Raw genomic sequence first — 70,117 nt, forward strand, 5'->3', positions numbered from 1 at the left:
TGCAGAGATGAATGAGGTCATCCAGGTTGGAGGGCAACTCCCAACCCTTAAGTTCATCTTTGATGGTGGAAGATACCCCATGCCAAAATACAGCAGCAAGGCTCTGATTATCCCATCCCAGTTCCGCTGCCTGGGTCCGGAATTGAATGGCATACTCGCCCAGGGAAAGCCGACCCTGATGCAGATTCAGAAGTTGAGTTGCCACTGAGGAGGCCTTCCCGGGTTCTTCAAAGATCAGCTGAAATTGTTTCAGGAACTCTGTTAAATTTTCCAGTATAGGGTCTCTCTTTTCCCATAAAGGGGTGGCCCAGGCTAGGGTGGATCCCAAAAGCAGGGAGATGATATATGCCACCTTCGCCCGATCTGAGGGGAAGTCCTAGGCCTGCAGCTCAAAGACAATTTGGCATTGATTTACAAAGCCCCAACAAGTCCTGCTATCACCATCATAACGAGGAAGCTGAGCTACCCGAATACCTAGGCCACTCATCATGGGTTCCGGTGGCCTAGGAGCTGGAGGACTCCCACTAGCCCCAGTAGTAGTAAGAGTGTCCACCCTTTGATTCAGCGTATCAACAGCTCCCATAACTTGTTGTAACTGAGCATGCAGTTGTTGGAGTAACTGCATAGCGGAGGGTTTGGTCAAGCTCATGGCTTTGGCGTTCTGTTCTGTAAGTCTGATTAGTACATAAGTACATAAGTAGTGCCATACTGGGAAAGACCAAAGGTCCATCTAGCCCAGCATCCTGTCACCGACAGTGGCCAATCCAGGTCAAGGGCACCTGGCACGCTCCCCAAACGTAAAAACATTCCAGACAAGTTATACCTAAAAATGAGGAATTTTTCCAGTCCATTTAATAGCGGTCTATGGACTTGTCCTTTAGGAATCTATCTAACCCCTTTTTAAACTCCGTCAAGCTAACCGCCCGTACCACGTTCTCCGGCAATGAATTCCAGAGTCTAATTACACGTTGGGTGAAGAAAAATTTTCTCCGATTCGTTTTAAATTTACCACACTGTAGCTTCAACTCATGCCCTCTAGTCCTAGTATTTTTGGATAGCGTGAACAGTCGCTTCACATCCACCCGATCCATTCCACTCATTATTTTATACACTTCTATCATATCTCCCCTCAGCCGTCTCTTCTCCAAGCTGAAAAGCCCTAGCCTTCTCAGCCTCTCTTCATAGGAAAGTCGTCCCATCCCCACTATCATTTTCGTCGCCCTTCACTGTACCTTTTCCAATTCTACTATATCTTTTTTGAGATACGGAGTCCAGTACTGAACACAATACTCCAGGTGCGGTCGCACCATGGAGCGATACAACGGCATTATAACATCCGCACACCTGGACTCCATACCCTTCTTAATAACACCCAACATTCTATTCGCTTTCCTAGCCGCAGCAGCACACTGAGCAGAAGGTTTCAGCGTATCATCGACGACGACACCCAGATCCCTTTCTTGATCCGTAACTCCTAACGTGAGCCCTAGAGCCCAGGCCAAAGCCTAAAAATAGGTGTTAGGCCGAGGTGGCCGAGCAGGAGCTACACATGACCCCAGCTACCAAACCCTACACACACACGCAGCAACCAACTTGCACCTCCAGAAAAAGGAAGATAGGGCATTCAGATGAGCCTCATGGCCAATCAGGAACCCATTTACTCAGAATTCAAGCATAAGGGCCTCACGGCCTAACCGGAACCGACTTGTATGTAGGGAGGGGAGAAAGGTAAAAATCGAGGCGGTCCCCACAGGAACTAGAGCACCTGCAACACCTATGGTGTGGGCTAAGGACAAAAAGGAAAAGGAACTGACAGACGTATCTACATAGGCAAGCAAGGAGAAAAGGAAGCCCACACAGAACCACATCAAGCAGTACCCCACAGCACACAAAGGAAATGAGGTCCTGCGAAAAAAAAGATACTGAAGGCAGAAACCCTCAGCAGACAGGAGAGGGAAAAGTCAGCAAAACGGAGTGCGGTGCCTAACACACACCCAGCACAGAAAGGAACAGTGCTCACCAATACAGAAGATAATTACAGCAAAGAAAGGACTGATGGTCCAGAAGCAGGGAAACTCTGCAGACAAAGGGTTAACCAAGCTCAAAACACACAGCTGCTAGAGGCAAGGAACACTGCAGACAATGGGTTAATCGGAAGAACGGGGAAAGAGCAAACAACCCCCACAGAGAGAAACAAAGGTCCCGAGCCTGCTACAAGGACCGGAGAGACAAATCAGAATACAAACACAGCACACAAGGGGTAACTCCGAAGGAAAGGGAACCAAAACAAACAAACAAACAGGAACGGGACGAGGAAGGAACTCACCACACAGCACCACAGACAAACAGAGAGAATCCCAGGTGCAAAGTAGAGAGGAAATTAGACACACACTAGAAGCAGCAGGCAGAGAGAGACAGAGCAACAGAAAACTACAAGCAAGGAAAGGAGTAATCAAACTCCACGAGAGCACAGAGCTACAAGCTCAGACAGAGCGCAGGTAAGGCTTCAGCAAAAAAAGGAATAACGCCAAAGCAGAGGTTGTAGGGAAAGGTAATCTTAAGTAGATCAGACTGACATCAGCTCAGCCCCTGACGGGCCAATCAGGAGCAATTCCAAGCATTCCCTTGTCTGATTAGCGGAGTTCTAACAGAATCATAACAGACCCCATCAGGAGTATGCCAACGTCTATTTGGATGATGTGGTAATTTTTTCATTCACGTGGGAGAGTCACCTGAGACACATTGAGGCAGTCTGATTGTCCTTACAATGAGCAGAACTGACTGCGAACCCCAAGAAGTTTTACCTAGGTCAGAGAGAGATTCAGTATCTGAGGCACTGAGTGGGGAATGGTTGGTAAAGCCAGTACCATCCAAACTCAAAGCTATTCAGACTGTAGCTATGCCCTGGACAAATAAACAACCGAGGGCCTTCCTGGGTATGATAGGGTACATAAGTACATAAGTACATAAGTAGTGCCATACTGGGAAAGACCAAAGGTCCATCTAGCCCAGCATCCTGTCACCGACAGTGGCCAATCCAGGTCAAGGGCACCTGGCACGCTCCCCAAACGTAAAAACATTCCAGACAAGTTATACCTAAAAATGAGGAATTTTTCCAGTCCATTTAATAGCGGTCTATGGACTTGTCCTTTAGGAATCTATCTAACCCCTTTTTAAACTCCGTCAAGCTAACCGCCCGTACCACGTTCTCCGGCAATGAATTCCAGAGTCTAATTACACGTTGGGTGAAGAAAAATTTTCTCCGATTCGTTTTAAATTTGCCACACTGTAGCTTCAACTCATGCCCTCTAGTCCTAGTATTTTTGGATAGCGTGAACAGTCGCTTCACATCCACCCGATCCATTCCACTCATTATTTTATACACTTCTATCATATCTCCCCTCAGCCGTCTCTTCTCCAAGCTGAAAGCCCTAGCCTTCTCAGCCTCTCTTCATAGGAAAGTCGTCCCATCCCCACTATCATTTTCGTCGCCCTTCGCTGTACCTTTTCCAATTCTACTATATCTTTTTTGAGATACGGAGACCAGTACTGAACACAATACTCCAGGTGCGGTCGCACCATGGAGCGATACAACGGCATTATAACATCCGCACACCTGGACTCCATACCCTTCTTAATAACACCCAACATTCTATTCGCTTTCCTAGCCGCAGCAGCACACTGAGCAGAAGGTTTCAGCGTATCATCGACGACGACACCCAGATCCCTTTCTTGATCCGTAACTCCTAACGCGGAACCTTGCAAGACGTAGCTATAATTCCCAGAAATTCATTCCCCAGTTTTCAGGGAAGGCTGCTGCTCTCACGACCTTGTTAAAGAACTCCCAGACAAACCAACTGATTTTGGATGGGGCGGCGGAGCAAGCATTTAAAAACCTAAAGGAAGCCCTGTGTAAGGCACTAGTTCTAAGGAACATTGACTTTGGCAAGAAATTCGTCTTACAAATAGACACCTCAGGGGTAGGGCTAGGGGCTGTCCTGAGCCAAGAAAAAGGGGAAGAAGAACACCTGGCCATATATATTAGTAAGAAGCTCCCAGATGCAGAACAAAAATATTCCACCACTGGTATTACCTCCTAGGTATGCACTTCACATTGATAACAGACCATGCCCCACTGAGTTGGTTGGGCCTAAAGAAGAACAATGCTAGACTAATGCAATGGTATCTAGCACTTCAGGCCTACAAATTCTCAGTGGAGCATCAGGCAGGTAGAGACCATACTAATTACCTGTCCCAGGAGGGTGGTGCTGCTGGCGTGCATCCTGGAGAAAAGGCAGCGGCAGAAGGACCAAGGATCCTTCAAAAAGGAAGAGAAGTATGTGATGGGGTGTATATCCCATCACAGAGTGATGACTCCCTAGCCTGTCAAAAGTGTCCAAAATAGATACTATAAGACAACTATCTGGATCTGAGGTTAGGCCCAGAGCCCACCCTTACAGTAAAGGTGAAGACCAGGGACCCCTGGGCAGGAGGAAGTAGTGAGTCAAGTTAGCTTTGTGGGAGGTGATGGGGGAGGGGAGACTAACCCTTCTGAGAGATATTGACATAATTCCCTGATAGCTGGGTACGAGCAACAGGTGCCCAGGGAGGGAGTGAAACAACCCTCATTTGCAAATGCTGCATATGAGAGGTCACAACAGCCATTTTAGACCAACGCCACAAGGGGCATGAGTGAGGGGGCTGTAGTCCTGCCCCCAACGACCCTGCTGGACCACCAGGTATACAGGTAGGCCTGGAGGAGGGCCTGTCTGCACGGCTGGGAGGCGGGGTTCATTTGGGGGAGGGGGGCCTTGATGCAGGTTAGGAGAGGGGGCTTGAGGCGGTTCAGGGTTTTAGTAAAGAAAAAAAAGTTATGCGGGCCGGCTGGCCTGATATTCAGCCAAGCCCAGCACTAAACATCAGGGGATAAGGTACCTGTCAACGAACAATGTTTAAAAAAACACTGACTGCTGCAGGCTGAATATCTGGGGGTCAGGGTCACTACCAAGCTAACCAACATTTAACATCAGAGCCACAGTTATCCAGGTTCTGCTGAGATGCAGTGCCAGTACCCAGGTAACCAGCTTTGAACATCAGTATCCTACTCTAGGCATTTCTATACAGCCAGGCCTTCAGTCTGACCCCTTTCCTTTCCCAACCCCTATCTAGCATGTTCACAAGCAAGAATGTTTTTCATTTGCCCTACCAAAATTCAACTTTGCTAAATAGGAATAGTTCTACCACAGTTCACTGCAGGTTTGTGATTGGTGAAATGGACTTGAATATAGTAAAGCACTACAATTAAACCAGCAGTCTGTGTAACTCAATTTACAGACTGTTATGGCTAGAAACAGTGGAAAACATCTGTAACAACACAGCACTCAGATCTTGAATGTTAACATCCAAATTAATAGAAAAAAAAAGCTAGCAAGTGCTTAGCCACTCTAATAAGGCATTATGAACAAGAAAAAAGACAGTTTTCTTTTGCTACAATACATATATTCTATATGTATGAGACCACAGAAATTTGCAAATTATCCACACTGAAGTAAGGGCCAAGTTCAGAGGATTTCAGTAGATGGCATGTAGGCCAGTGAGCAAGAAATAGCGAAGGCCAGAGTATGTGTTTACATTATGTTTCTTTTATGAGAATGCATTGTAGATGTTTCTTTGAAGACTTTTCAGTAAATCCAGCTGAAAAAAATTCAAGACGTTAAATTCTTGCACTACCATATACATAAAGTAAGCATGTCTCTTAGAGATGCTTTTATGCCAAGCAAATCTTACTACCAAAAAAGGCAGAAGTGGTTAAAGGAAGCCATGAAAGCACTCAGGCTAAGAGAGATGAAAGCTTTTTGAGCTAATAACTTTTTCTCAGCCGGCCTCTTACAAAATAAGGGATAAACTTATGTTTTCCCATCGCAATCCAGTGAGGAGGTTCTTCTCGTTTGGAGGGACATCGATAATAAACTCGCTATATACATATTTTTTCCACCACTTTTTGGATATTGTTAATATAAGCATACATAAATGTTCAAAGACAGGATGTGATACCCATTCCATTCAGAAGAGAAATTCATTTCATTATCAAACATTTACCATTGCTGATATCCAAGTACTATCCAAGAGATTGCAGAAAGGCATACAATCTCAAAACCTACAGCTGCATATAAAGTTGGACAGCTAAATCAGAAAAATATGAAACTCTTAATCCCAGAGTAATGAGTAAAAGCCCCACACTGGGTACTGCCAACCTCCTCATAGAAAAGATATTGGAAAATAAAACCTAAGTAATAGCAAAAGCTCATGAAGACCCTACTGATGGAAAGCAGACAAAAGTATCTAAAATCAAGTAGCTTAGTACATGAGTATATAAGTATTGCCATACTGGGAAAGACCAAAGGTCCATCAAGCCCAGCATCCTGTTTCAAACAGTAGCCATTCCAGGTCACAAATACCTGGAAGCCTGACCTATCTCGGTTGTGCTGCTGATTTGCTATGTGCCATCCATGTTATAGCGGAAAGACACACCGGCTTCAAAACACCCAGTGACCTAAGCCTGGCTAGCTCCGACTATACAGCATGAGACTCTTAATCTCAGGGTTGTGGGTTCAAGCTCCATGCTGGGCAACTACAGACCTTTTAACAGAGAGCAGGTTGGAAAGAAGCAAATAGATGGGGGTCATCTTCAATGTTGGCCAAAAAAGTCATGGAAACCTTACAGATGAAAAGGAGAAGGAAGTAGCTGGAAGCAGGTAACTTGCTGAATCTGAACAGAGGTGGTTTTACCATAGTGAGATGGTAACGGGATAAGGTGAGTTCCGTGTGGATTTTCTGGGGGTCACCCAAAATGGTGGCGAAAAGTCATGGAAACCTTACCAAGGAGAAGGAAGTATCTGGAAGCAGGTAACTTGCTTGATCTGAATAGAGGTGGTTTTACCATAGTGATGGGGTAAGGTGAGTTCCTTTTCGATTTTCTGTGGGTCACCCACAATGGTGGCGAAAAGTCTTGGAAACCTTACCGATGAAAAGGAGAGGGAAGTAATTGGAATCAGGTAACTTGCTGGATCTGAACAGAGGTGGTTTTACTACAGAGAGATGCTGAGCGGATAAGGTGAGTTCCTTTTCGATTTTCTCTATCAGCTGACTAGAGACTTAGATCTAGGGCATGCACTCAATGTGGTTTAATTCCTTTTGCAGCCAAGGACGCGGCTCAACAGCCTAGTTATTGAATCCATGGATTTGGACTGAATTACGAGCTGAGGAGGCAGATACGGAAGCTCAACGACCTAGGTTTGGGAGGCATGGACCTGGGCTGAATTATCAGCTGGTCAAGGTGTAGGAAATAGGGTGTCTCACAGAGGTATCCAGCCTGACCTATCTGGGTTGTGCAGCTGATTTGTTATGCGCCATCCATGTTATAGCGGAAAGACACACCATCTTCAAAACATTCTGTGACCTAAGCCTGGCTAGCTCAGTCGGTAGAGCATGAGATTCTTAATCTCAGGATCATGGGTTCAAGCCCCATGCTGGGCGCCTACAGACATTTTAACAGAGAGGAGGTTGGAAAGAAGCATAGGTGGGGGTCATCCTCAATGTTTGCCAACAAAGTCATGGAAACCTTACGAAGGAGAAGGAAGTAGCTGGAAGCAGGTAATTTGCTTGATCTGAATAGAGGTGGTTTTAACATAGTGATGAAGTAAGGTGAGTTCCTTTTGGATTTTCTGGGGGTCACCCACAATGGTGGCGAAAAGTCATGGAAACCTTACCGATGAAAAGGAGAGGGAAGTAACTGGAATCAGGTAACTTGCTGGATCTGAGCAGAGGTGGTTTTACTACAGAGAGATGCTGAGCGGGTAAGGTGAGTTCCTTTTCGATTTTCTCTATCAGCTGACTACAGACTTAGATCTAGGGCATGCACTCAATGCGGTTTAATTCCTTTTGCAGCCAAGGACGCGGCTCAACAGCCTATTGAAGCCATGGATTTGGACTGAATTATGAGATGAGGAGGCAGATACAGAGGCTCAACGGCCTAGGTTTGGGAGGCATGGACCTGGGCTGAATTATGAGCTGGTCAAGGTGTAAGTAATAGGGTGCCTCAGGGAGGTATCCAGCCTGACCTATCTGGGTTGTGCTATTGATTTGTTATGCGCCATCTATGTTGTAGTGAATGATACATACCTGTAGCAGGTGTTCTCCGAGGACAGCAGGCTGATTGTTCTCACGACTGGGTAACGTCCGCGTCAGCCCCCACCAACCGGAAGAAGCTTCGCGGGCGGTCCGCACGCAGGGCACGCCCACCCCGCGCATGCGCGGCCGTCTTCCTGCCCGTGCGCGACCGCTCCCGCCAGTTGAATGACAAGCAAAATTGATAAAAACGCAACTCCAAATGGGAGGAGGGAGGGTAGGTGAGAACAATCAGCCTGCTGTCCTCGGAGAACACCTGCTACAGGTATGTATCATTCACTTTCTCCGAGGACAAGCAGGCTGCTTGTTCTCACGACTGGGGTATCCCTAGCTCTCAGGCTCACTCAAAACAAGAACCCAGGTCAATTGAACCTCGCAACGGCGAGGGTACAACAGAAAATTGACCTACGAAGAACAACTAACTGAGAGTGCAGCCTGACCAGAATAAATTCAGGTCCTGGAGGGTGGAGTTGGATTTACACCCCAAACAGATTCTGCAGCACCGACTGCCCGAACCGACTGTCGCGTCGGGTATCCTGCTGGAGGCAGTAATGTGATGTGAATGTGTGGACAGATGACCACGTCGCAGCTTTGCAAATCTCTTCAATAGTGGCTGACTTCACCTGGGCCACTGACGCTGCCATGGCTCTAACACTATGAGCCGTGACATGACCCTCAAGAGCCAGCCCAGCCTGGGCATAAGTGAAGGAAATGCAATCTGCTAGCCAATTGGAGATGGTGCGTTTCCCGACAGCGACCCCTAGCCTGTTAGGGTCGAAAGAAACAAACAATTGGGCGGACTGTCTGTGGGGCTGTGTCCGCTCCAAGTAGAAGGCCAATGCTCTCTTGCAGTCCAATGTGTGCAACTGACGTTCAGCAGGGCGGGTATGCGGCCTGGGGAAGAATGTTGGCAAGACAATTGACTGGTTAAGATGGAACTCCGACACCACCTTCGGCAGGAACTTTGGGTGGGTGCAGAGCACTACTCTGTTGTGATGAAATTTGGTATATGGAGCATGAGCTACTAGGGCTTGAAGCTCACTGACCCTACGAGCTGAAGTGACTGCCACCAAGAAAATGACCTTCCAGGTCAAGTACTTCAGATGGCAGGTATTCAGTGGCTCAAAAGGAGGTTTCATCAGCTGGGTGAGGACGACGTTGAGATCCCATGACACTGTAGGAGGCTTGACAGGGGGCTTTGACAAGAGCAAGCCTCTCATGAACCGAAGTACTAAAGGCTCTCCAGAGATGGCTTTACCTTCCACACGATAATGGTAAGCACTAATCGCACTAAGGTGATTCCTTACTGAGTTGGTCTTGAGGCCAGACTCTGATAAGTGCAGAAGGTATTCAAGCAGGTTCTGTGCAGGGCAAGAACGAGGTTCTAGGGCCTTGCTCTCACACCAAACGACAAACCTCCTCCACTTGAAAAAGTAACTCTTTTTAGTGGAATCCTTCCTAGAGGCAAGCAAGACACGGGAGACACCCTCAGACAGACCCAACGCAGTGAAGTCTACGCCCTCAACATCCAGGCCGTGAGAGTCAGGGACTGAAGGTTGGGGTGCAGCAACGCTCCGTCGTTCTGCGAGATGAGAGTCGGAAAACATTCCAATCTCCACGGTTCTTCTGAGGACAACTCCAGAAGAAGAGGGAACCAGATCTGACGGGGCCAAAAGGGCGCTATCAGAATCATGGTGCCGTGGTCTTGCTTGAGCTTCAGTAAGGTCTTCCCCACCAAAGGTATGGGAGGATAAGCATACAGGAGGCCGGTCCCCCAATGGAGGAGAAAGGCATCCGACGCCAGTCTGCCGTGGGCCTGTAGTCTGGAACAGAACAGAGGCAGCTTGTGGTTGGTCTGAGAGGCGAAAAGGTCCACCGAGGGGGTGCCCCACTCTCGGAAGATCTTGCGTACCACTCTGGAATGAAGCGACCACTCGTGCGGTTGCATGACTCTGCTCAGTCTGTCGGCCAGACTGTTGTTTACACCTGCCAGGTATGTGGCTTGGAGGAGCATGCCGAACTGGCAAGCCCAACGCCACATGCCGACGGCTTCCTGACACAAGGGGCGAGATCCGGTGCCCCCCTGCTTGTTGGTGTAATACATTGCAACCTGATTGTCTGTCCGAATTTGAATAATTTGGTAGGACAGCCGGTCTCTGAAAGCCTTCAGTGCGTTCCAGATCGCTCGGAGCTCCAGGAGGTTGATCTGCAGATCCTTTTCCTGGAGGGACCACAGACCCTGGGTGTGAAGCCCATCGACATGGGCTCCCCACCCCAGGCGAGATGCATCCGTCGTCAGCACTTTCGTGGGCTGCGGAATTTGGAATGGACGTCCCAGGGTCAAATTGGTCCGGATGGTCCACCAGAGCAGTGAAGTGCGGCAACTGGTGGAGAGACGGATGACATCTTCTAGATTCCCGGTGGCTTGAAACCACTGGGAAGCTAGGGTCCATTGAGCAGATCTCATGTGAAGACGAGCCATGGGAGTCACATGAACTGTGGAGGCCATATGACCCAGAAGTCTCAACATCTGCCGAGCTGTGATCTGCTGAGACGCTCTGGTCTGCGAAGCCAGGGACAGGAGGTTGTTGGCCCTCGCTTCGGGAAGGAAGGCCTGAGCCGTCTGGGTATTCAGCAGAGCTCCTATGAATTCCAGAGACTGTGTTGGCTGGAGATGGGACTTTGGGTAATTTATCACAAACCCCAGCAGCTCCAGAAGTTGAATAGTGCACTGCATAGACCGGAGGGCTCCTGCCTCCGAGGTGCTCTTGACCAGCCAATCGTCGAGATATGGGAACACGTGCACTCCCAGCTTGCGTAGGTAGGCCGCTACCACCACGAGGCACTTTGTAAACACTCGTGGGGCAGAGGCGAGCCCAAAGGGCAGCACACAATACTGAAAGTGCCGTGTGCCCAGGCGGAATCTGAGATACTGTCTGTGAGCTGGCAGTATCGGGATGTGAGTGTATGCGTCCTTTAAATCCAGGGAACATAGCCAATCGTTTTTCTGAATCATTGGCAGAAGGGAGCCCAAGGAAAGCATCCTGAACTTTTCTTTGACCAGGAATTTGTTCAGGCCTCTCAGGTCTAGGATGGGACGCATCCCCCCTGTTTTCTTTTCCACAAGGAAGTACCTGGAATAGAATCCCTGCCCTTCTTGCCCGGGTGGTACGGGCTCGACCGCATTGGCGCTGAGAAGGGCGGAGAGTTCCTCTGCAAGTACCTGCTTGTGATGGGAGCTGAAGGATTGAGCTCCCGGAGGACAATTTGGTGGCAGGGAGGCCAAATTCAGGGCGTATCCGCACTGCACTATTTGGAGAACCCACAGGTCGGAGGTTATGAGAGGCCACCTTTGGTGAAAAAATTTTAACCTCCCTCCGACCGGCAGATCGTCCGGTACGGACACTTTGAGGGCGGCTATGTTCCCGTGGATCCAGTCAAAAGCCCGTCCCCGGCTTTTGCTGTGGAGGCGCAGGGGGCTGCTTAGGCGCACGCTGTTGACAAGAATGAGCGTGCTGGGGCTGTCCCTGTGCCTGGCGAGGCCTTCGGGCCGGCTGGGTGTACCTACGCTTTGCAAAAGAATAGGGCACAGCCTGCCGGGCCCGGGAAAAACGTCCACCTGCTGAGGTGGATGCTGAAGGCGCCCGGTGGGAGAGCTTGTCGAGGGCGGTTTCCCGCTGATGCAGTTGGTCCACCAGCTGCTCGACCTTCTCACCAAAAATATTATCCCCCCGGCAAGGGATGTTGGCCAGTCTCTGCTGGGTGCGGTTGTCCAGGTCAGAGGCACGCAGCCATGAGAGCCTGCGCATCACTATACCTTGGGCCGCAGCACGAGATGCCACGTCACAGCTGTCATAGATACCCCTGGACAGGAACTTTCTGCACGCCTTCAGCTGCCTGACCACCTCCTGATAAGGCCTGGACTGCTCCGGCGGGAGCTTATCGACCAGGTCCGCCAGCTGCTTCACATTGTTCCGCATGTGGATGCTCGTATAGAGCTGGTATGACTGGATGCGGGTCACGAGCATGGAGGATTGGTAGGCCTTCCTCCCAAACGAGTCCAGAGTGCGAGACTCCCGCCCCGGGGGCGCCGAGGCGGTATCCCTCGAACTCCGTGCCCTCTTGAGAGCAGAATCCACGACCGCCGAGTCATGGGGCAATTGGGGCCGCATTAACTCTGGGTCCGAGTGGATTCTATACTGGGACTCTGCTTTCTTGGGAATGATGGGATTAGATAGTGGTCTCATCCAGTTCCGAAGCAGTGTCTCCTTGAGGACATTGTGCAACGGTACCGTGGATGACTCTCTAGGTGGTGATGGATAGTCGAGGACCTCGAGCATCTCAGCCCTCGGCTCATCCACAGAGACCACGGGGAAGGGAATGCAAATAGACATGTCCCTTACAAAGGAGGCAAAGGAGAGGCTCTCAGGGGGCGAGAGCTTCCTCTCTGGTGAAGGCGTGGGGTCCGAGGGAAGACCCGCAGACTCCTCTGAGGAGAAATATCTGGGGTCCTCCTCTTCCCCCACGAGGCCTCTTCATCGGTATCGGACATGAGCTCATGTAGCTGAGTCCTTAACCGGGCCCGGCTCGACGTCGAGGCACCGAGGCCTCGGTGTCGTCGAGCGGTGGACTCCCGCGCCGGCGGGGACGAAGCTCCCTCCATCGACGTCGACGGGGACTCCACCTGCGTGGCGGTCGAGACCGGCGCCGCAAGCGGCGGCGGTGTCGACGACCTCGGCACCGGGCTAGAGCTCACCGGCGCCACAGTCAACGGCGCCGAGGGCGCATGCACCCCCGGCGCCGGCACAGCCTGGCGCATCAGCCCTTCCAGGATCCCCGGAAGGATGACTCGGAGGCACTCGTCCAGGCCCGCTGCCGGGAAAGACGGGGGGGCCGGTAGAGGCGTCGGTGCCGGAAGCTGGTCGGGTCCAGGAGACTGCACCGAAGTGCTGGGACCCTGACGTGTCGGTACCTCCACTACCGAGGGGGACCTTTCCTCTCGATGCGGACGTTTCGGCATCGACTCCTCTCCGGTACCGAGAGCCGGATGCATGGAAGGCGACCGATAACGGTGCTTTTTAGATTTCTTGCGGTGCCCGTCATCAGTGCCAGGTGGCATGGAGGAGGAGGAGGTCGATCCCCCTCGGTCCCGAGGAACCGGGTCAGACAGGGTTCGGTCCCGAGGGCCATGGGCCGAGGGAGTAACCGGGGCCGATTGCCCACGCGGCCTCTCACCCCTACCCTCGCGGAGGACCGGCGGGCCGACGGGACCTGTGCTCCTGGGGTCGATGCCATCGGTGCCGATTTCTCGGGCATCGATACTGGTACCGAAGAACCGGCCTTCGATACCGATGCCGTCGAGGTCGACGTTGAGGGGCCGTCGCAAGTTCCAAAAAGACGGTCCCGCAGAACTTGCCTCGCAACCTGAGTCCGGTTCTGTGCTCCGGCCCGAGGCACTGGAGGCACCAAGCGTGGGTGTCGGTCTGCGAGATCGGCCGGCCGCACCGACCACACTTCTTAAATCCACTCGGGACCTTCGAGGACATCGACGGAAAAATCGCGTCGGCGAAGTTAAAGTAATCGACCGCGCGGCCACAAGGCCGCAACGCGACGCCCCCGCTCGAAAACGAGGGAAAAATAGAGCGCGTGCTCTCACTTTTTTTTTTTTTTTGAAAAGAAAATCGGAGCGCACGGCAATCAAAACTAAACGAAAAATAAACAAAATTTGCGTAAACGCGACGGCTTTCCGGGGCTGACGAAGAGAGAGCGGCGGTAGCACGACTCTCTCCAGGCGCGGAAAGAAAAGGACTGGCGGGAGCGGTCGCGCACGGGCGGGAAGACGGCCGCGCATGCGCGGTGGGCGTGCCCTGCGTGCGGACCGCCCGCGAAGCTTCTTCCGGTTGGTGGGGGCAGACGCGGAGGTCACCCAGTCGTGAGAACAAGCAGCCTGCTTGTCCTCGGAGAAAGCGGAAAGACACACTGTCTTCAAAACATTCTCTGATCTAAGCCTGCCTATCTCAGTCGGTAGAGCATGAGACTCTTAATATCAGGGTCATGGGTTTAAGTCCCATGCTGGGCGGCAACTGACCTTTTAACAGAGAGCAGGTTGGAAAGAAGCAGATAGGTGGGGGTCATCCTCAATGTTGGCCAAAAAAGTCATGGAAACCTTACAGATGAAAAGGAGAAGGAAATAGCTGGAATCAGGTAACTTGCTGGATCTGAACAGAGGTGGTTTTACCATAGTGAGATGGTGACGGGTTAAGGTGAGTTCCTTTTGGATTTTCTGGGGGTCACCCACAATGGTGGTGAAAAGTCATGGAAACCTTACGAAGGAGAAGGAAGTAGCTGGAAGCAGGTAATTTGCTTGATCTGAATAGAGGTGGTTTTAACATAGTGATGAAGTAAGGTGAGTTCCTTTTGGATTTTCTGGGGGTCACCCACAATGGTGGCTTAAAGTCATGGAAACCTTACAGATGAAAAGGAGGGGGAAGTAACTGGAATCAGGTAACTTGCTGGATCTGAACAGAGGTGGTTTTACTACAGAGAGATGCTGAGCGGATAAGGTGAGTTCCTTTTCGATTTTCTCTATCAGTTGACTACAGACTTAGATCTAGGGCATGCACACAATGCGGTTTAATTCCTTTTGCAGCTAAGGACGCGGCTCAACAGCCTAGTTATTGAAGCCGTGGATTTGGACTGAATTACGAGCTGAGAAGGCAGATACGGAGGCTCAATGGCCTAGGTTTGGGAGGCATGGACCTGGGCTGAATAACGAGCTGGTCAAGGTGTAGGTAATAGGGTGCCTCACGGAGGTATCCAGCCTGACCTATCTGGGTTGTGCTGCTGATTTGTTATGCGCCATCCATGTTATAGCGGAAAGACACACCCTCTTCAAAACACTCTGTAACCTAAGCCTGGCTAGCTCAGTCGGTAGAGCATGAGACTCTTAATCTCAGGGTCATGGGTTCAAGCCCCATGCTGGGCTGTTACAGACCTTTTAACAGAGAGGAGGTTGGAAAGAAGCATAGGTGGGGGTCATCCTCAATGTTTGTCAACAAAGTCATGGAAACCTTACCAAGGAGAAGGAAGTAGCTGGAATCAGGTAACTTGCTGGATCTGAACAGAGGTGGTTTTACCATAGTGACAGGGTAAGATGAGTTCCTTTTGGATTTTCTGGGGGTCACCCACAATGGTGGCGAAAAGTCATGGAAACCTTACAGATGAAAAGGAGAGGGAAGTAACTGGAAACAGGTAACTTGCTGGATCTTAACAGAGGTGGTTTTACTACAGAGAGATGCTGAGCGGATAAGGTGAGTTCCTTTTTGATTTTCTCTATCAGCTGACTAGAGACTTAGATCTAGGGCATGCACGCAATGCAGTTTAATTCCTTTTGCAGCCAAGGACGCGGCTCAGCAGCCTAGTTATTGAAGCCATGGATTTGGACTGAATTATGAGCTATGGAGGCAGATACGGAGGCTCAATGGCCTAGGTTTGGGAGGCATGGACCTGGGCTGAATAATGAGCTGGTCAAGGTGTAGGTAATAGGGTGCCTCAGGGAGGTATCCAGCCTGACCTATCTGGGTTCTGCTGCTGATTTGCTATGCACCATCTATGTTGTAGCAGAAAGACACACCCTCTTCAAAACACACAGTGACCTAAACCTGGCTAGATCAGTCTGTAGATCATGAGACTCTTAATCTCAGGGTCGTGGATTCAAGCCCCAGGCTGGGCTGGCAACCAACCTTTTAACAGAGAGCAGGTTGGAAAGAAGCAGATAGGTGGGGGTCACCCTCAATGTTGGCCAAAAAAGTCATGGAAACCTTACAGATGAAAAGGAGAAGGAAGTAGCTGGAATCAGGTAACTTGCTGGATCTGAACAGAGGTGGTTTTACCATAGTGAGATGGTGACGGGTTAAGGTGAGTTTCTTTTGGATTTTCTGGGGGTCACCCACAATGGTGGCGAAAAGTCATGGAAACCTTACCGATGAAAAGGAGAGGGAAGTAACTGGAATCAGGTAACTTGTTGGATCTGAACAGAGGTGGTTTTACTACAGAGAGATGCTGAGCGGGTAAGGTGAGTTCCTTTTCGATTTTCTCTATCAGCTGACTACAGACTTATATCTAGGGCATGCACTCAATGCGGTTTAATTCCTTTTGCAGCCAAGGACGCGGCTCAACAGCCTATTGAAGCCATGGATTTGGACTGAATTACGAGATGAGGAGGCAGATACAGAGGCTCAATGGCCTAGGTTTGGGAGGCATGGACCTGGGCTGAATTATGAGCTGGTCAAGGTGTAGGTAATAGGGTGTCTCACGGAGGTATCCAGCCTGACCTATCTGGGTTGTGCAGCTGATTTGTTATGCGCCATCCATGTTATAGTGGAAAGACACACCGGCTTCAAAACACTCTGTAACATAAGCCTGGCTAGCTCAGTCGGTAGAGCATGAGACTCTTAATCTCAGGGTCATGGGTTCAAGCCCCATGCTGGGTGGCTACAGACCTTTTAACAGAGAGGAGGTTGGAAAGAAGCATAGGTGGGGGTCATCCTCAATGTTTGCCAACAAAGTCATGGAAACCTTAGGAAGTAGATGGAAGCCGGTAATTTGCTTGATCTGAATAGAGGTGGTTTTAACTTAGTGATGAAGTAAGGTGAGTTCCTTTTGGATTTTCTGGGGGTCACCCACAATGGTGGCTTAAAGTCATGGAAACCTTACAGATGAAAAGGAGAGGGAAGTAACTGGAATCAGGTAACTTGCTGGATCTGAACAGAGGTGGTTTTACTACAGAGAGATGCTGAGCGGATAAGGTGAGTTCCTTTTCGATTTTCTCTATCAGCTGACTAGAGACTTAGATCTAGGGCATGCACTCAATGCGAATTTAATTCCTTTTGCAGCCAAGGATGCGGCTCAACAGCCTAATTATTGAAGCCATGGATTTGGACTGAATTACGAGCTGAGGAGGCAGATACAGAGGCTCAACGGCCTAGGTTTGGGAGGCGTGGACCTGGGCTGAATTACGAGCTGGTCAAGGTGTAGGTAATAGGGTGTTTCACGGAGGTATCCAGCGTGACCTATCTGGGTTGTGCTGCTGATTTGTTATGCGCCATCCATGTTATAGCGGAAAGACACACCCTCTTCAAAACACTCTGTAACCTAAGCCTGGCTAGCTCAGTCAGTAGAGCATGAGACTCTTAATCTCAGGGTCATGGGTTCAAGTCCCATGCTGGCCTGTTACAGACCTTTTAACAGAGAGGAGGTTGGAAAGAAGCATAGGTGGGGGTCATCCTCAATGTTTGCCAACAAAGTCATGGAAACCTTACCAAGGAGAAGGAAGTAGCTGGAAGCAGGTAACTTGCTTGATCTGAATAGAGGTGGTTTTACCATAGTGATGAAGTAAGGTGAGATCCTTTTGGATTTTCTGGGGGGTCACCCACAATCGTGGCAAAAAGTCATGGAAACCTTACCAAGGAGAAGGAAGTATCTGGAAGCAGGTAACTTGCTGGATCTGAACAGAGGTGGTTTTACTACAGAGAGATGCTGAGCGGATAAGGTGAGTTCCTTTTCGATTTTCTCTATCAGCTGACTACAGACTTAGATCTAGGGCATGCACACAATGCGGTTTAATTCCTTTTGCAGCTAAGGACGCGGCTCAACAGCCTAGTTATTGAAGCCGTGGATTTGGACTGAATTACGAGCTGAGAAGGTAGATACGGAGGCTCAATGGCCTAGGTTTGGGAGGCATGGACCTGGGCTGAATAACGAGCTGGTCAAGGTGTAGGTAATAGGGTGCCTCACGGAGGTATCCAGCCTGACCTATCTGGGTTGTGCTGCTGATTTGTTATGCGCCATCCATGTTATAGCGGAAAGACACACCCTCTTCAAAACACTCTGTAACCTAAGCCTGGCTAGCTCAGTCGGTAGAGCATGAGACTCTTAATCTCAGGGTCATGGGTTCAAGCCCCATGCTGGGCTGTTACAGACCTTTTAACAGAGAGGAGGTTAGAAAGAAGCATAGGTGGGGGTCATCCTCAATGTTTGTCAACAAAGTCATGGAAACCTTACCAAGGAGAAGGAAGTAGCTGGAATCAGGTAACTTGCTGGATCTGAACAGAGGTGGTTTTACCATAGTGAGATGGTGACGGGTTAAGGTGAGTTTCTTTTGGATTTTCTGGGGGTCACCCACAATGGTGGCGAAAAGTCATGGAAACCTTACCGATGAAAAGGAGAGGGAAGTAACTGGAATCAGGTAACTTGTTGGATCTGAACAGAGGTGGTTTTACTACAGAGAGATGCTGAGCGGGTAAGGTGAGTTCCTTTTCGATTTTCTCTATCAGCTGACTACAGACTTATATCTAGGGCATGCACTCAATGCGGTTTAATTCCTTTTGCAGCCAAGGACGCGGCTCAACAGCCTATTGAAGCCATGGATTTGGACTGAATTACGAGATGAGGAGGCAGATACAGAGGCTCAACGGCCTAGGTTTGGGAGGCATGGACCTGGGCTGAATTATGAGCTGGTCAAGGTGTAGGTAATAGGGTGCCTCACGGAGGTATCCAGCCTGACCTATCTGGGTTGTGCAGCTGATTTGTTATGCGCCATCCATGTTATAGTGAAAAGACACACCGGCTTCAAAACACTCTGTAACATAAGCCTGGCTAGCTCAGTCGGTAGAGCATGAGACTCTTAATCTCAGGGTCATGGGTTCAAGCCCCATGCTGGGTGGCTACAGACCTTTTAACAGAGAGGAGGTTGGAAAGAAGCATAGGTGGGGGTCATCCTCAATGTTTGCCAACAAAGTCATGGAAACCTTAGGAAGTAGATGGAAGCCGGTAATTTGCTTGATCTGAATAGAGGTGGTTTTAACTTAGTGATGAAGTAAGGTGAGTTCCTTTTGGATTTTCTGGGGGTCACCCACAATGGTGGCTTAAAGTCATGGAAACCTTACAGATGAAAAGGAGAGGGAAGTAACTGGAATCAGGTAACTTGCTGGATCTGAACAGAGGTGGTTTTACTACAGAGAGATGCTGAGCGGATAAGGTGAGTTCCTTTTCGATTTTCTCTATCAGCTGACTAGAGACTTAGATCTAGGGCATGCACTCAATGCGATTTAATTCCTTTTGCAGCCAAGGATGCGGCTCAACAGCCTAATTATTGAAGCCATGGATTTGGACTGAATTACGAGCTGAGGAGGCAGATACAGAGGCTCAACGGCCTAGGTTTGGGAGGCATGGACCTGGGCTGAATAACGAGCTGGTCAAGGTGTAGGTAATAGGGTGTCTCACGGAGGTATCCAGCGTGACCTATCTGGGTTGTGCTGCTGATTTGTTATGCGCCATCCATGTTATAGCGGAAAGACACACCCTCTTCAAAACACTCTGTAACTAAGCCTGGCTAGCTGCAGTCGGTAGAGCATGAGACTCTTAATCTCAGGGTCATGGGTTCAAGCCCCATGCTGGGCTGTTACAGACCTTTTAACAGAGAGGAGGTTGGAAAGAAGCATAGGTGGGGGTCATCCTCAATGTTTGCCAACAAAGTCATGGAAACCTTACCAAGGAGAAGGAAGTAGCTGGAAGCAGGTAACTTGCTTGATCTGAATAGAGGTGGTTTTACCATAGTGATGAAGTAAGGTGAGTTCCTTTTGGATTTTCTGGGGGGTCACCCACAATCGTGGCAAAAAGTCATGGAAACCTTACCAAGGAGAAGGAAGTATCTGGAAGCAGGTAACTTGCTGGATCTGAACAGAGGTGGTTTTACTACAGAGAGATGCTGAGCGGATAAGGTGAGTTCCTTTTCGATTTTCTCTATCAGCTGACTACAGACTTAGATCTAGGGCATGCACACAATGCGGTTTAATTCCTTTTGCAGTTAAGGACGCGGCTCAACAGCCTAGTTATTGAAGCCGTGGATTTGGACTGAATTACGAGCTGAGAAGGCAGATACGGAGGCTCAATGGCCTAGGTTTGGGAGGCATGGACCTGGGCTGAATAACGAGCTGGTCAAGGTGTAGGTAATAGGGTGCCTCACGGAGGTATCCAGCCTGACCTATCTGGGTTGTGCTGCTGATTTGTTATGCGCCATCCATGTTATAGCGGAAAGACACACCCTCTTCAAAACACTCTGTAACCTAAGCCTGGCTAGCTCAGTCGGTAGAGCATGAGACTCTTAATCTCAGGGTCATGGGTTCAAGCCCCATGCTGGGCTGTTACAGACCTTTTAACAGAGAGGAGGTTGGAAAGAAGCATAGGTGGGGGTCATCCTCAATGTTTGTCAACAAAGTCATGGAAACCTTACCAAGGAGAAGGAAGTAGCTGGAATCAGGTAACTTGCTGGATCTGAACAGAGGTGGTTTTACCATAGTGACAGGGTAAGATGAGTTCCTTTTGGATTTTCTGGGGGTCACCCACAATGGTGGCGAAAAGTCATGGAAACCTTACAGATGAAAAGGAGAGGGAAGTAACTGGAAACAGGTAACTTGCTGGATCTTAACAGAGGTGGTTTTACTACAGAGAGATGCTGAGCGGATAAGGTGAGTTCCTTTTTGATTTTCTCTATCAGCTGACTAGAGACTTAGATCTAGGGCATGCACGCAATGCAGTTTAATTCCTTTTGCAGCCAAGGACGCGGCTCAGCAGCCTAGTTATTGAAGCCATGGATTTGGACTGAATTATGAGCTATGGAGGCAGATACGGAGGCTCAATGGCCTAGGTTTGGGAGGCATGGACCTGGGCTGAATAATGAGCTGGTCAAGGTGTAGGTAATAGGGTGCCTCAGGGAGGTATCCAGCCTGACCTATCTGGGTTGTGCTGCTGATTTGCTATGCACCATCTATGTTGTAGCAGAAAGACACACCCTCTTCAAAACACACAGTGACCTAAACCTGGCTAGATCAGTCTGTAGATCATGAGACTCTTAATCTCAGGGTCGTGGATTCAAGCCCCAGGCTGGGCGGCAACCAACCTTTTAACAGAGAGCAGGTTGGAAAGAAGCAGATAGGTGGGGGTCACCCTCAATGTTGGCCAAAAAAGTCATGGAAACCTTACAGATGAAAAGGAGAAGGAAGTAGCTGGAATCAGGTAACTTGCTGGATCTGAACAGAGGTGGTTTTACCATAGTGAGATGGTGACGGGTTAAGGTGAGTTTCTTTTGGATTTTCTGGGGGTCACCCACAATGGTGGCGAAAAGTCATGGAAACCTTACCGATGAAAAGGAGAGGGAAGTAACTGGAATCAGGTAACTTGTTGGATCTGAACAGAGGTGGTTTTACTACAGAGAGATGCTGAGCGGGTAAGGTGAGTTCCTTTTCGATTTTCTCTATCAGCTGACTACAGACTTATATCTAGGGCATGCACTCAATGCGGTTTAATTCCTTTTTGCAGCCAAGGACGCGGCTCAACCGCCTAGTTATTGAATCCATGGATTTGGACTGAATTACGAGCTGAGGAGGCAGATACGGAGGCTCAACGGCCTAGGTTTGGGAGGCATGGACCTGGGCTGAATTATGAGCTTGTCAAGGTGTAGGAAATAGGGTGTCTCACAGAGGTATCCAGCCTGACCTATCTGGGTTGTGCAGCTGATTTGTTATGCGCCATCCATGTTATAGTGGAAAGACACACCGGCTTCAAAACACTCTGTAACATAAGCCTGGCTAGCTCAGTCGGTAGAGCATGAGACTCTTAATCTCAGGGTCATGGGTTCAAGCCCCATGCTGGGTGGCTACAGACCATTTAACAGAGAGGAGGTTGGAAAGAAGCATAGGTGGGGGTCATCCTCAATGTTTGCCAACAAAGTCATGGAAACCTTAGGAAGTAGATGGAAGCCGGTAATTTGCTTGATCTGAATAGAGGTGGTTTTAACTTAGTGATGAAGTAAGGTGAGTTCCTTTTGGATTTTCTGGGGGTCACCCACAATGGTGGCTTAAAGTCATGGAAACCTTACAGATGAAAAGGAGAGGGAAGTAACTGGAATCAGGTAACTTGCTGGATCTGAACAGAGGTGGTTTTACAACAGAGAGATGCTGAGCGGATAAGATGAGTTTCTTTTCGATTTTCTCTATCAGCTGACTAGAGACTTAGATCTAGGGCATGCACTCAATGCGATTTAATTCCTTTTGCAGCCAAGGATGCGGCTCAACAGCCTAATTATTGAAGCCATGGATTTGGACTGAATTACGAGCTGAGGAGGCAGATACAGAGGCTCAACGGCCTAGGTTTGGGAGGCATGGACCTGGGCTGAATTACGAGCTGGTCAAGGTGTAGGTAATAGGGTGTCTCACGGAGGTATCCAGCGTGACCTATCTGGGTTGTGCTGCTGATTTGTTATGCGCCATCCATGTTATAGCGGAAAGACACACCCTCTTCAAAACACTCTGTAAACTAAGCCTGGCTAGCTCAGTCGGTAGAGCATGAGACTCTTAATCTCAGGGTCATGGGTTCAAGCCCCATGCTGGGCTGTTACAGACCTTTTAACAGAGAGGAGGTTGGAAAGAAGCATAGGTGGGGGTCATCCTCAATGTTTGCCAACAAAGTCATGGAAACCTTACCAAGGAGAAGGAAGTAGCTGGAAGCAGGTAACTTGCTTGATCTGAATAGAGGTGGTTTTACCATAGTGATGAAGTAAGGTGAGTTCCTTTTGGATTTTCTGGGGGGTCACCCACAATCGTGGCAAAAAGTCATGGAAACCTTACCAAGGAGAAGGAAGTATCTGGAAGCAGGTAACTTGCTGGATCTGAACAGAGGTGGTTTTACTACAGAGAGATGCTGAGCGGATAAGGTGAGTTCCTTTTCGATTTTCTCTATCAGCTGACTACAGACTTAGATCTAGGGCATGCACACAATGCGGTTTAATTCCTTTTGCAGTTAAGGACGCGGCTCAACAGCCTAGTTATTGAAGCCGTGGATTTGGACTGAATTACGAGCTGAGAAGGCAGATACGGAGGCTCAATGGCCTAGGTTTGGGAGGCATGGACCTGGGCTGAATAACGAGCTGGTCAAGGTGTAGGTAATAGGGTGCCTCACGGAGGTATCCAGCCTGACCTATCTGGGTTGTGCTGCTGATTTGTTATGCGCCATCCATGTTATAGCGGAAAGACACACCCTCTTCAAAACACTCTGTAACCTAAGCCTGGCTAGCTCAGTCGGTAGAGCATGAGACTCTTAATCTCAGGGTCATGGGTTCAAGCCCCATGCTGGGCTGTTACAGACCTTTTAACAGAGAGGAGGTTAGAAAGAAGCATAGGTGGGGGTCATCCTCAATGTTTGTCAACAAAGTCATGGAAACCTTACCAAGGAGAAGGAAGTAGCTGGAATCAGGTAACTTGCTGGATCTGAACAGAGGTGGTTTTACCATAGTGACAGGGTAAGATGAGTTCCTTTTGGATTTTCTGGGGGTCACCCACAATGGTGGCGAAAAGTCATGGAAACCTTACAGATGAAAAGGAGAGGGAAGTAACTGGAAACAGGTAACTTGCTGGATCTTAACAGAGGTGGTTTTACTACAGAGAGATGCTGAGCGGATAAGGTGAGTTCCTTTTTGATTTTCTCTATCAGCTGACTAGAGACTTAGATCTAGGGCATGCACGCAATGCAGTTTAATTCCTTTTGCAGCCAAGGACGCGGCTCAGCAGCCTAGTTATTGAAGCCATGGATTTGGACTGAATTATGAGCTATGGAGGCAGATACGGAGGCTCAATGGCCTAGGTTTGGGAGGCATGGACCTGGGCTGAATAATGAGCTGGTCAAGGTGTAGGTAATAGGGTGCCTCAGGGAGGTATCCAGCCTGACCTATCTGGGTTCTGCTGCTGATTTGCTATGCACCATCTATGTTGTAGCAGAAAGACACACCCTCTTCAAAACACACAGTGACCTAAACCTGGCTAGATCAGTCTGTAGATCATGAGACTCTTAATCTCAGGGTCGTGGATTCAAGCCCCAGGCTGGGCGGCAACCAACCTTTTAACAGAGAGCAGGTTGGAAAGAAGCAGATAGGTGGGGGTCACCCTCAATGTTGGCCAAAAAAGTCATGGAAACCTTACAGATGAAAAGGAGAAGGAAGTAGCTGGAATCAGGTAACTTGCTGGATCTGAACAGAGGTGGTTTTACCATAGTGAGATGGTGACGGGTTAAGGTGAATTTCTTTTGGATTTTCTGGGGGTCACCCACAATGGTGGCGAAAAGTCATGGAAACCTTACCGATGAAAAGGAGAGGGAAGTAACTGGAATCAGGTAACTTGTTGGATCTGAACAGAGGTGGTTTTACTACAGAGAGATGCTGAGCGGGTAAGGTGAGTTCCTTTTCGATTTTCTCTATCAGCTGACTACAGACTTATATCTAGGGCATGCACTCAATGCGGTTTAATTCCTTTTGCAGCCAAGGACGCGGCTCAACAGCCTATTGAAGCCATGGATTTGGACTGAATTACGAGATGAGGAGGCAGATACAGAGGCTCAATGGCCTAGGTTTGGGAGGCATGGACCTGGGCTGAATTATGAGCTGGTCAAAGTGTAGGTAATAGGGTGCCTCACGGAGGTATCCAGCCTGACCTATCTGGGTTGTGCTGCTGATTTGCTATGCACCATCTATGTTGTAGCAAAAGACACACCCTCTTCAAAACACACAGTGACCTAAACCTGGCTAGATCAGTCGGTAGAGCATGAGACTCTTAATCTCAGGGTCATGGGTTCAAGCCCCATGCTGGGCGGCTACAGACCTTTTAACAGAGAGGAGGTTGGAAAGAGGCATAGGTGGGGGTCATCCTCAATGTTTGCCAACAAAGTCATGGAAACCTTAGGAAGTAGATGGAAGCCGGTAATTTGCTTGATCTGAATAGAGGTGGTTTTAACTTAGTGATGAAGTAAGGTGAGTTCCTTTTGGATTTTCTGGGGGTCACCCACAATGGTGGCTTAAAGTCATGGAAACCTTACAGATGAAAAGGAGAGGGAAGTAACTGGAATCAGGTAACTTGCTGGATCTGAACAGAGGTGGTTTTACTACAGAGAGATGCTGAGCGGATAAGGTGAGTTCCTTTTCGATTTTCTCTATCAGCTGACTAGAGACTTAGATCTAGGGCATGCACTCCATGCAATTTAATTCCTTTTGCAGCCAAGGATGCGGCTCAACAGCCTAATTATTGAAGCCATGGATTTGGACTGAATTACGAGCTGAGGAGGCAGATACAGAGGCTCAACGGCCTAGGTTTGGGAGGCATGGACCTGGGCTGAATTACGAGCTGGTCAAGGTGTAGGTAATAGGGTGTCTCACGGAGGTATCCAGCGTGACCTATCTGGGTTGTGCTGCTGATTTGTTATGCGCCATCCATGTTATAGCGGAAAGACACACCCTCTTCAAAACACTCTGTAAACTAAGCCTGGCTAGCTCAGTCGGTAGAGCATGAGACTCTTAATCTCAGGGTCATGGGTTCAAGCCCCATGCTGGGCTGTTACAGACCTTTTAACAGAGAGGAGGTTGGAAAGAAGCATAGGTGGGGGTCATCCTCAATGTTTGCCAACAAAGTCATGGAAACCTTACCAAGGAGAAGGAAGTAGCTGGAAGCAGGTAACTTGCTTGATCTGAATAGAGGTGGTTTTACCATAGTGATGAAGTAAGGTGAGTTCCTTTTGGATTTTCTGGGGGGTCACCCACAATCGTGGCAAAAAGTCATGGAAACCTTACCAAGGAGAAGGAAGTATCTGGAAGCAGGTAACTTGCTGGATCTGAACAGAGGTGGTTTTACTACAGAGAGATGCTGAGCGGATAAGGTGAGTTCCTTTTCGATTTTCTCTATCAGCTGACTACAGACTTAGATCTAGGGCATGCACACAATGCGGTTTAATTCCTTTTGCAGCTAAGGACGCGGCTCAACAGCCTAGTTATTGAAGCCGTGGATTTGGACTGAATTACGAGCTGAGAAGGCAGATACGGAGGCTCAATGGCCTAGGTTTGGGAGGCATGGACCTGGGCTGAATAACGAGCTGGTCAAGGTGTAGGTAATAGGGTGCCTCACGGAGGTATCCAGCCTGACCTATCTGGGTTGTGCTGCTGATTTGTTATGCGCCATCCATGTTATAGCGGAAAGACACACCCTCTTCAAAACTCTCTGTAACCTAAGCCTGGCTAGCTCAGTCGGTAGAGCATGAGACTCTTAATCTCAGGGTCATGGGTTCAAGCCCCATGCTGGGCTGTTACAGACCTTTTAACAGAGAGGAGGTTAGAAAGAAGCATAGGTGGGGGTCATCCTCAATGTTTGTCAACAAAGTCATGGAAACCTTACCAAGGAGAAGGAAGTAGCTGGAATCAGGTAACTTGCTGGATCTGAACAGAGGTGGTTTTACCATAGTGACAGTGTAAGATGAGTTCCTTTTGGATTTTCTGGGGGTCACCCACAATGGTGGCGAAAAGTCATGGAAACCTTACAGATGAAAAGGAGAGGGAAGTAACTGGAAACAGGTAACTTGCTGGATCCTAACAGAGGTGGTTTTACTACAGAGAGATGCTAAGCGAATAAGGTGAGTTCCTTTTTGATTTTCTCTATCAGCTGACTAGAGACTTAGATCTAGGGCATGCACGCAATGCAGTTTAATTCCTTTTGCAGCCAAGGACGCGGCTCAGCAGCCTAGTTATTGAAGCCATGGATTTGGACTGAATTATGAGCTATGGAGGCAGATACGGAGGCTCAATGGCCTAGGTTTGGGAGGCATGGACCTGGGCTGAATAATGAGCTGGTCAAGGTGTAGGTAATAGGGTGCCTCAGGGAGGTATCCAGCCTGACCTATCTGGGTTCTGCTGCTGATTTGCTATGCACCATCTATGTTGTAGCAGAAAGACACACCCTCTTCAACACACACAGTGACCTAAACCTGGCTAGATCAGTCTGTAGATCATGAGACTCTTAATCTCAGGGTCGTGGATTCAAGCCCCAGGCTGGGCGGCAACCAACCTTTTAACAGAGAGCAGGTTGGAAAGAAGCAGATAGGTGGGGGTCACCCTCAATGTTGGCCAAAAAAGTCATGGAAACCTTACAGATGAAAAGGAGAAGGAAGTAGCTGGAATCAGGTAACTTGCTGGATCTGAACAGAGGTGGTTTTACCATAGTGAGATGGTGACGGGTTAAGGTGAGTTTCTTTTGGATTTTCTGGGGGTCACCCACAATGGTGGCGAAAAGTCATGGAAACCTTACCGATGAAATGGAGAGGGAAGTAACTGGAATCAGGTAACTTGTTGGATCTGAACAGAGGTGGTTTTACTACAGAGAGATGCTGAGCGGGTAAGGTGAGTTCCTTTTCGATTTTCTCTATCAGCTGACTACAGACTTATATCTAGGGCATGCACTCAATGCGGTTTAATTCCTTTTGCAGCCAAGGACGCGGCTCAACAGCCTATTGAAGCCATGGATTTGGACTGAATTATGAGCTATGGAGGCAGATACGGAGGCTCAATGGCCTAGGTTTGGGAGGCATGGACCTGGGCTGAATTATGAGCTGGTCAAGGTGTAGGTAATAGGGTGCCTCACGGAGGTATCCAGCCTGACCTATCTGGGTTGTGCAGCTGATTTGTTATGTGCCATCCATGTTATAGTGAAAAGACACACCGGCTTCAAAACACTCTGTAACATAAGCCTGGCTAGCTCAGTCAGGTAGAGCATGAGACTCTTAATCTCAGGGTCATGGGTTCAAGCCCCATGCTGGGTGGCTACAGACCTTTTAACAGAGAGGAGGTTGGAAAGAGGCATAGGTGGGGGTCATCCTCAATGTTTGCCAACAAAGTCATGGAAACCTTAGGAAGTAGATGGAAGCCGGTAATTTGCTTGATCTGAATAGAGGTGGTTTTAACTTAGTGATGAAGTAAGGTGAGTTCCTTTTGGATTTTCTGGGGGTCACCCACAATGGTGGCTTAAAGTCATGGAAACCTTACAGATGAAAAGGAGAGGGAAGTAACTGGAATCAGGTAACTTGCTGGATCTGAACAGAGGTGGTTTTACTACAGAGAGATGCTGAGCGGATAAGGTGAGTTCCTTTTCGATTTTCTCTATCAGCTGACTAGAGACTTAGATCTAGGGCATGCACTCCATGCAATTTAATTCCTTTTGCAGCCAAGGATGCGGCTCAACAGCCTAATTATTGAAGCCATGGATTTGGACTGAATTACGAGCTGAGGAGGCAGATACAGAGGCTCAACGGCCTAGGTTTGGGAGGCATGGACCTGGGCTGAATTACGAGCTGGTCAAGGTGTAGGTAATAGGGTGTCTCACGGAGGTATCCAGCGTGACCTATCTGGGTTGTGCTGCTGATTTGTTATGCGCCATCCATGTTATAGCGGAAAGACACACCCTCTTCAAAACACTCTGTAACCTAAGCCTGGCTAGCTGAGTCGGTAGAGCATGAGACTTAATCTCAGGGTCATGGGTTCAAGCCCCATGCTGGGCTGTTACAGACCTTTTAACAGAGAGGAGGTTGGAAAGAAGCATAGGTGGGGGTCATCCTCAATGTTTGCCAACAAAGTCATGGAAACCTTACCAAGGAGAAGGAAGTAGCTGGAAGCAGGTAACTTGCTTGATCTGAATAGAGGTGGTTTTACCATAGTGATGAAGTAAGGTGAGTTCCTTTTGGATTTTCTGGGGGGTCACCCACAATCGTGGCAAAAAGTCATGGAAACCTTACCAAGGAGAAGGAAGTATCTGGAAGCAGGTAACTTGCTGGATCTGAACAGAGGTGGTTTTACTACAGAGAGATGCTGAGCGGATAAGGTGAGTTCCTTTTCGATTTTCTCTATCAGCTGACTACAGACTTAGATCTAGGGCATGCACACAATGCGGTTTAAATCCTTTTGCAGCTAAGGACGTGGCTCAACAGCCTAGTTATTGAAGCCGTGGATTTGGACTGAATTACGAGCTGAGAAGGCAGATACGGAGGCTCAATGGCCTAGGTTTGGGAGGCATGGACCTGGGCTGAATAACGAGCTGGTCAAGGTGTAGGTAATAGGGTGCCTCACGGAGGTATCCAGCCTGACCTATCTGGGTTGTGCTGCTGATTTGTTATGCGCCATCCATGTTATAGCGGAAAGACACACCCTCTTCAAAACACTCTGTAACCTAAGCCTGGCTAGCTCAGTCGGTAGAGCATGAGACTCTTAATCTCAGGGTCATGGGTTCAAGCCCCATGCTGGGCTGTTACAGACCTTTTAACAGAGAGGAGGTTAGAAAGAAGCATAGGTGGGGGTCATCCTCAATGTTTGTCAACAAAGTCATGGAAACCTTACCAAGGAGAAGGAAGTAGCTGGAATCAGGTAACTTGCTGGATCTGAACAGAGGTGGTTTTACCATAGTGACAGGGTAAGATGAGTTCCTTTTGGATTTTCTGGGGGTCACCCACAATGGTGGCGAAAAGTCATGGAAACCTTACAGATGAAAAGGAGAGGGAAGTAACTGGAAACAGGTAACTTGCTGGATCTTAACAGAGGTGGTTTTACTACAGAGAGATGCTGAGCGGATAAGGTGAGTTCCTTTTTGATTTTCTCTATCAGCTGACTAGAGACTTAGATCTAGGGCATGCACGCAATGCAGTTTAATTCCTTTTGCAGCCAAGGACGCGGCTCAGCAGCCTAGTTATTGAAGCCATGGATTTGGACTGAATTATGAGCTATGGAGGCAAATACGGAGGCTCAATGGCCTAGGTTTGGGAGGCATGGACCTGGGCTGAATAATGAGCTGGTCAAGGTGTAGGTAATAGGGTGCCTCAGGGAGGTATCCAGCCTGACCTATCTGGGTTCTGCTGCTGATTTGCTATGCACCATCTATGTTGTAGCAGAAAGACACACCCTCTTCAAAACACACAGTGACCTAAACCTGGCTAGATCAGTCTGTAGATCATGAGACTCTTAATCTCAGGGTCGTGGATTCAAGCCCCAGGCTGGGCGGCAACCAACCTTTTAACAGAGAGCAGGTTGGAAAGAAGCAGATAGGTGGGGGTCACCCTCAATGTTGGCCAAAAAAGTCATGGAAACCTTACAGATGAAAAGGAGAAGGAAGTAGCTGGAATCAGGTAACTTGCTGGATCTGAACAGAGGTGGTTTTACCATAGTGAGATGGTGACGGGTTAAGGTGAGTTTCTTTTGGATTTTCTGGGGGTCACCCACAATGGTGGCGAAAAGTCATGGAAACCTTACCGATGAAAAGGAGAGGGAAGTAACTGGAATCAGGTAACTTGTTGGATCTGAACAGAGGTGGTTTTACTACAGAGAGATGCTGAGCGGGTAAGGTGAGTTCCTTTTCGATTTTCTCTATCAGCTGACTACAGACTTATATCTAGGGCATGCACTCAATGCGGTTTAATTCCTTTTGCAGCCAAGGACGCGGCTCAACAGCCTATTGAAGCCATGGATTTGGACTGAATTACGAGATGAGGAGGCAGATACAGAGGCTCAACGGCCTAGGTTTGGGAGGCATGGACCTGGGCTGAATTATGAGCTGGTCAAGGTGTAGGTAATAGGGTGCCTCACGGAGGTATCCAGCCTGACCTATCTGGGTTGTGCAGCTGATTTGTTATGCGCCATCCATGTTATAGTGGAAAGACACACTGGCTTCAAAACACTCTGTAACATAAGCCTGGCTAGCTCAGTCGGTAGAGCATGAGACTCTTAATCTCAGGGTCATGGGTTCAAGCCCCATGCTGGGTGGCTACAGACCTTTTAACAGAGAGGAGGTTGGAAAGAAGCATAGGTGGGGGGTCATCCTCAATGTTTGCCAACAAAGTCATGGAAACCTTACCGATGAAAAGGAGAGGGAAGTAACTGGAATCAGGTAACTTGCTGGATCTTAACAGAGGTGGTTTTACTACAGAGAGATGCTGAGCGGATAAGGTGAGTTCCTTTTCGATTTTCTCTATCAGCTGACTAGAGACTTAGATCTAGGGCATGCACTCAATGCGGTTTAATTCCTTTTGCAGCCAAGGACGCGACTCAACAGCCTAGTTATTGAATCCATGGATTTGGACTGAATTACGAGCTGAGGAGGCAGATACGGAGGCTCAACGGCCTAGGTTTGGGAGGCATGGACCTGGGCTGAATTATCAGCTGGTCAAGGTGTAGGAAATAGGGTGTCTCACAGAGGTATCCAGCCTGACCTATCTGGGTTGTGCAGCTGATTTGTTAGGCGCCATCCATGTTATAGCGGAAAGACACACCCTCTTCAAAACACCCAATGACCTAAGCCTGGCTAGCTCAGTCGGTAGAACATGAGACTCTTAATCTCAGGGTTATGGGTTCAAGCCCCATGCTGGGTGGCTAGAGACAGCTTAACAGAGAGGAAGTTGGAAAGAAGCAGATAGGTGGGGGTCATCCTCAATGTTGGCCAAAAAATTCATGGAAACCTTACCAAGGAGAAGGAAGTAGCTGGAATCAGGTAACTTGCTTGATCTGAACAGAGGTGGTTTTACCATAGTGAGATGGTGACGGGGTAAGGTGATTTCCTCTGTCAGCTGACTGGAGACTTAGATCTAGCGCATGCTCTCAATGCAGTTTAATTCCTTTTTCAGCTACGGAGGCAGCTCTACAGCCTAGATATTGAAATCCACGGGAGACGTATGTGTTAGGCGGGGAGAGTCTGATAGGTACGGACGGAGAGAGGGATCTTGGGGTGATAGTATCTGAGGATTTGAAGGTGACGAAACAGTGTGACAAGGCGGTGGCCGTAGCTAGAAGGTTGTTAGGCTGTATAGAGAGAGGTGTGACCAGCAGAAGAAAGGGGGTGTTGATGCTCCTGTATAAGTCATTGGTGAGGCCCCACCTGGAGTATTGTGTTCAGTTTTGGAGGCCGTATCTTGTTAAGGATGTAAAAAGAATTGAAGCAGTGCAAAGAAAAGCTACGAGAATGGTATGGGATTTGCGTTACAAGACGTATGAGGAGAGACTTGCTGAACTAAACATGTATACTCTGGAGGAAAGGAGAAACAGGGGTGATATGATACAGACGTTCAAATATTTGAAAGGTATTAATCCGCAAACAAACCTTTTCCAGAGATGGGAAGATGGTAGAACGAGAGGACATGAAATGAGATTGAAGGGGGGCAGACTCAAGAAAAATGTCAGGAAGTATTTTTTCACAGTAGTGGATGCTTGGAGAATTCCTTTATTAAATAAAACGGAAAAACAATATTCAAGACATTGCATCATGCCGTTGTAAAACCAGCCCCACTACACTTTTATACAAAACCCGTCCCCCCCAAATCCCCCCCACACCATACATTCAAATCAACTTCAAGCGTACATGCTTCCACCAAACCCCAAAATTATGTACCCCCCCCCCCCCCCCCACACCCACACACACACACACACACCGTTTCCCAGCGTGCCAATTCCTGGACGGCTCGGACAACGTCCCAGGAAACCTGCTCAGCAGACCTGCACTCCTGGCGCATAGACACCCCGCATCGGGCCATCCACAGGCAGTACCTGATAATAACTGATATGAGGAAGGCGGTACCTGGCTCCAGCCGCCCCGTCCCCTGCTGTCTGCCGTACACCCAGTCTGCATAGGTGTAGGACGTGAAGCTGGAGATGGCCAACAAGGCGGCCACTCTTCCACAAACTGCTCTGGAGAATGGACACTCCATAAGGAAGTGGTCCATCATCTCCAGCTGACCAGCACACTCCCCCCTCGGGCAGTTTCGGTCCTGCATGCTTCGGTACATATTTGCCCTAACATACAATTTACCGTGAAGAGACAGCCAGGCAATGTCCCTGTACTTGTTTGGGAGTCGTCTAGATGAAATAAAGCGCAGGCCCTGCCTTAGCACGGGCCCTGGAGCATCCCTAAGAGTCAGGGGAGATGAGAAATGCTGGGAGCGAACCCGCTCCACCCAGCTCTCCCTCTGCCCCGCCCTTATTTCCTCCCATGTAATGTCCCACAACCGGACCAGCTTTACTAAGGATTTGTAGTAGCCTACTCCCTCCGGGAAACCCTTCCGCAACCTACCCACCTCCCCCCCCCCCCCCCACCAAGGGCCCCAAAATCCCTCCCACCACTGTACAACACTTTGTGCCCACCCTGGGGCCTCCGGCCCTCCCCCCCCCCGCCCAAGCTTAAACTGGATGAACAGGGAGGAGAATAGCAAGACAGGATTTACCATCTCCACCCCCCCTTCCTCCCGCGAACGGTAAGTAATATTGCGTTTTACCGGGTTCATCTTGTTGCCCCACAAAAGTTGAAAAAACACGCTGTACAATGAAGTGAAACAGCATTCCGGCAAAAGGCAGATGTAACTCAAGAAGAGAAACATGGGGACTATCTGGGTCTTCAACAACCAGACCCTGTCTGCCATGGACATCCGCCACCCCTTCCAACGATCCACCTTTTCCCTTGCCTCCGATATCTTTTGCTCCCAACTCTCCCGCCCGTAATCCCCCCCCCCCCAAAATACACTCCCAACACCCGCATTCTTTCAATCCCTGCAGGAAACCCGCCCCCTAGGTTAAATCGCCGTTCCTCTGGACCCACCCACAAGCTAGTACACTTACCCAGGTTTACCCTTGACCCCGATGCCTTGGAATATTCTTCAAGGGTCTCCCGCAGCATCCTCCCCTCCCTCTGGTCTGCCACCTAAACGGTGACATCGTCTGCATAAGCGATGACTCTCAATATGTTCCCTTTGCCAACCTCTACCCCTCTGAGCCCTCCCTCCCCCCACCTTCCCAGCCTCCGCACCAGGGGATCTATGGCGAAAGCGTACAGCAGGGGGCTCAATGGGCACCCCTGCCATACCCCTGCCGTGACCCCCACCTCCGCCCCCCTCCATCCATTCACCAGGGGAAAAAAATTGCGCCCCAGCATACAACAGTTGCAGTTGTGCGATCCACTCCCCCGGGAAGCCATAGTGATCCAGGACCTTCCACAAGAACCCCCACTGCACTCGGTCGAAAGCCTTGTCCTGGTCCAAGGCCACAACCAACCTACCATCTCCCACCCGGCTATGTTCCAAGCCCTCCCTCACCCAGGCTACTGCCTCCAGCACCCCCCTTCCTGGGACCCCACACCTCTGCGGGACTGCCAGCACTTCACCAGAGACCTTCCTCATGTGAGCGTGAAGCACGTGGGCGAAGATCTTCCGGTCGCTGTTCAATAGTGCTATTGGTCGCCAGTTCGCCATGTCTTGAGGATCCTTGCCTTTGCTAAGGAGGACCAATGCTGATCCTCCCATAGACTCCGGCAAGGATCCCCCCTGTTCGCGCCTCCTCCCAGAGTTCCAGCAAGAGCGGCGCCAGCCGGTCCCTGAACCGTTGGTAAAACTCCGTCGGAAGTCCGTCCGGCCCCGGCGCTGTTCTGCGCCGCAAGGCCCCAATGGCCTCCTCCACCTCACCCAGCGTCCACGGCTGCATTAAGACCTGAAGATGGGGCCCCCAGTTACACACCCCCGGGGTCCCCTCAATGTATCTTCCCATGGCCTCTGTCCCCAACTGTAGGTCCGAGAAAACCCGCCCAAAATGCGTCCCTACCACCCGCAAAATACCTTCCCTGGACTCTTGGAGCACCCCCCCCCCCCTCATCCCTAAACCCCATCACCACCCTCCTCTCCCTTCGTTCCTTGCAGCAGTCATACGGGTCCGGACCAAGCAGCTTCCCAAAGTCCCGCTCGTAGACGAGGGAAGAGTACCGGTTGTACTGTACTCTTTCAACCTCCTGCTGCAGTACCTTAATATCCTCCCTCCTCCCCCCCCCCCCCCCCCCCCCCCAGGAAATTAGATTATCCCGTCGCTTTCTCAGGGCGATCCCCAACCGGGTGGCCTCCCTTCCCTGCCGCCTTGCCTGACGGAGAAAAAACCCTCTGGTGCGGTGTTTCAGTACTTCCCACCAGTCCCTGAGGGAAGGGAAGACACCCTGAATGGACACCTGGTCTGCTAGGAATTCCAGGTACTCCTGGTGCAACACCCCCTCCTTCAACCATTTGAGATTCAATCTCCACAACCCTTTCCCTAGCTTGCGCGCCCCCCCCCCCCCCCCAACTCTATCATCACCATCCTGTGGTCAGAGAAATCTACTTCCACCACCCTAGGTGCCTGCCTACATGCCCCTTCCCAAACTATAAACCTGTCAATTCTGCTCCTACAGGTGCCCCGTGAAAAGGTGAAACCCTGATTCCCACCACCAAGTGCGATATGTACATCCACCAGCCCTGCTCCTTTCATAATCCCCGCTAGTCGAACCCCATCATAACGTACTTGTGTTGCCCGCCCCCCACTATCCTCTTTCCGTAAGATAGTGTTGAAGTCTCTTAAGGCTTAATTTTGTTGAACAATGCAGACCTTCCCTGTTTGCTTTGCGGTCCATACACATTAATCACCCGCAAAGCCACCCCCGCAATATTACGTCCAACACCAAACACCAAACCCAGTTCCACCACCCTCTGAATCTCTACTTTATTGGTCTTAAAGAGGATGCCTATCCCCCCATACCTCTCCCCGGCCAGACCCCAGATAGAGGGTCCCCATCTCCAGGCCCTCTTTACCCGCCGGATGTCCTCCAGCGTCTGCAACCGGGTCTCCTGGAGGAGGAAACAGTCCGCCGCCACAGCAGAGAGGCCATCAAATGCCAAGCTTCTTGCCCTCTGGGAGGCGACACTAGCCACATTAAGTGTGGCGAACACCAATAGCAGTCCCGCCATCAGTCCTCGCTACCATACCCCCGCCTTCCTAGCTGCCTTCCCTCCTCTCCACACCATCATCCGCGGTCCCTTCCCCTCCACCCCCTTCTTCCTCCTCCGCCCAATCCCGGACCCCTAGCTTAAACATCCCTCCCCCCACTCTTGCTTTCTTCCTCCCTATCTTCTTTTTGTCTTCACCCACCGCCCTCCCTCCCTGGGGATCATCAACCGACCTGCCCCCCTCCTCTCCCCCCTCTTCCACCCCTTCTACCTCCTCTTCTTCCACCCTTCCCATCAATCCCGCCTCCGACCCTTCCTCCCTCCCCTCACGGGCCTGCATTACTACATCCTTTCCTACCTTCCTTTCCTCTCCCGCCCTCCCTGCATCAGCCGTCGCTTCCCCCGATCCACCCACCTCCCCCCCTACCCTTCCCCCCTCTCTGTCCCTCAAAACCCTCCCCCCCCCCTTTTTCTCCTTCCTCTTACCCGCTGTTCCCCTCACTCCTTCCTACCTCCCAACCCGTCCTGCCGGCTACCCCCATCCTCTACCTCCTCACCAGCCAGTTCCTCAACCCCTCCCTCCTCTTCCAAACCCCTGAATCTATTCCCTACTTCTATCCCCATTCCCACCCCCTCCCCCTTTTCCTCTCCGCTGTTTCTTGGACACCCGTGTCCAGCCCTCATCCTCCCCTTCCTGCCGCTTCCGACCCTCCCCCAAGCTCGCCCCCCCCCTGCCGGTCCCTGTCCTTCCCCGGCCCCTTTCCCGCCCGCCCCAGGAACCTGATCATGGCCTGCTTCCCCTCCCCCCTCCCCCTGACCTGAACCATCCCTACCTATCTCCTCCTCTCCCCCATTATGGGAGGCCCAAGGGCAGGCTCGAAATGCATGCCCCAGACCCCCACACAAGTTGCACCGAATAGACATACAGGACTCCGTGGGATGTTCCTTAGACCCGCACTTTCCACACTGCACTACCGGGCATGACATACCAAAATGTCTAAACGACCCGCACTTGTGACACTGCCGTGGCTGCCCCTTATAAAAGCAGAGAATCCGATCCCTGCCGATGAACGCCGCGGAGAGAATGTGCTGGGTGGCATGCCCTGCCTGCCTCAGCCTAACCTGCGCACCCCAACCTCCCGCCCACACCCTACTGGGGTCCGGGAGTTTGGACAAAGGGGTACGCAATTCTGCGTACCGTTTTAGCCAGAAGGCCAGGTCCGCCCCTGATAGAGACTCATTTCGAACCAGCAGGGTTACCTGCACCAGGTCGGGTCTGCTGATCGATACAGCCCGGTAGTTCTTCCAGTCCCCTCTCCCCCGTACCCCTTCGTATCTCTCCCAGAAGACCTCCATGCCTCGCTGGGTTAGAAAGCTAAAATCGTATTTCGGTATATTCACCAGATGAATACAGGCATAGAGGTCCTCTGGGAAGAATCCTAGACCCAGGACCAATCTCAGGACCGCATCTCCCCTCCCCCACCCATCTCAATTGTACCACATTCCTCCTTTTGGGAACCTGGCCTCCCCCACCCCCCTCCCCATCCTTCCCCACTGCCCCCTACACCCCTAGTTCCCCTGCGCCCGCCTCCCCCACCCACCACCGCCGCAAAGGACGGACCCCCCCACCGTCCCCCCCTTCTCCAGCGCGGGGACCCCCCCCCCGCTCCTGATGCACCATATCCTCCTTCTCTTGCCTTCCCCCTTTCTCAGCCTCCCTCCCCTCCCTCCCTATCCCTCCCCCCAACATGCCTTGTACCCCTTCAACCAGCAAACCTTGGTCCCCTGCACCCCCCACCCCCCGAGCACTCGTATCCCCTGCAGTCACAGTGTCCATCAGTTCAATGCCTCCTGCAACAGAAACCCTGCCTGTCTCCCCATCGATTTGGTCCGTAGGAACTTTGAGCAGGTTCCCCTATATAACTGGTCCCCTCCCAGTGCCCCTGCCCCCCTCCCCCCCCCGTCAAACCAACCCCCCCCCCCAACCCCCCCCCCCCCCCCCCCCCCCCGCTGCCTGGCCGGAATCAGAATCCCTGGTACCACCAGTTAAGTTTACGTCTGGTACGCATGGCAAGGCAAGCACCCCTCCCTCCCGCCGAAAACCTGCTCTCTGGACCGGGTCCCTTTTTCCCCCAACGTTCTGCACCGTCGGATCCTCCAGCCCCGCTGTTTCGCCAAGCGGGCGGGGCTTCCCACACTCCAGAAGTGCCTGCCCTCTCACACCTGGGGAATCCTCTGGCACTGCAGCTATTTCCCCTGCCAGCCTTTGTAGCTGTTCTGCAGTCTTTCCTGCTCCCACAGCCCGATTGGCTGGAGCCTCTTGCACTGCTGCCAGGCCGGTTTGTTGCAAACACTCCTGATCCGCCTGTGCTTTCTTCATCGAGAACCCCTCCTTTTCACCTGCTGTTCGTCCAGCTGCAGCACTCTCTTTCACCAGGTTTTCCTCTGCTAAAACCTCACCATTCTCAGTCTTTGGCAGTGCTGCAGCCTGCCTGGTTGTGACCTCCAGCCCCTCAGTGCTGTGTGGGCGGGGCCTCCCCAACTGCAATGGAGTCAGTGTTTGTCTCCTGCTCTCAACTCCTGCTGCAGGCAATGAGCACAAAACCTGTGGCTGCAACTGCCTCTGCATACCTCCTATCCACCCCCATCCTCCCACCCTGTCAGACTGTCATAGTAATGCTTGAATGTTTTCACTTATATACACTGTCAGCTAGCACATTTGCTTATTTCCGATCTGACAAAGAAGGGCAACCTTCGAAAGCTAATCAAGAAATGTATTAAGTTATGTCCAATAAAAAAGGTATTATCTTATTTTCTTTTCCATGTTTTATTTTGTTTGATTTCTATTGATAACCTTAAGAGTGGACTAACACGGCTACCACACTCCTCAATCTTGGATAGAAATCTGCAAAGCTTTCTGCCAATGCCATTTGACTAGATAAGGCAGTTTCAGCACCAGGTCTGAATGTAATCTTATTAATTTGGCTTTTTAAACGTTAGTTTGATTTTGTTGCCACGACGACAACATCGACAGTTTATTTGCATGTTCATAAAAGTGTTGTTTGCCGCCTCATCAGTATGCAGTACCGGAGCTCTGAAGTGCATTACGCTTTCCTCTTATCTTTATCAGCTTTCAGAACGTATCCAGTCTTTTATGATTCTTATGTTCTGTTTCCACATGCAGCAACTGAACAAAGTGACAATTTTCTGTTGTCTTTACTTTATAAGGGCTGAAGATAAGGATGTGATCTGCCCTTGAAGGGCTGTTTTAGCAGCGTTTGATGTGAATGAACAAACCTCCTTGTCATAACGTCATTCTTTGTACCGATCTTCCATCTGTGCATAAGGGACTGAATTTTATAAATTGCACTGACAAACCAGCACTGACTAAAAAATGTCCTCAGCGCGATTGTATTAATGGCGCTCAGAATAGCGCTTGCCGCCAGGAACCACGCCTAACTTTAGGGGTGACCACTGACACCAACTCAACCCTGGTGTTTATCCTTGTGCCTCAATTAGGCACGGATCCCCCTTATTGTATACAGGACATCCACCCATGACCCTCCCATGGCCACAACTCATAGTAACATAGTAAATGACGGCAGATAAAGACCTGTACAGTCCATCCAGTCTGCCCAACAAGATAAACTCATTTTACATGGTATGTGATACTTTATATGTATACCCAAGTTTGATTTGTCCTTGCCATTCTCAGGGCACAGACCATAGAAGTCTGCCCAGCACGCTTCTTGTACTAAAAGTTCTGAAGCTGAAGCCCCTTAAAATTTACACTCAAGCCCATCTATATCTATTCAGTCACAATCAGGGCGTAGACCATAGAAGTCTGCCCAGCACCGGTTTTGTTTCCCAATTACCAGCATCACCACCAAATCTCCACTAAGATTCCGCGGATTCATTCCTTCAATACAGGATTCCTTTGTATTTATCCCACGCATGTTTGAATTCCATTACTGTTTTCATCTCCACCACCTCCCGCGGGATGGCATTCCACATATCCACCACCCTCTCCGTGAAAAAATACTTCCTGACATTACTCCTGAGTCTGCCCCCCTTCAACCTCAATTCATATCCTCTAGTTCTACCGCCTTCCCGTCTTCGGAAAAGGTTCATTTGCGGATTAATACCTTTCAAATATTTGAACATCTGTATCATGTCACCCCTGTTTCTCCTTTCTTCCAAGGTATACATGTTCAGGTCGGCAAGTCTCTCATATGGTTGGGGTGCAGAAACCCTAAAGAGATATACCAAATAGGAGGGGAGACATGATACAGACATTCAAATATTTGAAAGGTGTTAATCTGCAAACAAACCTTTTCTGGAGACGGGAACGTGAATTGAGTTTGAAGGGGGGCAAACTCAGGAGTAATGTCAGGAAGTATTTTTTCACAGAGAGGGTAGTCTGTAGTTTCCCACTTCTTTCCTGTCTCCACTTTTGTGAAGAGGGATCACATCCGCTCGTCTCCAATCCTGCGGAACCTCTCCCGTCTCTAAAGATCTATTAAATACATTTTTAAGAGGTCCAGCCAAGACCTCTCTGAGCTCCTTCAGTGTCCTGGGATGTATCCCATCCGGCCCCATAGCCTTGTCCACTTTCAGATTCTCCAGCTGTTTATAAACTCTTTCTTCCACAAACGGCGCAGTATCCACTCTATTCCCAGACGTTCCCTCGGCAGCTGACCGCAATCCTTCTCCAGGATTTTCCTCCATGAGCACCAAAGAGAAATAATTGTTTAGCATGTTCGCTTTATCTTCATCACTCTCCACAGAGCCATTCTCATTATCTTTCAGTCTTGGAATTCCATTCCTAGCTCTTCTCCTTTCTCCAGTATATCTGAAAAAGGTCTTGTCACCTCTCTTTACATCTTTAGCCATTTTTTCTTCCACTCGCACTTTTGCTAGCCAAATTTCCCTCTTCACTTCTTTGAGTTTAATCTGATAATCTTTTCCGTGATCCTGTCGTTGCATTCTTTTGTATTTCTTCAAGGAAGCCTCTTTTGCTCTTATTTTTTCAGCTACTTGTTTGAAGAGCCATAAAGGCTTCCTGCTTCTCTTATTTTTTTACTTTCCTTGCATAAAGATCAGTTGCCATATTTATAGCAGCCTTTAGTTTTGACCACTGATTTTCCACATCTCCTACACTTTCCCACACTAAGAGCTCCTTCTTCATTTTATCAAAATTAGTACACCTGAAATCCAGTACTTTGAGTTTTGTGTGTCTGCACTCCTAACACTTGGAATTTTTCAGCCATTATAGAACAAAACAAAACCATCCAGGACTAAAACTAAGATGTTTTGAGCTAGACCTGTTTTGTAACGAATAAGGCAAAAAAAGGTGCCCTAAATGACCAGATAACCACTGGAGGGAATCAGGGATAACCTCCCCTTACTCCCCCAGTCGTCACTAACCCCCTTCCACCCCCACAAAAATATGATTTAAAACATTACTTGCCAGCCTCTATGCCAACCTCAGAGGTTATACTCAGGTTCATTAGAACAGCATGTGGGTCCCTAGAGTAGTGTAGTGGTGAGTGCAGTGCACTGCAGACAGGTGGACCCAGGCCCATACCTCTCCCCTACCTATTACACTTGTGGAGGAAACTGTGAGTTCTCCAAAACTCACCAGAAGCCCACTGTACCCACATATAGGTGCCCCCTTCACCTGTAAGGGCTATGGTAGTAGTGTAGAGTTGGAGGTAGTGAATTTTCGGGGCTCAGCAAACACAAAAAAGGAGCAATGGTGAAATGTGTACCTGGGAGCATTTTATGAAGTCCACTGTAGTGCCCCCTAGGGTGCCCTATTGTTTTCATAGGCTGTATGGGGGACCAGTCTACTAAAAATGCTGGCTCTTCCTACATCCCAATGGCTTGATTTTGTGCGTTTTGCACTTGGACTTTTTTTTTTATTTGAAACTGGACCAATAAACAAAACGTCTAAATCACAAAACCTTGTTCAAAATACTATTTTTGAAAAAAAAAAAAAAGATGTTTTTCTTTTTTGAAAATGATCTTGTTTCCTATTCAGATTTTGGACGTTTGTTGCAAAACGTCCAAAGTCGGACAGATGTCATATTGAAAATGCCTCTCTTGGTCTAATATGGTTTCAATAGCAATCTCGCTATCAGGATGCCCTATCTTCCCTGTTTTGGTGATATTTTTTAAAGATTCCTTGTTCCGAACCATGCACTTTTGAGTGACTGTCGGCCTCCCCCCAGTTTCTAGTTTAAAAGCTGTTCTAACTCTTTTTTAAAATGTTGATGCCAACAGCCTGGTTCCAGTCTGGTTAAGATGGAGCCCATCCTTTCGGAACAGGCTCCTCCTACCCTAGAATGTTGCCCAGTTCCTAACAAATCTAAATCTCTCATCCCTGCACCATCACCTCAACTATGCATTGAGACTTTGGAACTCTGTCTGCTTCTTGGGTCCTGCGAGTGGAACAGGAAACATTTCTTTAAATACTAACCTGGAGGATCTGGATTTAAGCTTTCTACCGAGGAGCCTAAATTGGGCTTCCATAACCTCCCTACCACATTTTCCTATGTCATTGATACCCATATGTACCAAGACAGCTGGCTCCTCAATATTGTCTAAAATCCTATCTAGGTAAAGCGTGAGGTCCACCACCTTCTCACCAGGCAGGCAAGTGACCCTCAAATCCACCAGCCACCCAGCCATCTGCTTGCCTAATAACTGACTCACCAATTACAATAGCCATCCTAACCCTTCCCTCCTGGGCTGAAGCTCCTGGAGACACATTCATGGTGTGAGAGCATATTGCATCCCCTGGTGTGCTAGTCCTGACTACAGGATTATTTCCAACTTCACCAGGGTGATGCTCTCCCTTTAGGAGACCTCCCTCCTCCAAGGCAGCACAGGGGCTGCTAGACTAGAGGTGGGACTTCTCTACAACATCCCTGTAGGTCTCCTCTATGTACCGCTATGTCTCCCTCAGTGCCTCCAAGTCTGCCGCTCTAGCCTCAAGAGAACAGACTCTTCTCTGACAGCTTGGAGCTCTTTGCATCAAGCACACACACATAACCTCTTACCAACTGTGAGATAATCATATGTGTGACACTCAGTGCAAAAGACTGGATAGCACCCCTCTCGCTGCTGGACTGCTTAGTGTTGTGTTGATTAATTAAAACGTAAGGTACTAGGGATATTAGATTAATATAAATAGCCTTAAGATTAGATTTTTGACTTATTTAGTGTTTGCTTCTCAGAAAGTAATTAAAACTCTAATGAAAACTCCCCTCTTGTTATCCTAATCTGAATAATTGACTTTCCTTACAAAAAGGTTTGTTGTCCTTTCGACAGCTCCTTTCAATTTTGCCCACTGCTTTCCAACTTCTTCCAGATCTTCCCATCCAAACAAGGACCCAAAGCATGAGTATGAAAAGGGAACGGAAGAAAAAGTAACAAATAGACTTTACTCATTAAACCTTTTGCATAGTTTGTCCTAAGTGTTTTACAATGCTATCATCAAGCTAGTAATTTGTAGCCAAAGTAAATGTTCCTAGGTACATTCTTTACAACAGTACACAGTGTATGTGGATAGATAAAATTAAAATAAGCATTTCAAATAATGCAAAATGCTTTTTCCAAAGAATTAAATCTGACCTAGTAAGAAACTTACAACCACTTTCCTAATTGTAGTGTGAAGCTTTTCACTATGGACTACCCAATTATTCACTTCATTGGAATATTGCTCCAGAAGGAAGGAGAGATACCTTTGCGTTCTGAGAATCCAAAAGAAGCAGAGGCAAACCTACTTGCTCCCCAATGCAGTAATGAAATAGTAGCCAAGCACAAAAAAAGTACGCGACCATAGGGGAGCGTATGAGCCGCACTAGCAGCATTTACTACTACTGTATTACTTTCTATTTATCATTTCTATAGTGCTACCAGAAGTCTGCAGTTCTGTATATGTTATATTTTTACATAGGGTGCTCTTGAGCCTAAAGGGCTGGAGATCTTCATTCACCCTCCCCCCCCCCCCCCCCCCCCCCCCCAATCCATAGGATCTAACTCTGTGGGTGACAAGGACTCCCAATATTGGGGAAACTTCTTTATTGTGTTCAGGGATGGATGATTTGTATTGGAGTAGCTATTCAGTGTAGTTTAAGCAGCCAGGAGAGGGACTGTTAGCATGATGCGTCCCTAGCAAGCTTTCAGGAGAATCTGGAGGACTTTGTACTTTCCCTTGGCGCTTTCCCCCCAGGGGACCTTATTTTGGCAATATGGAACTCGCTACCTATTTCCGTCAAGGCTAAAAACCTTCCTATTCCCTAAGTCTGTTTCATAACATTAAGGGGCCCTTTTACTAAGCCACATAAGTGCCTACACGCGCAAATTCTGAGTTACCACCCGGCTACCGCGTGGCCCTTGTGATAATTTCATTTTTTGCGCATGTCCGCTACGCGCGTCCAAAAAATATTTTATTTTCTAGCGCGAAGTGGCATTTGACACCAGGGGCGTAGCCAGACTTCGATGGGAGGGGGTGCCAGAGCCCGAGGTGAGGGGGCACATTTTAGGCCCCCCCCCCAGCGCTGCCGCCTCCCCTGCCCGCCGCCAACTTTCACCTCGCCGCCACTACCCTCTCAACCCCCCTTCCTGCCGCAAACCCTCTCCTGCCGCGTACCTTTGCTGGCGGGGGACCCCAACCCCCGCCAGCTGATGTCCTCTTCTCAGCCGCATGGTGTTGCCAAATGATCTGATCAAGTTTGAATCTGTTTCTGTGCTTACGTCTGACGTCCTGCACGACGTCAGACGCACGCACAGAAACTTGATCAGATCATTCCGCAAGCAACGCCGCACGGCCGAGAAGAGGACTTCGGCTGGCAAGGGTTGGGGGTCCCCCACCAGCAAAGGTATGCGACGGCGGCGGTAGAGGGTTGGCTGTGGGAAGGGGGGGGGGTTAAGAGGGTCGCCGCAAGGGGGTCGAGGGCCAAATCTACGGGGGTCCATGCCCCCGTGGCCCCATGATAGCTACGCCCCTGTTTGACACACATAGGTCATTATGCCCAGTTACTGCATGAGTCTTTACCGCTAGGTTAATGGCTGGCAGTAAAGTCTCAGACTCAAAGTGCACGCGGCAATTTTCATTTTGCTACACGTCCATTTTCAGCAAAAATTTTAAGAAAGACTTTGTTTACAGGTGCGCTGAAAAATGATTCTGTGCACGACCAAAACCCATGTCTACACTACCGCAGGCCGTTTTTCAGCACACCTTAGTAAAAGGACCCCTCAGTGCGATGTCTGTCTCTTATTATTCATCTGACTTTCCTATAAGACTCTTTGGTCGCATGCATTCATTCTAAGTCTCTGCTCTGTTACACCTATTATGTAAACCACACTGAATCCTAGTGAGGGTATTTTAGTAGTATACAAGACCTGATTTGATTTGACGTGATTCTCGGGCTATTTCTTGTAGAAGGCCCATGACACAGACACAAGTACATAACCCAGGGACTAGAGAGGCTCTGTGTTTGTGCAATTGTATTTCAGAGGAACAGAAAAGAGTTTGGGAAATCCATCCTGGGATCCATGGAAGGGAAAGGGCCAGTGCATAAGGAAGAGGGCCAGGAGGATAGAGGGAGTGGTCTTCCAATTACAGAAAGATTAAGAAGAATTGATTTTTGAATCAAGACTTGAAAATAGGATTTTCAATTACTGAGAACTGATTTTCTTTGAATGGTTTGTGTGTACTTTTAAAATCGGGGATTTCACCAAATAAACGGGATAATTTTTATAAGGGGTTTTCCATTAATAAAGCCAATTTTACACACAGAAAATCTACGTGCATTTACAAGATAGTGTGTTCTTATACATGTCCGTGTGTAGGCAGTTCCAGGGCATAGTGTGATAGAATGAAGGTGGAGTTGAAGTATCTGTACGTATTTACAACAATTTCAGTGCATTATTGGAGCTGCCAAGTTATCCAGTTCCATGGGGAAGACTTTGTAGCCAGTCTTTTGGTTGTGAACTTATATCCCCAAATAGTCTGGGAGTTGTAGTCCCTGATTCTACCCACTGAAATCAGAGCAGCAGGGTAGGGGTGTTAGAAATTCAGGAGTGGCTCAAAATCTCCATTCCTTGAACTGGTCAACTTGGCATCTTTGTATCTTGCCTTAAAATAGGTGTTATAAACCAGATTGTACAGCAGACAAGTAAGTGGATGTTTGTTTGTGAGTGAAATTTAAGGATTTAAGACTTGAAGCAGTCTGCCTTCCCTGTCTATTGGAACCCCTCATATAAAGTTTCATTAATGCTTTTGCAGCATTCGAGGTTTGGCAAGGTGTATTCTGAGCACAATCAAAACATACATAGAGGGGCATAATTGAACAAAAACGTCTATCTCCATGGGCGTTTATCTCCGAGAACGGGTCCGTGAAGGGGCGGACCGAACCGTATTTTCGAAAAAAATAGACGTCCATGTTTTATTCGACAAATTTGTGAGCTGGGCGTTTTTGTTTTTCAGTGATAATGGAAAATGAAAGCGCCCAGCTTAAAAATGAATAAATCCAAGGCATTTGTTCGTGGGAGGGGCCAGGATTCGTAGTGCACTGGTCCCCCTCATATGCCAGGACACCAACCGGGCACCCTAGGGGGCACTTTTACAAAAACAAAAAAAAAGGTAAAAGAGCTCCCAGGTGCATAGCACCCTTCCCTTGTGTGTTGAGCCCCCCAAATCCCCCTCAAAACCCACTGCCCACAAGTCTACACCATTACTATAGCCCTAAGGGGTGAAGGGGGGCACCTACATGTGGGTACAGTGGGTTTGGGGGGGTTGGACGACTAAGCATTAAGCAGCACAATTGTAACAGGTAGGGGGGGATGGGCCTGGGTCCACCTGCCTGAAGTCCACTGCACCCCCTAATAACTGCTCCAGTGACCTGCATACTGCTGCCAGGGAGGTGGGTTTGACATTTGAGGGTGAAAATAAAAAGTTGTGAAACGGCATATTTTGTGGTGGGAGGGGGTTTGTGACCACTGGAGGAGTCAGGGGAGGTCATCCCTGATTCCCTCCAGTGGTCATCTGGTCATTTAGGGCACTTTTTGGGGCCTTATTCGTGGAAAAACAGGGTCCAGGAAAAGTGCCCTAAATTCTCGCTAAAAACGCATATTTTTCTTCCATTATCGGCGAAAGGTGCCCATCTCTGATCGCCCGATAACCACGCCCCAGTTCCGCCTTCGACACGCCCCCATCAACTTTGTCCGCATCCGCGACGGAGTGCAGTTGAAAACGTCCAAATTTGTCTTTCGATTATACCGCTTTATTCGTTTTTGTGAGATAAACGTCTATCTCCCGATTTGGGTCGCAATATAGGCGTTTTTCTTTGTCAATTATAAGCTGGATAGTAACATAGTAGATGATGGCAGAAAAAGACCTGCACGGTCCATCCAGTCTGCCCAACAAGACAACTCATATGTGCTACTTTTTGTGTATACCCTACTTTGATTTGTACCTGTGCTCTTCAGGGCACAGACTGTATAAGTCTGCCTAGCACTATCCCCGCCTCCCAACCACCAGCCCCACCTCCCAACCACCGGCTCTGGCACAGACCGTATAAGTCTGCCCAGCACTATCCCCTCCTCCGAACCACCAGCCCCGCCTCCCACCACCGGCTCTGGCACAGACCGTATAAGTCTGCCCAGCACTATCCCTGCCTCCCAACCACCAGTCCCGCCTCCCACCACCGGCTCTGGCACAGACGGTATAAGTCTGCCCAGCACTATCCCCGCCTCCCAACCACCAGCCCCGCCTCCCGATCTCGACTAAGCTCCTGAGGATCCATTCCTTCTGCACAGGATTCCTTTATGCTTATCCCATGCATGTTTGAATTCTGTTACCGTTTTCATTTCCACCACCTCGATATTTTTTAAAGATTAAAGATTTGATAAAGTTTTGAATAGTTTATTGTTGTTTTTGGATTACAGATAGTTCATATAATGGAATCCCAGTTGAATTTTTATTCCGATTTGGCAAGCTGAACCACCACCCCAGCAGAGACCCAGGCTACACAGCCAGGAGTGACTTTTAGTTCAGTAACACTGGACCAAATCCAACAGCAGCACAGAAAATGGCTGCAAGCAAAAACTTCCCCATGAGTAATTCTGTTTGATGAACTGTCAGCAAAGGATTTTGATGATGGAAGATACTTGGCACTTCAAGAAGATCAAAATCATTGCTGAACTGAAAAAAAAAAAGCAAATAATAAAAATCTCTGGCTCCGTTGTGCTCCGATTGGGCATTCCTCCTTTCAGGGATATGGCCACATATCACAGAACAGGATCACTTTTCACTTCTTGGGCAATTGCGGTGATATCACTGCCAAGCTCTCTCCAATATCACAAGCTCCATGGGAAAATGGGGCTTCAAACCCTGACAGGTACTTCTCATATCTCTCCTCTGGCCTTCAAATGATTCTCCTCACTGAGTTTTTGGGATGTGACTACTTTTCACTCTCTGAGTGACCCTGATGATGTGATAAGTGCTGGGGGAACTCCAAGCCCTGGCAGGATCCAAGTACCTCTGGCAGCTCTCCTGAAAGTCCTCTGATGGTCAGTGACGCTGATTTTTTAAATATAATTTTATCTTTCTCTGAGATAAATAGTGGTGCTTTTTGAAAGACACAAATATTGAAATCCAGCTGCATTATAGCCTGCTGCTTGTTATAACATACTAGTCATCATCCCTTAAAAGAAACAGGCTTGTCCAGTTGTCCATCAACTGTGTCCCCACAAACTCTATTGCTTCTACCATCTCTGCTGGGAGGTTAATCCACAATATTGAAATTATCCCAGACACTTGATATCAAATCACTTTTACACATAATCAGTGTTCTCACAGTGTACCCATTTATAAATCCTTCATATTGAGTGAACGAGGATCTTCAGAATTTTTAACAGCATAGACCATCCAGAAAATCATTTTTCAAATATAACGATGGTGCTGCTCACCTCGTCACAGATCAACCCGCTTTCCTCCTAATTTTTCAATTTTTACTGTTTTTCAATATTTTCTTAAATGGTATTCTTCTTAGATATTTTTAATCTCCAGAATCTATAATATATTATAACTTAGCTTTTAAGCAGCAGTATTTCTCCAAGTTCAAACCTCCAGGCATCTGCTACCTCCTAAATAAGATGCATGTTCTCGTGTTTCCTCCAAGCCTTCCTCTCTTTCCTCCGCGTTCCCTATAGGAGGGTCAGTGATGGTTTGGACTTTGGAGTAATTTTAGTTGAAATTGTTTTCTTTACTATTTATATAAAACAAAACTTTTTATCACAGTATTCCAGACAGATGTATAAACAGGAGGGAGATCATACAGTTCCATAAAAATAACTGTTAGAGCTGGAGATTAAATAACAGAAATGTTTCAAGATACCACAAGTAAGGTGAAAGGGACAACCTAATGTATCCAAGCCCTTCATTTATCATAGTACTCCCCCACCCCCACCTAAACACTGTAATACTCTGAACCTAAGGCATAGGCAGTCGGTGGCCCAACTGTTTGGGGGGGCTAAAGGGGGTGGGGTTAGGGGTGGAGCCAGGGTGGAGCTTAAATCCATGTCTGATAACACACAGAAAAAATAAATAAATAAAAATAAGTCACAATTAATACCTTTTATTAAATTTAGATATTAGATATGTATCATATGTCAAAGAATAAAGTGGTTGCTCAAAGCATATTCTAACCACAATCGCTCAACTGTAAAACACTATGCACAAATTTGTGCAAAAACACACTCAGAACCTTACTGTACCATAACACTAGGCAGACCCTAATACACCAATATACCACCCATATGGAAAATGCAGACCTTCAACAATATGAAACAAGGGATCATAATATCACAATTCTCATGTAGAGCCACAAAACACCCTTTTAGGGTGGAGAGTGTTCACAATGAGCTCCTTTTATTAACGACTATATGTAGATCCTTCAAGAGGTAGTGTGTCATGATTTAGGCTCTAAAGCCCTTTCCGATGTTTTGGTGCCACCTCAGTAAGGCCAATACACAATCTCTCCACTGCAAAACACTATACACAAACTTGTGCAAAAACGCACTCATGACCTTAGCAAACCATAACAGCACTAATTCCAAGGACAGGACGAGCTACAACCTTATGCGTGGAAAGGCAGCACTATAATTACACCGGGCTCTAAAACAAAACGGGCTGCAAATACTACACGCTAGCAGAATACTGCACCTTGATCACACATGAAAAACACATGACACAACAGATATTGTTAAGTAGTTGTTAAGTACTTAGCAGGTATTGATGAAGCTTATTTTAACTGCTAAACCAGTGGTTCCCAAACTTGGTCCTGAAGGTACCCCAGTCAGTCGGGTTTTCCGGAGACAGATTTGCAGGCAGTGAATGCCAATCTCTCTCATGAATATTTATTGAGGATATCCTGAAAACCTGACTGGCTGGGGTGCCTCCAGGACCAGGTTTGGGAACCCCCTGCACTAAACATTAGAGCCGGTTAGTGGCTAACCGGTTATCTCCCGCTGAATAGGCGCAGTTAGGCGCTAAAACACTATTTAACCTGCCAGGCGTAGTTCCTGACCAGTTAGTTTTGAATTTGGGCCAGAATGGGGTCAATATTCAATGCAATTTAACCAGCCAGAAATGACTCCTGACCAATTAAATCACCTGTTCAGGAATAACTGGTTAGTGATGAACTGCAAACCAGCTATTTTGGGGGTGTTTCAGGGGCACAGTCAGCACTTGGCTAGCGGACTGGGGAACTGGGTTCAATTTCCACTGCATCTCCTTGTGATCCTGTGCAAGTCAATTAATGCCTCATTGCCCCAGGTACAAAAACTTAGTTTTTGAGCTCAGTAGAGACAGAAAAAGTACCTGCGTATAATGTGTATAGCACTGCGTATATCAAGCAGTGCTATAGAAATGATTGGTTAAGCACTGAATATCAGTACTGACTACTAATCAAGATATGTAAACTGGACCACATAAAAATCAGTCCTATCTTTATGTGGTACCACAGAGCTGGTTAAGTGCTAAATATTGCACTGAACCGGCTGTGCATTAGTCAACTCTGCAAAACCAGATCTTCAATGCCGAAGATGGACAGGGCCCAGCCTTGAATATCCAGGAATAATGCCACTGGCTGATATCGACCTCTATGTTTTCCTGGTATCTATTCTCATGCAAGCAGACTCTGGGGCAGGTTTATAGGCGATTACTTGAGCTTGTAAAACACTGTTCTACGTGTTCAAGTCACTTATAAAGCTATCCACAACCTGACATTTGTGGCGTTTGTCATGTCATACTTTGCACCGATTTAAATGGCATTTGTATGCATTAGAAAGGCTTTTTGTGACCAGGTCTCTGGTTGATGTTGGCTCTCTCTGTAAACCCGATTGTGAGTAAAGCGTCTCATAAAATAAAGCTCTCCGAGAGCCCATGTGCCAGACTGAGCCCAAGTAAACAAGACTCTAATAACAATCTTGAACTTTTATGGTGTTTCTTTTTCTGTGATTGCAGAGTACTTCACAGACAATTACATGTTCCTCCCTTAACTAATTTCCTTTGGAACCCATTGTATCTAGCTCAGAATGATGGAAGACCAGCTTGACCAAGTTGAAAGGTAGACCTGTTAACCTCAGATAAGCAGATACCACTGACACAGAGAAACACAGGAAAATATATGCAGATGCCCATCCATGCCACCTACTCTCCCTACCGCTCCCTGACAGATCCTATGTACTTGTCCAAAGCCCCCTCCCCCCCTTTTTCTTATTTGGCCCAGATACATGAAGAGCTTCAGAATTATGAGTTTTACTACTGATATTAAAACCTTTTTGAGCTGCCACACAGGATATAGAGCACGTGATTTTGTTGAGTAATGGTAACTTTTAGCAGTCCCCCAACACTTTGGAGGGGGGGGGGGGGAGCTGCTACAGATAAGACCTAGACTGAATGAGAAACGTTGCGGTTGCAGGCTCTATGAGATGGGAGAAAAACATCTTCAGCATCCTAGTGTTGAGCTGGTCTCTCACAGTCTTACACCCCAGGGTTCAGTTCTCACAGGCATAATTTACTACAGGAACAGTTCACCTGTTAATTCACAGGCACACAGAGAAAGAAATAAAATACAAAACTAGACTTCCTTAGCCTCTGCAGTAGATGAAGCCAGAAACTGGTGGGTTGTGCCTATCTACCAGCAGGTGGAGATGGAGAATATTGCACTGAAGATAGTGACATTGGACGGCCAGCCCCCTAGTCAATCAGTATATCTCTATCTCCAGCAGGCGCAGGCAACGGATGGCTTCTCACCAGCTCCTTGATTCTTCTCAGCTCGGGAGGCTCCTGGGCTACTGGTCTAGTCAGTTAAGTCAGGAAGTGTTTGGCTGTGTGCTGTCCACCCTGGGGGCATACCTGGTGGTACTGGGTCCCTTCCCCCAGCACCCCTTGCCTGGTTTGGCCTTCATTGGCTGTAGCCTTCCTTACAAAAAAAGAGAATAAAAGGCAAGCAGGGGCATTTTTCAGCACATTGTTGGGCCTGGGTGGCCGGTCTGGGAAGTTGGTTCCAAGCTGAGAGATTGCTGGATTGGCAGAGACCCACATCGACAGCACTCCATGGTGGTGGTGAGTGGCCCCTTGAAATGTTGGGTCAGCATGGGTGTGGCCGATTTTCAACATCATGGCGGCAGAAGCTGTTAAAAGATGCTTCCACTGTGGCAAGAGGTCAGCAGCAAGCATCTGTGAGGCGGGGTGTTCTTCCCACCAACATGGCGGTTTCCCATACTGAGACTTCTGGCATATGTGCCCTCCGTTCTCGATCCGACATGGCTCCTGTGCAGGCCGCTGCGGCCTTGTTAGACAACTGGCCTCTTCCGGAGGCCAGTTCTGTCAGTCCAGCGTCAGGGACTCCTTTCAGCGCTGGCTGGAGCTCCAAGAGAGTTTTCGGGCCTCTGGGGAGTTTTTGATCGCCTGAATTTATTTAACCCTCATACCAGAAGTACTTATCGAAGAGGTCTTTGCCACAGGCACAGCCCGCTCCACTGTTGATGACCCCCATGGGTTCTGCAGGGGGATCGGGATAGCCCTCACAGCCTCTGCCCGAGGACTCTGAAATATTACATAATCAGTCATAGACAGATGGGTGCCTGCACACTGCTTAAAATTAAATAAAAACTGAAAGTGTTATGGTTTGGCGCTGTTGATAGAAGCTTAAAGAATGAGTGCTCCCTACAGGTGAAAAGTTAACTATTGACAATCAGTCCAAATTATTGGGAATAATCTTGGACTCAAACTTTTCTTTTAACAAACAAATTTGTGCACTCAGCAAGAAATATTTTTCAAACTTAGGCAGCTCAGATCTATGAGAGTGTGCCTCTTCATTCCACAATTTTAGGATCCTAGCACAAGCACTTTCATTGTTAGATTATTGTAATTCTTTATATGTTGGCATTTCGGTACAATTACAGTGCCATCTACAATTGTTGCAGAACATGGCAGTTAGATTGATTTAAACTGGCTACCTATTTGGCAGCGCGTTAAATTTAAAATTACCGGATTGGTTTTCATATCGCTTCACCGTTCGAATTCTGAGAATGTGGTGGAGCTATTGAACTTCCCAACCATTAGGAGTAGCATCAGTACCTTACAAATGGGATTTCCGGATCCTAAAAATATACATTTAAAAATTGATCCATGAGAGCTCATTTTCATTTCAAGCTGTCAAGATTTGGAATGAACTTCCTCAGGAAATTAGATTTCCAATTAAGGAAAGCCTTAAAGACATTTCTGTTTAATTAACATTATTATGATTATAAGACATGAATCTATGAGATTGTTTAGTATTGCTGATGTATAATTTTTTGATATAAACTTCCCTCAGATTGGCAGGTTACTCTTTTCTGTAAACTGCTTTGAATCCTTCAGGAGAGTTGGCAATATATAAAACACAAATAGAAATAGAAAAAGAGATGACCGACGTCCTTGTCTAGGTGGGATCTTTGGGCCCCGCTTCATCCTTCCCCCTTTGGTGATGGCTCTGTCAGGGGAGTCGTTGCATCTTTCCTGGCTTTTATGATTTGGAGGAGGGTGAGCTTATTCCGGAGGAGTCGGATGACCTTACTGCTGTATGCATTTTCCACAAGAGCTACCTTCTTTGATCACCGAGTCGTTGGAGGCTCTCTATATTGCAGATCCCAAGGTGCAGGCCACCTCCGAGGTGAACACCAAAATGGTGAGCACGAGGAAGCCATCCAAGGCATTCCCAGTACATGAAACGATGTAGCTGATTACAGCCCAGGGAAACCAAATCCTGATGGGGGTTTGAAGGTGGCAAAGGCGATGTCTTGGCTGTACCCCATAGGAACAGACCATATGGACAGGTTTTCACTGCTGAAAGTGGACACTGGTGGTGGTGGTCACCAAGAAGACCACCCTCCCAGTGGAGGGGAGTAGTGGCGCTGAAAGATGTCCAAAATAGGAGTCCGAAGGCTTCGCTGAAGCACTCTGAGGTGTCTGCTCTTGTCCTACACACCTCTATTTGTAGTTCTTACGTGGCTTGGACGTGTCTTAGCTAGATGCAGTAGGCGATGGAACAGGATCAGGACTCTATTTCCTCTATGTCTGTATCTCTCTGCCTCTGATGGAGTTGGGTCTAGCATATTTTTATTTATTTATTTTTGTTACATTTGTACCCCACGCTTTCCCACTCATGGCAGGCTCAATGCAGCTTACATCTGGCAGACTCGCTCTATGATTTGGTGCATGCCTTTGCCAAGCAGATGGCTTTGGCGGTCACGCTCTGCCACTGGGCGGCTGATACAGTGTCCAAACAACGGCTCACTAAGTTGCCTTTTCGGGACAAACTGCTGTTTGGTGAAGACCTGGAAAAGCTGGTGAAGGATTTGGGAGATTCTATGTCTCAGCGGCTCCCAAAGGAAGCCCATCTTCTGTTTTGGGGCAGTGAAGGCTTGGCTCCAGGATACAAGAAGGTACCGCCAAGGCTGGTCTTCCACGTCATTCCAGCATCCCAGATTCCAACAATGCTCTTCCTTTTGGAATAACAAGAGGGTATCGGGCCCAAAGGGCGCTCCTCCCAATGATGAGGTGCAGGTCCACTCTTCCAGGACAGGAGGTCGGCTGACTGTCTTCTACGAACAATGGACCAAGTTCCGACAAAAAGACCCTGCCCTGTGCAGCGTTGAACCGGACCCCCAGATATTCCAAAGTGCACTAGAAGATTTGGGGGAAAATTGATTACCCATCCCAAGGACTGCAAAGAGCAATCACCCAGTCAGTAGTCAGCCGACTCTTCTACTCTGATGCTGCCCGAATCAACCAATTGTTGAGAAAGGGATGCACCCGGATCCCTTCCTTCCTCTAGAACGCTGCTGCAACCACAGACACATACTGACTGACTAGGGGGCTGACCGTCCTATGTCACTGTCTTCAGTACAGTATTCTCTATCTGTCAGAAAGTATTTTTTCAAGAGAAGGTGGCAAATACCTGGAATGCCCTCCCACAGGAGGTGGTGAAGATGAAAACGGTAACAGAATTCAAACATGCGTGGGATAAACACAAAGGAATCATGTTTGGAAGTGTTAATTTTATTAGGATCTGCCATATCTGTTGCGCAGCGGAGCCATGGCCCTTTTAAAACCCTGGACAGAATTGTCTATCCCCTCTGGATACTTAATCACCCTAACCTGGTATCTGCTCATGACAGGGTTACACAGTCAAGGCAGTATAAACCTATGTAATTAGAAAGGAACCCAGTATTTAGTAGATAAAGAAATATAGTTTATTAATATTGATATCTCACCCAAATGTAGTACACACAGTTCAGGCATTCACAGCACTTCACGACAGATGACATGTGCCTTCAAAGGTTACTGGCTTCTCTCTTCTTCTTTCCAAAAAACTGCTTAGGTAGCAGACCTTTTATACTTTTTTGATCCCTATGAGGATTTTACTTTCACACCTGCACTTTCGTCATAATTGGCACATATATCCAATTATGCCCAAGTTCTAACTTTTCTTATCTTTCATTCAATTAGGACCGAGTTTCAACCTTAGCAAGTTTGCTTATCTCTTATTCAATCATGACCAAGTCTCAGTTTTCTTATCTCTTATCCAAATATGACCAAGTTTCAGCTCTCCTTTCTCCAAACTTCGCTTACCCTTAATTGAACTTTTCTTCACCTGGCCCAATTATTTTTATAGTTTCTCAGTATGCCTATGTCCAGCTATACACAACCCTTGCCAACTTTGTAACTCTGCCAAGGTTAAACAGGCTGTCACATTTCTTCAGTGAAGTATCAGGACTGAGAAATGCTATGATTTTACTTTAGTTTTGCTAGCTTACTTTAGAAAGCCTGAACCTGTTTTTCACTGCATTCAATTTGTGATAATTATTTACAGAAGGAATGGAGCCATAGAACCATAGAAACTTAGCGGAGATTGGCAACACCAGTAATTGGGAAGCAAAGCCAGTTCTGGGCAGACTTCTACAGGCTGGGCCCTGATCGTGACTGAATAGATTTGGATGGACTGGAGTCTAGCTTTTCAGGGGCTTTGACGTTAACTTCAGAAATTTTAAGAACAGTGGTTGAGTGGAAGGTGACAGAGGATAATGGTAAATGGAGTTCACTCTGAGAAAAAGGATGTTACCAGTGGTGAGTTGCAGAAGGGCTGGCTGGTAAGTTTCTTTGTGGATGATATCAAAATCTGAAATAGGGTAGATATCCCTGATGGTGTGGATAACATGAGGAAGGACTGAGCTGCCAAATTCCACACCATTCCTCTCCCTTTGCTAAGATTTAATGCTAAAAAAATGCAGCGTCATACATTTGGGCTGCAGAAGAACTCAAGGAAATGGTACAGTTTAGGGGGTGAAAAATTATGGGGAACAAAAGAGGAGTGGGACTTGGGTGTGATCATATGATGATCTTAAGGTACCCAACAGGTAGGAAAGGTGCTGGTGAAAGCTAGAGGGATGCTTGGATGTACAGAGGAATGGCCAGTAGGAAAAAGGTGATGATGCCCCTGTAGAAGACTCTGCTGAGATCTCATTTAGAATAGTGTACAATTTTGGAGACCACAACTGCAAAAAGATATCAGAATCGGTCCAGAGGGTGGCTGCTAAAATGGTCAGTGGTCTTGATCATAAAGTTTATGTGAACCGACTTAAGATCGCAATATGTATACATTTAGAAGAGATGTGGGAAAGGGGAGATATGATAGAGATATTTAAATACTTACATGGTATAAATGCACAGGAGAGCTCTTTCAATTGAAAGGAAGCTCTGGAATGAGAGGCATAGGATGAAGATGAAAGGGGATAGTCTCAGAAATAACCTGAGGAAATACTTCTTCAGAGAAAGGGTGGTGAATTAATGGAATGTCTTCCTGGAGGAAATGAAAGCTGTATTTGAATTCAATAAAGCTTGGGATCTCTAAAGAAGAGATAGGGAGACTAGATGAGCAGACTAGATAGAAAAATGAAGGCAGACTAGATAGTAAACTGAAGGCAAATAAAGACCATATGGTCTATGCTCTATTGTCATTTTATTTTTCTAATTGTATTGTCCCAGTGCCAGGTTTCTGCTTTCTTCTGTCTTTAACTCTCTTGCCACTGTCTCTTTGGCTTTTCTCTCTTTATGTTCATTATTCATCTTCCCTCTGCCTCCCTATCCACCCTGTCCAGCATCGCCCTTGTGTGCCCCTGTCCCTATCTTCCTACCTTGTTGCCCTGTTCAACATCTCCACTCTGTGTCCATAAAACTTTGTCTCCTTCTCATGTAAGTTTGAGCATCTGCTTCTCTCCCTCCACCACACAGGCTCAGCATCCCTTTCTCCTTAGGCTCCAAGTCACGGCATCTCCTCTTCTGCAACCCCCCCCCCCCCAATTCTCTCTGTAATCTGCCAGCCTTGCATTTCCAGCCAGCACAGGGGCTTCGCTCTGCCACATCCCGCCCACAAGAAACAGGAAGTTGCATCAGAGAAGTTGGGATACGACAGAGAAAAAGCCCGGCACTGGCCGGTGGCAGTGTGACTTGAGTACTGCAAGCCACAAATGTAAAGTTGGCAGGCCAGAGGGGGGGGGGGGGGGGGGGGGGGGGGGGTGGGAGAGGAAGAGGAGGAGAAATGCCAGACCATGGGGGCAAGGAGCCAATACATGCAAGGAAAGGAAGGCATATGAATTGATGGGGGCCTAATACATATAACTTGGCATTCGGCACCTAACTCTTACCTTTCAGGAATTCCAGACTGCCAAATTTGACTGCCCCTATCGGTCTGGCTGCTCACGCGTCCTTTAGATTGTAAGCTCTTTGAGCAGGGATTGTCCTTCTACGTTAAATTGTACAGCGCTGCGTAACCCTAGTAGCGCTTTAGAAATGTTAAGTAGTAGTAGTAATGTCTTTACTCTTCTAGGCCTAATCCAGCACCAAGGAGCCCACTTACTAGAGAAGCTCAGAGCAATACATCATCCAGTCAGCGTAATGGAAAGATGAGAGACTACCACTTTTCCCTCCAAAAACACTACTATTTATACTCTCTCTGACATCACAATTTCTGCCCTGGCTTTCCAGCTAGAAAAAAAAAAAAGCCTTAAAACATACTTTTTTACTGGGATGAGGGCAGTACAGACCCCCTACATACCACTTTCTGCAGACATATACCCAAACAGGGAACATAGTGGTGCTGTACCTCCTGGAACACCACAACACCTTGGGACCCTGTGCCACAGGTAGAAATCAGAGACCAAATGCCACATTGTATTGGGATTTAAATTTAAAACCTGAACCAGCCAAGAAGTGTTCCTACTGGAACTGGGTAACTTTGTACCTCTGCCATCTGAATAGACAGAACAATATTCTCACATTAGGACACCAAACAGGCAAGACCTGAGACTGCCTTGAAAGCTGCTGCTGTAGTGCCACCTAGTGGAACTTACAGGAACTGAAAAATTACTTTGGCAAGAAATTACCAACATGGTGTTTTAAACTTGGAAATGAGCAGCAGCCGTAACGGGATGCTAGATAGAAGCAGGTATCTGGAACCTACTGCTTTGGTAAGTTCTACAGGGGGCAGTACTCCTGTAAACTGAGGGGTTTGTGATGGCAACAGAAGTTAGTAATTCCAGTAAGGACAGCACATGAAAGAAATGTAATTAACTGAATTTCATATTGTCCTTACGTTGACCTGTGTATTTATTAATCTTTAAGAACAGAGGCTTATCAAATGGTGAACAATGTCTGTGTTTGTATCTGCCCACTTTTACCTGTATAGTCATATGTAAACCACCTCTAGTTGTGCTTTAAAAGAGGCAGTATATCAAATTGATAAAGTTTCAAGCTCTAAAGGCCAGAGATGAACCAAACTATGGATGGTGATAGGCTCTGCGGAAGAGGGGAAACATTTCTTTGTACCTTTCAAAGTTCACAAATGGTTTGGTGGGTGGTGGTGAAATTGATAGTTCCCCCACATGAAATTCCTAGAGAAAACTTTTACATGTCTTGAAGTGCAAAGTTTCTTACATTTAAGAGAGCTCTCCCGGACCAGGGGTGATACTGGCCAACACCACCAATATGGAATAGCTCTCTCAGAGCTAAACATAAGCAAGGTGGATTATCTGAGCATGCATAAGGATTTCTTGTGTAGTTGTATCTCGCTGAATTCTATTTCGGAATTTAGGAGTCAACAACCCTGGATACTGGGAGAGAATCTGTGATTTATTCTGTTGACTACAGAAAATTTCCGTTACAGGTAAGCAACTTTGCATGCACTATCAACAAAATGAATCAGCCACACAAGTGAGGAATTCCATAGCTCAGGAATTTTCTAAAGTTAGTCACATGTATCCTTCCAGGTGAAAAACTCAGCAATGGGATGGGAATGAAGGCTATTGGTTGAACAGATTTTACAATAGATTTTTGCTTGTCCAAAGGCATCATCTTTGTGCGATATGTTGTCTAGTGGGATGTAAAGGTGTGACTAGACAACCAGATTATAATGCTACAGCTATTCTCAGTGGAGGTAAAATGTGATGTTGCTTTGGCTTTGATTCACCTTTGTTGATTGAAGAGTTGCCATCGTGCTAGGCTATAACAAGGAGAGATGCATTCAGCCAGTTAGTTTGATGGAGTCCTTTTTAGATACTGCAGGACCTAATCTGATAGGTTTGAAGAACCCAAAGAATTGAGTGGAATAGCAAAGCAGCTGAGTTCTTTTTAAATAGTAAACCAGCACTCTTTCATAGCCCATTGTATGCAAGCTCTCTTTAGTGTGCATGAGACCTAGGGAAGAATTTCATTTTATTTATTACATATCTAGACAACCTATCCCAGGGCTGCCGAGAGACTGGGCCGGGCCCGGGACAAGGCCACCCCCGGGCCCTGGCCCCACCCCCACTTCCACCCCCCCAGGTTGTCATCGCCCCCCCTGAGGGGGGCCCGGCGCCACAGTCCCACCCGCCTCTGCCACCGGGCCAGGCCCCTTCCACCCAAACCCCCGCCAGCAGAAGTGCTGTCTTCTGACTCCAGCATGCGCAGCCCACACAGACGTGCTCCTCTCAGCTGATCTTCACTATACTCTGCAGGGCTTCTGTGTGTTTGACGTCCTGCAGAGTATAGAGCTTCTTCCTCTTCAACATCAACAAAATTCGCCCTTTCCTCACTGAGCACACCACCCAAACTCTCGACTACTGCAACTTACTCCTTACTGGCCTCCCACTCAGCCATCTATCCCCCCTTCAATCCATTCAGAACTCTGCCGCACGTCTTATATTCCTCCAAAACCGTTATTCTCATATCACCCCTCTCCTCAGGTCACTTCACTGGCTTCCGATTAGATACCGCATACAATTCAAGCTTCTCCTCCTTACTTACAAATGCATTCAGTCTGATGCTCCTCACTACCTCTCTACCCTCATCTCCCCCTACGTTCCTGCCCGTAACCTCCGCTCACATGACAAATCCCTCCTCTCAGTTCCCTTCTCTACCACTGCCAACTCCAGGCTCTGCTCATTTTGCCTTGCCTCACCCTATGCCTGGAACAATCTTCCTGAACCCCTACGCCAAGACCCCTCCCTACCCATCTTCAAATCCTTGCTTAAACCTCACCTCTTCAATGCTGCTTTCGGAACCTAACCTTTCGAACATATAGGCTGCCCCAATCTGTCTGACCTATCAGATTGACTGTACATTTGTCTTTTAGATTGTAAGCTCATTGAGCAGGGACTGTCCTTCCATGTTAAATTGTACAGCGCTGAGTAACCCTAGTAGCGCTTTAGAAATGTTAAGTAGTAGTAGTAGTATACTGCTTATCCCAGAAATAGAAGTGGATTTTCCCCAAGTCATTTTAATAATGGTCTATTGACTTTTCCTTTAGGAAGCCATCCAAACCTTTTTTTAAACCCTACCAAGCTAACCGCCTTTACCACATTCTCTGGCAACGAATTCCAGAGTTTAATTACATGTTGAGTGAAGAAAATTATCTCCGATTTGTTCTAAATTTACTACTTTGTAGCTTCATCGCATGCCCCCTTGTCCTAGTATTTTTGGAAAGAGTAAACAAGTGACTCACGTCTACCCTTTCCACTTCACTCATTATTTTATAGACCTCTATCATATCTCTCCTCAGCCATATTTTCTCCAAGCTGAAGAGCCCTAGCCACTTCAGCCTTTCCTCATGGGGAAGTTATCCCATCCTTTTTATCATTTTTCGATGCCCTTCTATGTACCTTTTCTAATTCCACTATATCTTTTTTGAGATGTAGTGCCCAGAATTGAACACACTATTCGAGGTGCGGTCACACAATGGAGTGATACAAAGGCATTATAACGTCCTCGTTTTTGTTTTCCATTCTTTTCCTAATACCTAACATTCTATTTGCTTTCTTATCCGCCGCAGCACACTGAGGGTTTCAATGTCTCATCGATGACGACGAGATCCCTTTCTTGGTTGGTGACTCCTAATGTGGAACCTTTAGAGGGCTATTTGAAACCCCTTTGCAGGGATGCCAAAATAGAAGATAACCACATTGTCCAGGGGGACAGCTAGTGCTCTGCACACTAGTACTTGAAGAGCCTCTACACCCTGACATGGTATGGATATGGACTTCTACGGAGCCTGCAGTAGAGTGGAGATGACCACTGAATAGTAACCTTTGGCAATCAGTTGATGCCTCATGGGTCAAGCCAGGAGTCTGGATCCTCCATCAGGATTGGGCCCTGTCTCAGGTTACCCTGACCCCTTGGCAGAGGAATCAGAGCCTGCCAGAAGGTGGATCAGATCAGCATGCCATGGCCACCATAGTCTGGAGCTATTTAAATAATTAAAAAGGAATGGCTGTTTGGGCCACAATGCACCAGGATAGCTGAAAGACCAAGTGCACTTTGTCTTGAAGTTTAGATTGCGACCTTCTGGAATGCTTTCATGCTCAGCTCTCATTCTTATGGATTGAGGGAATGCAATATGGACCGCTGATATCGCCTCCAGATGGTGTTCTGCCCATCTGCATAGACAGCCTCCTAAACCACTGTTACACGTATGGTCCCCCCCCCCCCCTTGCCTATTAATGTAGACTATTGCTGTGGTATTGTCCAGCATCACAGGGACCACATTCCTTGTTAGCTGAACCTGAATGGATGTCATCTCCAGCTGACTGATGCACCAGGGCACCCCCAACCGTGCACCAAGCTTCCCCCACAGAAAGCCCCCTCGCTGGAGAGGCTGGCACTCATAGTCACCCCAGTCCACTCCAAATGGTCCAGCAACCACCCTACCATGGCAGATGGTACAGACAATTCCACCAGGCCAACTCCTTGAGGGATGCTCGAGGGGAAAAGCATACCTCAAAATCTTGACAACACTACCCTCTGCAAGAATCTCATAGGAGTTCTCATCAATATGAGTCACTGCCATTGCATCAAAAAGTTGGAAGTAGTCCTAGGCCTGCAGAGTGGCTTACGTGCAAAAAGCTCTCATTGAGGGTCAACCATGAGCATCCACTGCTCCAGGAGGTACACCTTCCTGGTGTTGAAACACACAGATTGTTCATGACCTGTGTCAGCACCAGCTAATTCTTGGCATATTTGATCACCCAGCCAAGCCATTCCCACAGCGCAAGGACCAGGGTCACATTCCTGGAGTCTGCTTTTAAGTCTGCTCAAATCAGCCAGACATCCAGATAGTGGTGGATGAAAATATCCGCTAGTGGAGGAAGGTCACCACCATCATCTTAGAGAAAGTATGGGGGAGCGATTGCAAGCCCAAAGGACAAGACCTTGGATATCAGCTAGGGCTTATTGAAGAACAAGTCACATGTTTTCAAAAGTGGAACCAGCTAAGTTTATATCAGGTTTTAAGATTCCCTAATTTGACTAAGCAATCAATATCTGACCAAGCGTAAATATGGAACACTACTTTATCAAGAACACCAAATGCTCACACTCCCCTAAGAACTTTATCAGAATAAGAGCAAACAAGTTCAGTACCAGAAAGGTGACTCTCTATTAAATGCCACGTCAGGAAGGCAAAAAGGCTTTGGAGAACTAAATGATCATCTTCAGCTAAAGCAAAGATACTTAACTGTAGCGAGTATTCTCCGAGGACATCAGACCTTAGATTCTCACAAGTGGGTAACACAGGCCACGTTGCCCGATCCAGATCTTATAACAAGCATAAGAAAAGCTTTGTGGAGCATAAGACACTCCACAACACATGGGTGAGTGCCCTCCTGCCCACCACATGAATGCAGTTACCTCAGCTGAGCATAATAGCAAAAAAGGAAAAATAATAAAGGAGACAACGCCAAAGGGAGGTGGGAGGGATTGTGAGGATATAAGGCCTGCTGTTCTCAGAGAATACCTACTACAGGTAAGTATCTTCACTATCTCTGAGGACAAAAATAGGCCTTTCCTCACAAGTGGGTAATCCCCAACATCCAGGCTCACCAAACACAAAAAAAAACATTGGTCAATTAGGCCTCGCAATGACGAGGACATGACGAGGATAAACCTGAAACTATATACAATCTGAATGAGTGAGCAGCCTGGAACAGGATAAAATCGGCCTAGGAAGGTGGAGTTGGATTCTAGACCCCAAATAGATTCTGCAACACTGTCTGCCCGAACTGACTTTCATGTCAGGTATCCTACTCAAGGCAGTAGTGCGATGTGAATGTGTGGACTGAAGAAAAACATTGAAGCCCTGCAAATTTCTTCAATGGAGGCTGACCTGAAGTGGGCTACCGACGCAAACATGGCTCTGACAGTGAGCCTTAACATGACCCTCTAGGGCCAGCCCAGCCTGGGTATGAGTGAAGGAAATGCAGTCTGCCACTCAATTAGAAATGGTGCATTTCCTGATAGCGACTCCCATCGTGTTGGGATCAAAAGAAATAAAAAGTTGGGCAGACTATCTGTGGGGCCTGGTCCACTCCATGTAGTAGGCCAACACTCTCTTACAATCCAAAGTGGGAAAGGTGCTTTTGCCAGGATGAGCATGAGGTCGGGGAAAGAATGTTGCCAAGACAATCGACTGGCTCAGATGGAATTCAGACACCACTTGCAGCAGGAACTTAGGGCATGTGCAGACGACTACTCTGTTGTGATGAAACTTAGTATAAAAGGTGCATCCAGCACTAAGGCCTGAAGTTCACTGACTCTACAAACTGAACAGCCACCAAAAAAAAAAAAAGACCTTCCAGGTCAAGTACGTCAGATGGCAGGAATTCTGTGGCTCAAACGGAGCTTTCATCAGCTAGGCGAGAACGATGTTGAGATCCCATGACACAGGTGGAGGTTTGACAGGGGGCTCTGGCAAAAGCAAACCTCTCATGAATCAAACTAGAGGCTATCCAAAGATGAGCTTCCCCTCTACATGGTGATGGTAATCACTAATTGCACTAAGGTGAACCCTTATAGAGTTGGTCTTAAGACCAGACTCCGAGAGATGTAGAAGGTACTCAAGCAGGGTCTGTGTACATAAGTATTGCCACACTGGGGCAGACCAAAGGTCCATCCATGAAGCACTGTTTCCAACAGCAGTCAATCCAGGTCACAAATACCTAGCAAGATCCCCCAAAAAAGTTCAATACATTTTATGCTGCTTATCCCAGAAATAAGGAGTGGATTTTCCCCAAGTCATTTTAATAATAGTCTATAGACTTTTCCTTTAGGAAGCCATCCAAACTTTTTTAAAACCCCGCTAAGCTAACCGCCTTTACCACATTCTCTGACAACGAATTCCAGAGTTTAATTACACGTTGAGTAAAGAAAAATTTTCTCAGATTCGTTTTAAATTTACTACTTTGTAGCTTCATCGCAGGCTCACCAGTCTAGAATTTCCTGGATCTCCCCTGGAAACTTTTTAAAAAATCAGTGTTCATTGGCCACCCTCCAATCTTCCAGTACCACGCTCGATATTAAAGATAAATTACCTATTACTAATAATAGTTCCACATGTTCATTTTTCAATTCTATCAGTATTCTGGAATGAATACCATCCGGTCCAGGATATTTGCTACTCTTCAATTTGTCAAATTGCCCCATTACATTCGCCAGGTTTACAGAGATTTCATTTTTTTCTCCGACTCATCAGTCTCCCAAATCTTCCTCAGTGAAGACTGAAGCAAAGAATTCATTTAATCTCTACTATGGCTTTGTCTTCCCTGAATGCCCCTTTTATCCCTCGGTCATTTAGTGGTCCAAACAATTCTTTTGCCGGCTTCTTGCTTTTAATATACCTAAAAAAAAAATGTTTGCTATGTGTTTTGTAGGGGCAAGCAAGGGGATCTAGAGCCTTGCTCTCACACCAGATGGCAAACCTCATCATTTGAAAGAATAGCACCTCTTAGTGGAGTTTTTCCTGGAATCCAGCAAGACCCAGGGGACACCCTCCGAAAGACCCAAGGAAGCAAATTCTAGGCTCTCAACATCCAAGCTGTGAGAGCCAGAGACTGGAGGATGGGATGTAGAAGAGACCCCTTGTTCTGCGTTATGAGGGTCAGATAACACTCCAATCTCCATGGTTGTTCGAAGGGTAACTCCAGCAATAGAGGGAACCATATCTGCCATAGCCAGTATGGCACAATCAGAATCATGGTTCAATGGTCTTGCTTGAGTTTCACAGTTTTCCCCACTAGAGGTATGGGAGAATACACATACAGAAGACCTGTCCCCCAACTGAGAAGAAAGGCATCTGATGCTAGTCTGTCGTGGTCTGAGGTACCTTGTGGTTGATGAGAGTGTTAAAAGAGATCCACCGTGGGGGCACCCCATGCTCAGAAAATCTTGTGGGCAATGCCCATATTGAGAGACCACTTGTGTGGTTGCATTATCCTGCTCAGTCTGTCAGCCAGTGTGTTGTTTTTGTCCGTCAGATAAGTGGCTCAAAGGAACATGCCATGGCACTGAGCCCACTGCCACAGCTGGCCGATCTCCTGCCACAGAGGGTGTGATCCGGTGTCCCCCTGCTTGTTGGTATAATATGGAAACCTGATTGTCTGTTTGGATGAGCACAATTGATAACATAACTACCTCTGAAAGCCTTTAGAGCGTTCCAGATCACCCAGAGATCCAGGAGATTGATCTGAAGATTTGTTTCCTGGGTGGGCCAAACACCCTGGGTATGAAGCCCAGCTACATGAGTCCCCCAGCCCAGGAGAGATGCATCTGTTGTCAGCAGCTTTTGTGGCTGAGGAATTTGGAATGGAAGTCCCAGAGTCAAACTGGATCAAATAGTCCACTACTGAAGGAAGCATACAAGTTCTGGGGACACTTGGATGACATCTTCCAGGCTCCCTGTGGCTTGACACCATAGAAATGCAGGATCCATTGGGCTGATCTCATGTGTCATGGGTGTAACGTACACTGTGTAAGCCATGTAGCCTAACAATCTCAACATCTGCCGATCTGTGACCTGCTGAGAGGCTTGAACTCTGGAAGCGAGCACAACTAGTGTCTGCTCATCTCTGGAAGGTAGGCTAGAACCTTGAGTGTCTCAAGCTGTGCTCCTATGAACTCCAATTGCTGGGCAGGGTGAAGATGGGGCTTGGGGTAGTTTAAAATGAACCCTAGTAGCTCAAATAGCCCTCCGCATGGACTCCTGAGCACCGTCCTGAAAGGTGTTCTTTACCAGCCAATTGTCAAGATACAGGAACACATGGCCTCTCAGTCTGCATAGCGATACTACAACTACCACTAGACATTTGGTGAAGACCCTGGGAGCTGACGCGAGGCCAAAAGGCAACATGCAGTACCCAAGCGTGATGTGTTCCCAGCCAAATTCGAAGATACTTCCGGTGGGCTGGAAGTATTGGGATATGAATATATGAATCCTTTAAGTCCAGAGAGCATAGCCAATCGATTTCCTGAATCATTGGGAGAAGGGTGCCGTGGGAAACTATCCTGAACTTCTCTCAGACTAGGAATTTGTTCAGGGCCCTTAGGTCTAGGATGGGACGCATCCCCGCCCTTCCTCCCCTGGTGGAATGGGCTCGACCGTATGGGCCTTCAGAAGGGCTGAGAGTTCCTCTGCAAATACCCGAGACAGACTATTTGAAGAACGCACTGGTCGGTGATAAGGGGCCACCTTTCTTGAAAAAAAAGGTTGAGTCTCGCCCCGACCTGCAAGTCGTCTGAGACGTACACTGCGGCTATGCTCTGCTTGGAGCCAGTCAAAAGCTTGTCCCTTGCTTTGCCTGGAGAGCAGTAGGAACCTTAGGTGCATGCTGTTGATGTGAATGAGCGCGCTGAGGCTGAGCCTGAACATGCTTGCAAGCCAAGGGTTTGTACCTACGCCTTTGATATTAATAGGGACTCTTCCTTGGCTTGTCAAAAGTCCTCCTCAATGAGGAGGCAGATGCAGAAGGCACCCGGCGGGAGAGAAAAGAGATGGTATTTGCATGTTTCTTGATTTGGTCTATGACCTCCTCAACCTTCTCTCCAAAAAGGTTACCCCCCCCCCCCCCCCGCCATGGGGCATCCACTAATCTCTGCTGAACATAGAGTTCCAAGTCAGAAACACGCAACCATGAGAGTTTGCGTGCTATACTCTGGCCAGAGATCCTGGATGCCACATCAAAAGTGTCATAAGTGCACTCTGCTGCTTGACCAGCTGGCGAACTGACTCCGCCTGCTCCGGAGGGAGCGTCTCAACCAGGTCCATCAACTTGCGCACTGTTTCGGAAGTAGATGCTCGTGAAGAGCTGGTAGGATTGTATTCAAGAGATGAGCATTGAGGCCTTGAACATTTCTCCCAAAAGAATCCAGGGTTCTAGCTTCTCTACTTGGGGACGCCAAGGCCTAGACCCTGAAACTCCTGGTTCTTTTGAGAGCAAATTCCACCACCATGGAATTGTGAGGTAACCAAGGATTATCAAATCCAGGTGTGCTATGGATCCGGTACATGGAATCAATCTTGGGCAGTACTGGGACTAACGGAGGGGACTCCCAATTCCTAACGAGGCCTTCCTGGAGTACCTCGTGGAGAGGGACAGTCACAGCCTTCCTAGGAGGAGACCTGTAGTCCAGGACCTCAAGCATCTTGGGCCTGGGCTCGTCCTCCACTTCTAAAGGAAATGGAACAGCATCAACCATTTCCTTTACAAAAGATGGAAATGAAAGGCTCTCCGGGGGAGACTCTCTCATTTCAGGTGGAGGGAAGGGTTCAGAGGGTATCCCATAGGTCTTCTTGCCTGAAGAAAAGTAACTGGGATCGTCCTCTGATTCCCATGAGCGCTCCTCACTGGTGTCAGACAAAACCTCTCTATGGGAGGGTAGAGACAAAGCCTGGCTCGATGCAGTGGAGCCATTTCCTCAAGAATGGCTTTGAGGATTCTCAACTCCATCTCAACTCCAGCGAAGCTTCCTCCACCAGGGTCGCACGCGGTACTGGTCTCAAAGGCCACACCGCAGGCTGAGAGTAATGCAAGGCCACAACGGGAGGCAGGGTAGGCGCAAGCACCCCTGGTGCCGATGCATACTGTTGAATAAGGCCATCAAGCAGCTCAATAAGGAAGGCCTGGATGCACTCATCGAGGGAAAAGCTGGGGCTCCGGAGAGACAGGTTGCAGGACTGTCTGGGTTGATACCAGAGCCAGCTGTTGATAGAAGAGCACATCTGTACCTCCTGTATGGAGGGAGAGCGGTCCTCCCGGCTTCTCAGGTGCTGAATCCTTCGATGCCCTGGAACTCCTGGCACCATGCGTCAAGGGGGATTGATGACGATGCTTCTTGTTCTTAGCCCAAAGCTTGTCACCGAGGCTCAGGCTCCTCTGTGGCAACAAGGACAACATCGAATCCTCACGTCGCTTCGGGTTCAGGTCTGGCGATAGATGGTCCCGGGGGCTCTGCACAGCTGTAGGCCTCAAGACAGGTGGAGACCCACTTGATGCACTACTGTTCTCAGTGTCTGCAGGTCTAGCAGCAGCCATGCTTACTGATGGCTCCCGCCACTGGTGCGATGCTTAATGTCGATGCCAACGCCTCCGACCTCGATGCTGAGGAACCGGACCTGACTCCAAAAGGTTTCTTGCGTCGAGCCTCTCTGAAAACTTGGGTCCTTTTCTTCATACAAATGACAAAGGTTGCAGTTTGCAGGGCTATGGTCGGGCTATAAACACTGGAGATACCAAGAATGGGTGTCTGTTCCAGAGATCATCCAATTGCACAGGGTACAGTGCTTGGAAGTCACTAGGAACTTTAGTAGACATGGACAGGAAAACTGTCAACTAAATTAAAAGAAAGAATCGATGGTGCCGGAAAAGGGATGAGACACCTGAAAAAAAAAAAAAAAATAGGGAGCGAACCCAGCCAAGGCCAAGACCCAAACGCAGCCTTGTGATGATGAAAAATTAAGGAAACTTAAAAATTTGGCAGAAAAAAACCTGAGAAAATAAAGGAAAGGGAAAAACAATGTTCTGCGAATGGAAGGACCGCCAAAAAGGCGAAGAAACACACACTGAAGGCACAAAAGAAGCTCTTGAACCGAGAAAAGTGTGGGGACGGTGAAAAAAGTATACCCTTGCCTCACTGTGGTAAAAAAGCAACCGAGGTGACTGCGTTCGCACAGTGGGTGGGAAAGCACTCACGCATGCATGGTGGAGCATTTCTCACCCTCCACAAAGTTCTTATGCTTGTCATAAGATCAGGCAACATGGCCTGTGTTACCCACTCGTAAGAACAGATAGGCCTGGCTTGTCCTTGGAGAAAAATTAATTTATAGCTTGCAACAAAGATCTGAGAGAGTTGAAAGTCTCTCAAAAAAAAAAAAAAAGTTATTTC

At 47.9% G+C, this 70,117-nt stretch overlaps 18 non-coding genes across 18 annotated transcripts; all 18 read left to right on the forward strand.

Annotated features, from left to right (window-relative positions):
* The first annotated feature begins 7,463 nt into the window (after nt 1-7,463).
* TRNAK-CUU lies at nt 7,464-7,536 on the forward strand. The gene has a single exon. It is a non-coding gene; the product is annotated as a tRNA-Lys (tRNA).
* A 7,563-nt stretch (nt 7,537-15,099) lies between these two features.
* Nucleotides 15,100-15,172, forward strand: TRNAK-CUU. The gene has a single exon. It is a non-coding gene; the product is annotated as a tRNA-Lys (tRNA).
* A 1,434-nt stretch (nt 15,173-16,606) lies between these two features.
* Nucleotides 16,607-16,679, forward strand: TRNAK-CUU. The gene has a single exon. It is a non-coding gene; the product is annotated as a tRNA-Lys (tRNA).
* A 665-nt stretch (nt 16,680-17,344) lies between these two features.
* On the forward strand, nt 17,345-17,417 carry TRNAK-CUU. Its single transcript has one exon. It is a non-coding gene; the product is annotated as a tRNA-Lys (tRNA).
* A 669-nt stretch (nt 17,418-18,086) lies between these two features.
* Nucleotides 18,087-18,159, forward strand: TRNAK-CUU. Its single transcript has one exon. It is a non-coding gene; the product is annotated as a tRNA-Lys (tRNA).
* Nucleotides 18,160-18,837: 678 nt separating this feature from the next.
* TRNAK-CUU lies at nt 18,838-18,910 on the forward strand. Its single transcript has one exon. It is a non-coding gene; the product is annotated as a tRNA-Lys (tRNA).
* Nucleotides 18,911-19,573: 663 nt separating this feature from the next.
* TRNAK-CUU lies at nt 19,574-19,647 on the forward strand. The gene has a single exon. It is a non-coding gene; the product is annotated as a tRNA-Lys (tRNA).
* A 669-nt stretch (nt 19,648-20,316) lies between these two features.
* TRNAK-CUU lies at nt 20,317-20,389 on the forward strand. Its single transcript has one exon. It is a non-coding gene; the product is annotated as a tRNA-Lys (tRNA).
* Nucleotides 20,390-21,827: 1,438 nt separating this feature from the next.
* TRNAK-CUU lies at nt 21,828-21,900 on the forward strand. Its single transcript has one exon. It is a non-coding gene; the product is annotated as a tRNA-Lys (tRNA).
* A 664-nt stretch (nt 21,901-22,564) lies between these two features.
* TRNAK-CUU lies at nt 22,565-22,637 on the forward strand. Its single transcript has one exon. It is a non-coding gene; the product is annotated as a tRNA-Lys (tRNA).
* A 669-nt stretch (nt 22,638-23,306) lies between these two features.
* On the forward strand, nt 23,307-23,379 carry TRNAK-CUU. The gene has a single exon. It is a non-coding gene; the product is annotated as a tRNA-Lys (tRNA).
* A 1,432-nt stretch (nt 23,380-24,811) lies between these two features.
* Nucleotides 24,812-24,884, forward strand: TRNAK-CUU. The gene has a single exon. It is a non-coding gene; the product is annotated as a tRNA-Lys (tRNA).
* Nucleotides 24,885-25,548: 664 nt separating this feature from the next.
* TRNAK-CUU lies at nt 25,549-25,621 on the forward strand. Its single transcript has one exon. It is a non-coding gene; the product is annotated as a tRNA-Lys (tRNA).
* Nucleotides 25,622-26,290: 669 nt separating this feature from the next.
* TRNAK-CUU lies at nt 26,291-26,363 on the forward strand. Its single transcript has one exon. It is a non-coding gene; the product is annotated as a tRNA-Lys (tRNA).
* Nucleotides 26,364-27,796: 1,433 nt separating this feature from the next.
* Nucleotides 27,797-27,870, forward strand: TRNAK-CUU. The gene has a single exon. It is a non-coding gene; the product is annotated as a tRNA-Lys (tRNA).
* Nucleotides 27,871-29,274: 1,404 nt separating this feature from the next.
* TRNAK-CUU lies at nt 29,275-29,347 on the forward strand. The gene has a single exon. It is a non-coding gene; the product is annotated as a tRNA-Lys (tRNA).
* A 1,433-nt stretch (nt 29,348-30,780) lies between these two features.
* Nucleotides 30,781-30,853, forward strand: TRNAK-CUU. The gene has a single exon. It is a non-coding gene; the product is annotated as a tRNA-Lys (tRNA).
* A 532-nt stretch (nt 30,854-31,385) lies between these two features.
* On the forward strand, nt 31,386-31,458 carry TRNAK-CUU. Its single transcript has one exon. It is a non-coding gene; the product is annotated as a tRNA-Lys (tRNA).
* Nucleotides 31,459-70,117: the final 38,659 nt, after the last annotated feature.

This window comes from Microcaecilia unicolor, chromosome 2, assembly GCF_901765095.1.
Source record: "Microcaecilia unicolor chromosome 2, aMicUni1.1, whole genome shotgun sequence".
Lineage (NCBI taxonomy): Eukaryota > Metazoa > Chordata > Amphibia > Gymnophiona > Siphonopidae > Microcaecilia > Microcaecilia unicolor.